Below are 72089 nucleotides of genomic sequence, written 5' to 3' on the forward strand. Positions count from 1 at the left end.
GTCCTCCCTTCCTGCCCAGCTCAGAGTAGCATCCAGTTTTGCTCACAACGCTAATGAAGTCGTACTCGTTGGTGCGACGGACAAAGCGGATGCATGTTTTGCCGTTAAAAGCCCTCATGGCGCCTTCGATGGTGGCCACTTCTCCTCCAGAGTACTCAGAGCTAATGACGTAAGGAATTACCACTAAACCGTTGGAGGCTTTCTTCCAGAAACAGCTGCTGCTCCAGCATTTCATGGCATTCCTGTTTGTAGGAGCCACCAGGTCTCCTTCTAGCAAGAGCTGGTCAGTGTTATTGTTGCTGGTGAGGATCCTGGTAGTGATGTCTACAAAGTCATCTCCATCACCTTCTTCATGGCCTTCTTCATGGCCTTCTTCGTCCCAGACAGGCAGTGCCTGAGCAATGCCGAGCAGGAACAGTAAAAGCAGGCAGGTGGAGGGAGCCAAGTTCATGGTGGATGTGGAGGGTTCAGAACTGACTCCTCAAAACTTGATGTCTGCCTCAGTTCAGCCTTTTTATACTCACCTGTGGAGGTGTGTCTGCAGCAAGATTATGGGTGGGGGTCCACACTGTTTGTCTGAAGTAAACCTCAGTAGGGAGGCTCCACAGACAAACCTACTTTACCAACATCGTTTATTGTACTTACTTAGTTGTCTGGTAAACAAAAAGTTGAGCTATTTTTATTTTTGGGAAAAAGGTGTAAAAGTTTTTCATAAAATGTAATACATAATTGAATCGGTTAGTTCAAAAGGGGCCCAAGTGCACAATTTTTCAAAATAGCGATATTCTATGGTCTTCAAGGGAAAAGCTACAGTGGTGGACAAAATTGTTAGTAACCTGCAGTTAAAGAAAGAAAGTCCACAATGCTCACCCAAATGACTTGAAACGTTCAAAAGTAAAAACAAACAAAAGTTTCTTGAGAATTAAATAATCAAAATCAGACATTACTTTTGAGTTGTTGATTAACAGAATTATTAAAAAAAAACATCTAATGAAATAGAGCTGGAGAAAAATGATGGTACCCATAACTTAATCTTTTTTTGCACAACCTTTTGAGGCAATCACTGCAATTAAACGGTTTCTGCATTTGTCAATGAGCCTTCTGCACCCATCCAAAGGTATTTTGGCCCACTTCTCATGAGCAAACGGCTCCAGTTGTCTCAGGTTTGACAGGTGTCTTCTCCAAATGGCATGTTTCAGCTCCTTCCACAAATGTTCAATGAGATTCAGATCTGGGCTCATAGAAGGCCACTTCAGAATAGTCCAACGCTTTTCTCTGAGCCATTCTTGGGTGTTAATGGCTGTGTGTTTTGGATCGTTGTCCTGTTGGAAGACCCATGACCTGCAACTGAGACCAAGCTTTCTGACACTAAGCAGCACATTTTTATCCAGAATGCCATGATAATCTTGAGATTTCCTTTTACCTTTCACAACTTGAAGACACCCTGTGCCAGATGCAGCAAAGCAGCCCCAAAACAGAACTGAGCCTCCTCCATGTTTCACAGTAGGGACAGTGTTCTTTTCGTTGTATGCTTCATTTTTCAGTCTATGAACATAGAGCTTATGTGCCTCGCCAAAACGCTCTAGTTTTGTCTCATCTGTCCAAACGACATTTTCCCAGAAGCTTTGTGGCTTGTCAACATGCAGTTTTGCAAATTCCAGTCTGGCTTTTTATGATTTCTTTTCAACAGTGGTGTCGTCTCCCACGAAGTCCACTCTAGCTCAAAAAACGACAAATGGTGCAATCTGACACTGATGTACCTTGATCTAGGAGTTCACCTTTAATGTCTTTGGAGGTTGTTCTGGGCTCTTTGGATACAGTTCCAACTATCCGTCCCCTCAATTTGTCATCAATTTTCCTCTTCCGGCCACGTCCAGGGAGGTTGGCTCCTGTCCCGTGGGTCTTAAACTTCTGAATAATATGTGCCACTATCGTCACAGGAACTTCAAGCTGCTTAGAGATGGTTTTATAGCCTTTACCTTTACCATGTTTGTCTATAATTTTGTTTTTAATGTCCTGGGACAATTCTCTCCTTCGCTTTCTGTTGTCCATCTTCAGTGTGGTACACACCTTTTAAACAGCAACGTGACTATTTGTCTCCCTTTAAATAGGCAGACTAACTGATTATGGGTTTGAAAACAGCTGTGATGTCAATTAAAGGACATACCTGAGTTCATCATGACCCCTGGGCAATTAGTTCTCAGTCTTTTATGCAGGTACCATCATTTTGGTCTAGCCCTATTTCATTAGTTTGTTTTTTAAATAATTCAGTTAAATCAACAACTCAAAAGTAATGGCTGATTTTGATTATTTAATTTTCAAGAAATTTTTATTTATTGTTACTTTTGAACGTTTCAAGTCATTTCAATGAGCATTGTGGACTTTCTTTCTTTAACTGAGGGGTACCAACAGTTTTGTCCACCACTGTATCTGATTAGGTGCAAAAACGTCCCAAGTCCGTTGTAATGTATTGACTATGCTTGACATTTAAAATGCATTAAGTGCAAAATTCCTGGACTTGGTTCTCTCTTGCATGGGTTTTGCTTTATCCCATAGATGGCAGCACTATTTATCCAATATGGCAGCGCCCCTGTTTAATTCAAGAAGGGCCCAAGTCCAGAGACTTTAGTTTGCTAGTCCTCTGAAATGATAAAAGTGAGGTGCTTCATATTATAGCATTTGTAAGCTATGAACTAGTGCTAAATCTGGGTAAAGTATTAATCATTTGGTGAAGCCTCCCTTTTACCCAGGGCAGGGGTGGGCAAACTACAGCCCGTGGGCTGGATCTGGCCCGCCTCCATGTTTGATCCAGCCCACTGAACAATATCAGAGACCCATGTTTTTAATCTGGCCACTCAATCAAGACGTGACATTTTATTTCCCCCTTCTGCAATCTGGGCTCCAACCTGAAACCCTCTAAAATTCCTGTCAAACAAAATAGAAGACAGTCTTTCCTTTCTACGTCGCAGTTTATCTCCCGTTTTAGCTCATTGGTTTAGAGCAAATATGCTGCCTTTTTTAAACTGCGCACCCTGATCTGTGTCCTGATTGGCTGGAGACCTTGTCAATCAATCTCCTATGTGCCGTGTCTCCTGTACAGAAACGCAGAGCTCTTCCAATCAGAAATCTTTGATCGGTCAGATCTTTGTTTTCATTCTAAGATCCTGAACCTAATTTCTATGAAGGTTTGAGAATTTAAACAAGAGAAAATGGTGAAAATGTTCATTTGTGCCTGAGAAAAGTGTATAAAGTGGCAGTGAGGAGTTTTGAAGCCATAAACGTCTGTAATCAGACTCCGTGGATCTCAGGTTATTTTTAGAACGAAACTCCTGCAATAAACGACGGAACTCTGTACTGTCATGACTTGCTTGACTGGACAGAGCCAGACGCTGGAACCTGGAAGGAAGACACAGGTAAGTTTTTGAGGTAAGTAATGGAGTTTATTATCTCCGGTGTGGTTAGGAGTTGTGGCGGAGCTTGATGTTGGATGATGGTTTGCGGCGTGACTGGAGGTTCGGCCATGGCTCGTGACGTGGCTGGAGGTACTGCGAGGCTTCGTGGCATGGTAGGTTGACACAGTGATGTAATACTGCTCATGTAGTCTGGTGATTCAGGTGTCCACTCGTGGTTTGGTAATCCTGACAACAAGGCAGACGGCAAATAAGACGAGAGCAAAAACACATGAACTAGAAATACTAAGACGACCAGACTATGCACCATCTGGGGCAACGAACTGGCGATGAGTACTGGTTCTGGATCTCCTTATGAAGGTCTGGACGCATGATGAGTTGAGTGGACACAGCTGAGTCGAATCAGGAAGCAAGCAGAGACGGGAGGGGGAGGAGAGCTGCCAGAGGCACCATGACATGTACTGGTGAAAAGGTAACGCAGATATATGCATAGCTGCAGCAGAAGAAATAGAAACAATAGTTACAAAAAAAGGTTAAGTTGTGAACTCACTGTTTGTATGTTTAAATAATTTTCTTTTTACACTGCCATGTGTTTTATGCTAAAGCAAATTGTAGGTGCAAATAGTATTTATAAAGAAGAAACACACACAGCAATTACCTATTGAAACATTACTTTTGTAATTCTTTGTCTAAGCAAATTAGATTTTTTGGATGGCAATTTTGATTTTTTTTCCTTTATTTTCTTTTTTGTTGTTTTTGTTTAATGTAGCTAAAATATACTTTGTACTTCATCAAAAAAAGTAAATCATTTAAAGCTACCGATTTTCCTACAAATGATGTTTTTGGACTGTAGGAGGAAGCCAAAGTTCTCCAAGAAAACCTACACAAGCACTGGGAGAACATGTTGACTATATATAGAAAGGCCCAGCTAGGATTCAAACTGGGGCTGTGAGGCCAAAGTGCTCACCACTACAGCACTGGGATGCTTTCTTCCATGAAGCCAAACGAGAAAAGCAATTAGACAACAAAAGTTGCTTTGCATCTACTTTATTTGTAGTAATTCAGACATTAAAGGGCAGACATAAACATTTTTAACGGCAGTTGTAAAGGACGTTGATTCTGGTGATGTCCCAGCGGGACATGCCATTCCTCTGGCCGATGGGGACATTGGGATTAGGGATGGGGGTGATGGAATCTCGCCCATAGGCAATGGAGAAGGCATCTCTTCCATAGTGCATGATGGAGGAGTAGTCATAGGGGGTGTTCAGGTTGTTGGTATCATGCTTGTTAAAATTGTAGGCACTCGCTGGGATGATGTTCTCCCAGTTGATTCGGACGTAGCTGTCTCGGTCGCTCCTGGTCTGTTCATGCTGGAAGCCCAGAGCGTGGTTGAGCTCGTGTTGGATGATGCCGCTGTACATGCATCCTCCCCTGTTGATAGACAGCTCCTGAAGTCCTCCCTTCCTGCCCAGCTCAGAGTAGCATCCAGTTTTGCTCACAACGCTAATGAAGTCGTACTCGTTGGTGCGACGGACAAAGCGGATGCATGTTTTGCCGTTAAAAGCCCTCATGGCGCCTTCGATGGTGGCCACTTCTCCTCCAGAGTACTCAGAGCTAATGACGTAAGGAATTACCACTAAACCGTTGGAGGCTTTCTTCCAGAAACAGCTGCTGCTCCAGCATTTCATGGCATTCCTGTTTGTAGGAGCCACCAGGTCTCCTTCTAGCAAGAGCTGGTCAGTGTTATTGTTGCTGGTGAGGATCCTGGTAGTGATGTCTACAAAGTCATCTTCATCACCTTCTTCATGGCCTTCTTCATGGCCTTCTTCATTTTGGACGGGCAGTGCCTGAGCAATGCCGAGCAGGAGCAGTAAGAGCAGGCAGGTGGAGGGAGCCAGATTCATTTTGGATGTGGAGGGTTCAGAACTGACTCTTCAAAACTTGATGTCTGCCTCAGTTCAGTTCAGCCTTTTTATACTCACCTGTGGAGGTGTGTCTGCAGCAAGATTATGGGTGGGGGTCCACACTGTTTGTCTGAAGTAAACCTCAGAAGGGAGGCTCCACAGACAAACCTACTTTACCAACATTGTTTATTGTACTTACGTCGCAGTTCATCTTTCCCGTTTTAGTTCATTGGTTTAGAGCAATTATGCTGCCTTTTTTAAACTGCGCACCCTGTTGTGTGTCCTGATTGGCTGGAGACCTTGTCAATCAATCTCCTATGTGCCGTGTCTCCTGTACAGAAACGCAGAGCTCTTCAGATCAGAAATCTTTGATTGGTCAGATTTTTGTTTTCAAAGATCTTGAACCTAATTTCTATGAAGGTTTGAGAATTTAAACAAGAGAAAATGACGAAAATGTTCATGTCTGCCTGAGAAAAGTGTATAAAGTGGCAGTGAGGAGTTTTGAAGCCATAAACGTCTGTAATCAAACTCCATGGCATTTCACCGATCACAGGTTACTTTTAGAACGAAATTCCTGCAATAAACGATGGAACTCTGTACTGGTGAAAAAGTAATGCAGATATATGCGTAGCTGCAGCAGAAGGAAATAGAATAGAAATCTGCTTTTTCATTATAACTGGATGAGAAACATACGCCTAGGACACAGCTCAGCTGCGCAAATTTTGAGATGTGTGAGGAGCTCAAAGTCTCTGCGGAATTATGACGGGAGAGGATCCATTATTTATTGCTTTTTATGTTTTTATTTTAAATGTATCAGTATATTTTTCCTGATTTTTTGTCTTTGAAAATCATAGTGTTATTTGGTCATTGTTTTATTTCATAAATAATGTTATTTATTTTATTAACAGGATCATGAATGAATGAAACTTTATTCAAATAGCACTTTACAACTTCCTGAAGGTACCAAATAGGTAACTGCTTCACAATTATAATATTGATCTAAAATGGGAACAAAAGTTTTAAACTCAAAACTCTAGAATATTCTGTTTTAGAACATAATTTTCAATCCAAATGTTTTCATCTACATTCCACGTTATATCATTCTCACTCCACGCATCTGCTCCTGGTCCGGCCCTTCGATCGAATTTTAGAACCGAATGTGGCCCGCGACTTAAAATAGTTGCCCACCCCTGGACTACTTAGGGCGGCCGTGGTGCAGCAGTAGGGCGGTCGACCCATGATCGTAAGGTTGCAGGTTTGATTCCCGCCTTGCACGCGAAGTGTGTCGAAGTGTCCTTGGGCAAGACACTGAACCCCTCCTTGCCTCTGGTGGGAGGTTGGCGCCAGTGTTTGGCAGCGGAGCTGCCACCAGTGTGAATGTGTGTGTGCATGGGTGAATGGGACTGTGACTGTAAAGCACTTTGGGCCTTCGAAAGAGGGTAGAAAGCGCTATATAAGTATACGCCATTTACCCTAACTTATGCAATTAAAATAATTTACTGGAAAAACAAACCTCTTGGACTTGGGTCCCTTTTGAACTAACCGATTCACTTGTTCATAACCTACTGCTCATAACCTATTGGTCACAAGCCAATGGTCATAACCCACTGTTCATAACCTACTGTTAATAACCTACTGGTCATCTGCTGGTGGCGTCTCAGCTCAAAGCTGCAACTGTTTACACCCTTTGTGTATCTGCTTGTGTATGCATGGTTATGTGAGTTTGAATTGCTATAGGGAATGATGTCTCAGCTTGGAGCCGACTGTTCCTTGACCCACCTCCTGCTTCTGATGCCATTAAGGCATATTGTTGCATCAGGTGCAGGTATTGTGTGCCATTTAGATGGCACATGATCTAAATGCCATCTAAATGAACCAATGATAAAGGACCAACATAATTATAAGAGTACTGTCAGTGCTCTGCAAAGGCGGTGGCTTTTGTTATACCTAACTGGTGATCAGCCTGCTCACTGTCCTCTCGTCCTCTTTTTTGAATGCCTTGGCTGAAGCATCTGATAGTCCCATTCTAGGTCATAGGGAACTGTAACCTCCCCTCATACAGTCGGGTGAAGGCAGGCAACACTAGACCATAGTGCCATATCTACCTCCTCACGCTTTGCAACAAGTGATTCATGCCTCGATCTTCTCTAGACTGGACTACTGTAACTCTCTGTACAGTGGCATGGATCAGTCTCTGCTCCGCCGTCTCCAGCTGGTTCAAAATTCAGCGGCCCGCCTGTTAACGGGTACCAGACGGTGTGAGCATATAACCCCGATATTACGCTCACTTCACTGGCTGCCTGTGTCTTTTAGAATTTCTTTTAAGATTCTACTTTTGGTTTTTAAATGTCTGAATGGTCTGGCACCTCAGTATCTTTCTGAGCTTTTGCATGTTTATCGTCCATGTCGAGTCCTAAGGTCTGAAGATCAAATGCCTTTAGTGGTTCCCAGGACTCGACTTGTGACTCAGGGAGACAGAGCCTTTTCAGTTGCAGGTCCTAAACTCTGGAATGCTCTCCCCTATTCTGTGAGGTCTGCCAGAACTGTCAGTAATTTTAAGACTCTTTTAAAAAAGCATCTTTTTACTCAGGCTTTTAACTCCAGTGAGCATATTTAGTGGGACTTGTTCATTTTATTAATTTTATTCTTTTATTGTTTTATTGCTTTTATTGTTCAATTGATTTTATTGTTTTATTGTGATTGTTTCTTTATTGCATCATATTGTTTGTGATTTTATTGGATTTTATGTTAAGCACTTTGGTTGCCTTGGATTTTATAAGTGCTATACAAATAATAAATTTATTGATTGATTGATTGATAGACCGTTTTCAGTCCACCGCCACTTGGAAACCGAAAACCCTATTATAATGACTAAGAGCTGGTCAGTGTTATTGTTGCTGGTGAGGATCCTTGTAGTGAAGTCTACAGAGTCATCTTCTTCACCTTCTTCTCTATGGACTCCGTGTGCAGCAAGATAATGGGTGGGGTCCACACCGTTTGTTTAAAGTAAACCTCGGAAAGGAGGACTCCACAGATAAACCCACTTTACCAACACAGTTTATTGTACTTAGCTGTCTAGTAAACGCTGTTGATTTTTTAGTTTTTTTAGTTTTTGGTCAAATGTCTCAAAAGTTGGCATAGAATGAAATACGCAATTGTTCATAGCCATTGATCATAAAACGTTGGTCACAACACATTAGTCCTAACCCAATGGTCAAAACCTATTGGTCACGCATATTGACGAGGACCAGGGGGCGGGTACACATTACACCGATTTTAAAATTGCTGCATTGGCCCCCTGTGTGCTTCAGGATTGGTTTTAAAGTTCTTTTATTGGTTTATAAATGTTTTTATGGTCTCGGGCCTTCACATTTATCTGACATGATTAGAACAATAACAGACGGCGAGGCCTCATTCAGTTTTTACGAACCTCACCTGTGGAACAGCCTCCCAGAGAGCCTCAGGGCCGCAGAGACTGCTCATGTTTTTAAAGAAAGGCTCAAGACCTACCTTTTTAATCTAGCTTTTAATTGAATTTGAGGATTTTACTTGATATTTTAATTATTTATTTTCTCTTTTTACTAGTTTTATATGTGTATGTATATACATTTATTTTTTTATTTATTTGTATTCATTTTATTTATTTATTTTAATTTTTTTAGTCACGCTTACCATTTTATATGTCTATTAAGGTTTATGTAATTATTTGTTTCTTGTTCATCTTTTAAATATATTTTAATTGTAATTTTATTCCTTTTACATTTTATTTGTAACTCCAGTGTTTTCCTTTGAGGGATCCTCCACATCAGTGACTGACCTTCCCAGTGAACGGGGTCGCTGCAATGGGATGTCCTGGGTCTGACTCTTTTGATTGGATCTGGGGGGTCCTGTGGTAGTGTACTCCATGAACTTGGATGGGGGTCACTGATGTGGACATGTCCCCAAAATATTGTTTCCCTACTTCAGGACGAAGCCAGGTCTCTGCATTCCATCATTTAATCACTCTTTTTATCATGGTGTGTGTGTGTCTGTGTGTGTGTGTGTGTGGGGGGGGGGTTGTCTGCACTGTTTGTCTTGTCATCTTGTTTTACATTTTCTTGTATTTTATGCACAGCACTTTGAGTGACATGTGTTGTTGTAAAAGTGCTTTATAAATAAAGGTTGATTTGAATTGATTTGATTTGATTGTAAGTAGGGTATGCTGTCAAGTTTAGGGAGGACTTCAAATACTTCTTTGGTGCATCTGTAACTGCATCTCTGTTGCGGCTCAGTTGTTTCTGGCACTATTTACGTGTCTCCCTGTGTATGTGAGTTTATATTGCTGGGGTGAATGGGAGCTCTCTGATGGTGTCTCAGCTGGGAGGCAGGCAGAGGGAGCCATGTTTTTGGTGGATGTAGAGGCTGCAGAGCTGACTCCTCAAAGGTTGACGTCTTCCTTGGTTCAGTCCACCCTCTTTGTACTCACCTGTGGAGGTGTGACTGCAGCAGCAAGATTATGGCCTGGGGTTCAGACTGTTTGTCCAAAGTAAACCCTTTAAGTACAGGACTCCACAGTTAAGCCTATTTGACCAACATAGCCTATTGTACTTAGCTCTTTAAGAAACACAAAGCTCAGTTTTATTTTTTTTATTTATTTTTTTTTTTAACTTGTCCTGTCCAACAGCTAGGCAAACAGATGAGAGCTGAGGGCCTCTTGTGTTGGACATATTTTATTCTAACAAGAGGGGTTATTCATCTTCAGACAAACCAAAGGTATGTCTGAATAAACCCCTTTTGTAATTGAGGCCAAACTTTATTAATTTCAATCATGTTTGAAAATCTTTGGTGTTGGACCGGACGGAAAAGGAAAGAGGGGAACAAGAGAGAGGGACGTTAGAGAGAGGGGGGGGGTAGGAGGGTGATAATAGGAGGGGAAGGGGGGTAAGACCATGAAGCAGCATAGAGCAGGCAGGTTTACTGGTTGTTTATCGTTACGGTACGGTTCAAATGTAGTACAAAAAGGGCGGGGCCTGTTCACACACACTCAAATATTATCAACACACCTGCTAGCCGCAGAAATGTCCACATGTCAACATGCACACAAAACAGATAGTGTTCACGAACGCATACTTATGCCTTTAAACCAACTAGTGTGAAATCTTTCATTCATTCAATCATGCAAACTATTAGTGCAAAGGTGAGCTAACACCTGTGCTCAGGTGAGTGTTTATGTTCTTCTAAAATGGATGGTGGAATGTGAAAAGAAGGAGGAGGAGCGCCCAGCCACCCCCACACCCATACCCCCGCCGCAGCAGCAGCGGCAGCCGGAATTCCCCCAGCGCCACACGGGAACAGGCAGGGAACAACCGCCCCCCGGGCGACCAAGACCGCCACCCAGGCCAGGGCCAGCAGGACCGCCGTGAGGCCCCCAGAGCCAGAGAGCAGGGAGGCGCAGAGGGAAAGAGAGCGCCGCCCCAGCCCAGCCAGGAAAGCAGCCCCCCGCCGCGCCGGAAGAGCCCAACGCAGGGCCCCACCGGAGAGGGACGCCCACAGCCCCAGACGAGCACCCCACCACCACCCAGGAGTTCCGGGCATCCCCCCGCCCCGACCCCAGGTACGAGCCAGGACCCCCCAAGGGAGACCCGCTCCGCACTCCAGGCAGCCACCCACCCGGCCCACGGTTGGTCCAGGTAGGAGCAAGGCAGGGGCCCGCCGCCCCCGCCCAGGAGGGGGGAACCCCGGGGAAAAAAGGGCGGCCCATAAGGGATGTTATAAATATGGCCCGACCAGGCTCGGCCATGTTGGAAGTTTGGCGGGGCCCAGCGCCCAGGGGCAAGGACCAGGACCCACCCCCCAGGGACACGAACACCCCCGGCTCAGGTGTAATATGAACCCCCCCACCGTGCGGAGAGAGCACCGCCGGGCCCAGGGAGCCGGCACCCAAGGGACACGGCCGCCATCGCCAAGGGGCCCACACCCCCCACCAGGGACGGGGTAGGGGACAGATGGACCCAGGTCCCACCTTCCTTGTAAAATGTGTGTGCGTGTATGGGTGTTTGAGAGGGTGTTTGTGTGCATGTGTGTGTGTTTATGTTTGAATGTATATATTGAAGGGGGAGGGGTGTGTGTACTAAGGGGGGTGCAGTTAAAATTGGCGAGTAGGGCACTAAGGGTACATCTCCTGATTACTCACAGTGATGTCCCCTCACCCTCCACACCAAGGGGCCCTAAATGTCTAAGGTGCGGTTAAAATTGGCGGGTAGGGTGCCAGGAGGACATCTGCTGCTTGCTGGCAGTGATGTCCAAGCACCCCCCCTACCAAGGACCCTACGTGTCTAAGGTGCAAATAAAACCGAAAGAGGGGGGGCCCACTCCATACGGCAACCATAGGAGGGGGGCCACTCCCAAGTAGCCCCCCCCCAAGGCGCATCGCAGGCTAAACCCCCCACCCCCTCACCCTAATATGAGGTTATATAAGGAAGGGGGTAAGTTGGGGACAGCTGGTAGACTGTCCCCCGGTGGTCAAACAGCCGTCCCCCAGCCCACCCCCAGCAAAGGGGCCAGGGCCACCCAGCCCAGGGGCCCACCCCCGGAGGCGCCGACACCCCAGGCCCGGCACCACCCACCCCACACAGAGAGAGAGGAGCCAGAAAGCGTCGCCCCCCCCCGGAGCAAGCCCAGGCCCCCACCCCCAGACGCCGGCCCTAGAAGAGCTCTGGTCAGGCCTCGACGGGACCGAGGAGGCCAACCGGCCGAGGCAACCACTGATTGCCTCAGCGGAGACCCCGACCCGCTAGCCCCCCCGACCCGTACTAATAATGGGCCCCCCCTCCCCCCCAGAACGCCCCCCCACAGGACAGGGCCGACAAGCCCCCCACCCCACCCCACCCCAGACTCAAAGCTCAGTTTTATGATTGACTGTTTAATATTTTTTCTTGGTAAATGATAATATTGATTTGGACTGTTTTTTTCCCCCTAAAGCTTGTTGGCATATATACTTTGTGATTCCTATATCACTTGAAGAGTTAGGATGCTTTTTGAGAACACAATTTTCTTAAATACTTGTTCAAATTTCCTTTGAAAACATTTCAATTAAGAAAAGAATTCAAAATACTACTGTTTGGTCCGTTAGTCAAAACCACACTAAGAGATCCAGAGGCGCATGGCCCCAGGACACTCTTGACAGATTGTCAATGTTGTACTTTGTAGTTGAGCCCTTTGACCATTGGCCGTGTGTCTTGGGCAGTTGAGGAAGGAGAGGTGCCAATCGCCACTTGATGATAGGTAAATCAGACTCACTGTCTGTAATTGCCACATCAAGGAGAGCTTTAACCTGTTGCTGAGGAAGACCAGAAACATCTAGTCCAAGTGGATCGTTTTTTTCTTTGTCTAATGTCAATGCACTTCTAAATTAATTTCCACTCTCAGTCATATTAGATAAATTCTAATGTCCTACTGACATAGTTTCAGTTAATCCAAAGGGAAATTTTTTGAAAATTAATTTTTCACAGGGAAAGAAAACCTGCACAAATTTGTGTAAACAGGATGTTTTAAAAATCCAGCCTTCTTTGATAAATCATGGATAATCTGAGTAACCCTTGTGCTACATTGGGAGTGGGGTCAACTAGACCCCACAAGAAAGTGCGCTGAACCTTTTTTCTTCAATGATTTGTGATCTTCACTGGTGTCCATGGATTACATGAAATCCTCTCCACCTTTATCGTGGTAGGGATAACACGTCAATTTGAGAATCAGGTCATCTGGACCCCATAGGATAGCACAAGGGTTAAAGACTCAATCTGATCATCTTTTGATGGATTGTAAAGTGGTCTTTTAATCATGATTGTTGGTATCATTTTTTTCCAAAATCAAAAACCGGTGTTGTTTTCTGGGACATGGTATCTGCAAAGCAGCAGGAGTTTATTCGAAATTTAACTCTGAATTGTGGGCAGGACCGCTGGCATGGAGCAACGTTGTCCCTACTTCCCCTACCTGTTCCTGAGAGCTCTCTGTTTACACTCTCCCTCACTACAGCTCCTCAAACCTCCAACCAAACAATAGCAGTGCAACAAAAATGGCGAGCAACATTGGAGCTATCCAGCCATACAGTTTTAGCCAGATTCCAGCTCAGACGTGGAAAACAAAGACGGACAAGACATGGATGTAGTCGTCCGCAATTGGATGCATCGGAATTGAGCGGAGCAGGGAGTTTGTGGCTTGCCTATTTCTCCGTCACATCTTCAAGGTTTTTGAAAGGACATTTTGCCAACTGCTCCTGATTTTTAATTATTTGAATGAAGAAATAAACAAAAAAGCTATTTTAATCTTGATTTTCTTCACATATGTCCTCCATCATCAGAAAAATGTAACAAAAAACACCCCAAACTGCTTTTTTGTTCATCTTTTAGAAATTTAGTTAAAACTTTTGGACAACATTCCTGTGTTTTGATGAAACGACACATGAACTCTGTTGCATCTGCATCAAACCTGGAGAGCACCGTCAATGATTGTGGGGGATCCAGAGTGATCAGCTGCTTTATGATCGAAATGACTGTGAAAAGTGATGGAATCAGCTGGTTCCAAATGATTCTAGTAAATGGAACATATTTTTTCTAAACAGACGTGAAAAACCAAATACTTGATAGTTTTGAAGGTTTTCATTTGACAAAATCAAATGTTATATTTTCTAGAAATATTTACATTTTCTGCACATATGTTCCTGTGATATTGACATCTGTTGGTTGATGTCAGTCATTTCTAACGCACAAAAACGAATTAAATCAAAACCAAGAATGTTATTTTCCAAAGAGGCCTTTAAGTGACAGTTGTCTGAGCTTCCTCTCTAGTCTAAAGGGACCACATCAACCCTTTTTATCCGCATTGCTGTAGGTCAGATGGGTTTGTTGGTGGGGGGTTCTGAAGGTTCTTGGCACGGAGCTGTGGACCGACAGGCTGCGCGGGTGGAGGAGCGAGGAGGCATCACGTTGACAGAGAGGCAGAGGAGCCGAGAGTGTGAAGATGCCATGATGAGATTCGCGTTGGGGGAGGAGCGAAGCTGCATCTCGGAACCAGACTGCGTGGAGAGCATCACCATCCGAGCCGGAAGCCCGCGCTCGCTGAGGAACCAAGCCCGCCGCACGCCGTGACGGACTGCGCCGCAGACGCCACCTGCGGGGACGGGCTGGAGATTCACCGTTTTCCTCTGCAGTTTTTGCTCGTCACCGTCGGAACCAGATGTTCCAACCCGGTCCTGACCCGTGCTGTTTCACGCCGTCCGGCCCCTGCGGACCCTGAGCCGAAGGATGCAGGTTAAAAGCCAGATCTGCGCGGAGAGGAGCAGCACTGACGACCCGGAGCAGGATGACAGCGAGAAGAAGACCTCGTGTTTTTCCAACATTAAGATCTTCCTGGTGTCGGAATGCGCGCTCATGTTGGCGCAGGGCACCGTGGGCGCGTACCTGGTGAGTTCCCTGCCTTCGGCACCAAAGGTGCGCGCGCGGTTTCTCAGCTGATGAGGACCACGCTCGTGTTTAGAGAATCATCTCCAGTCACGGAACGCGCATCCTCTGTGAGGCCGCTGCATCATCAGGCGCTGTGGGTTCCACGGACTAGCTGTGTGTCTGTGTGTGTGTGTAAGGGGGGCATATTTGAGCTCCCTCCACCTACCGGCTCCGTTACAGTAAATAATGCAGCACTCAGACCCGAGAGATGACGCGACCACCACAACAGAAGGACCCGCTGTTCCTTTCCATCAGTAATGGCTCATTTGATTTGACGGGGGGGGGGGGGGGGGGGGGGGCACAGCATCATCAAGGGAAGGGCAGTATCTCAAAAACCAGTCAATCTGATTCCTGATCTGATTCCTGATCAAAGCTCCCCCAAGATATTTCCTACATCTGTTGATGTTTACTGTAAATAATCAGAACCACGTTTGCTTCATCTCCCATCATCCAGAGCTTCTTTTCTTCTTTTTTCCTGATGCTGCTGCCGTTCATCTTCATCCCTGCTTGTCCTTCACTCTGATCGCTCATTTCTGTCTGGGTCTGTCAGACCAAATTTTCCTCCTCCATCTCCTCCTCTTCATTGGACTTTTGCTACCTGCAGCACAGAGCAGGTATAGTAACCTCCATCAGTGCAAGCTCTTTGTGGTTCCAAGTCTCTTCAGTGCATTGAAGGTGGTATTCAGACTGGACACACTTGGTTCGCTTAAAGTAAACCAGAGTTCATTTCCCTAGGTAACAAATTTTTAGTCTGCAAACACCCAAGCGGACCCTGGTCTGGGACAGAAACCACTCTCGTACCCATCTTTCGTGGTGGTCTTGGTTAGTTTCCAATCGAACTGAGTTCCTGTGGGATCTGAGTTTCCTCAGTCTGAATAGGTTCTGTGCTCGGAGCGGAACAACTGAACCAAAATGGCCACTGAGGCTGAGCATTATTGGATGTAAACAGAGAAGAAAGACAGCAGCCACTTTGATGAGACACAGAAAGTCATTGAAATGTGGTCAGATGAACGTAGGCTCATTAAAACAACTTTTAACATGCTGCACATTCCTTCTCACACAGTTTTCCCAACACTTTACATGCCATAAACACTTATCAGCGTACCTTCTTAGCCAAAGTCTTCTTAGCAAGGGGCAGCCGTGGTAACAGTGGTAGGGTGGTCAACCTCCAATCATAAGTCTGTGGGTTCAATTCCAACCCTGTGTCAAAGCATCCCTGGGCAACCCAGAGGCAAGCAACAGCAAGCAACTCTGCCTCTGGTGGAAGACTGGCACCAGTGCTCGGCAGGGGAGCCACCATCAGCATGCAAATGGGTGAATGTGTCTGTGACTGCAAAGCGCCTTGGGCCTTCAAGAAGGTAGTAAAGCACCATTTAAGTATATGCTATCTACCATTTAGGACCCATCTTGCACCTTGCTCAGCTATTCTTTCTGTCGTTTCTTTGCCTCGGCCTGGTAATTCCTGGCCAATGACTGAAGAGATCTTCAGTCGCAGGGTTTTGTTTACAGACCAAATTAAGGGGACACAGTCTAGACCATCAGACTTTTCCAGTCTGATTGCACCCCAAGAGTAGGTCATCCGAAAATGAAGAGATGTACCACTTCCCTCGTAACAGTCTGTACATTGTACAAGCTGTCAGTTTAAAAATCTAATATCTAATTAAAAATAAACGTTTCAAATAAAAAAGTGACTGGTAGATAAGAATTGTTTAAAATATAAGAAAGAAACAACAATGAATTGTCCAAACTGGGATTTAAAAAAATCCAATTATCTGCCAAAATAAAAAATGTCCCTTCCAATTTAAAGACTTATTTGTATTTACGACCCCATACAGCATCTTCTGAAAACACAAATCTAACCTGTAAAAAAGTGCAAGTTTAAACAAATGGTTGTTCTAGTATGTGGTGGTGCAGTGGTTAGCAAACTTGCCTGATAGCAAAAAGGTCCTGGTTCAAATCCAAATGTGCTCCTTTCCTTTCTACTATGTTTATGTCAACTACGGTGGCCGTTTTGGTTCAGTTGCACTGAATGGATTGTATTCAGACTGAGGAATCTCCAAGCAGACCAGGAATGAAGTCCTGATGATTGAAAATAACTTGAATTACTTCTGTACTTTCTGTACTTGCATTGCATTAAGTACAGTGAATCTGACTGTAGGTTAGGATAAATGTGTGTTTATAATCTGACCGGTTTTACCTGAGTCCTCTCTACTGTGTGTGAATTTAATAGTTCTGCTCAGATTACCCTCATTAATATTCTGGTTCACATATAGAGGATGGGGATTAGGATTATAATCCAACTAGATGGTCTGCCCTGATGTAATTGGCTGCAGTTTCAACCTTTCTTTTTCCTCTTTGTTTTCCAGGTGAGCGTTTTAACCACTCTGGAGAGACGCTTTAACCTCCAGAGCGCTGATGTGGGAGTCATTGCTAGCAGCTTCGAAATTGGCAATCTGGCCCTGATCCTGTTTGTCAGCTACTTTGGCGCCAAAGCCCACCGGCCTCGCCTGATCGGCTGCGGCGGGATAGTCATGGCGTTAGGAGCGCTATTGTCAGCTCTGCCAGAGTTTCTGACCCATCAGTACGAATATGAGGAAGGGGACTCGTGGCACGCCGAAGATGGCCGGGATGTTTGTTCCAACAAGTCCAGGTCAGAAAATCAAGACTCTGGGTTTAACTGCGCCAACCGAGCCAACACCAACAAGATGTACCTTCTGCTGATTGGAGCGCAGGTTCTAATTGGTATTGGAGCCACACCCGTCCAGCCTCTGGGAGTGTCCTACATCGACGACCATGTCCACAAGAAGGACTCATCGCTTTATATCGGTGAGTCATGTGGAAGCATAAAAACGAGTGTGTCTGATTCTCCAACATAATTCTTGCTTTAGCCATTTTGAGTGACCAACAGCACATTACTAATGTAAAGTGTTGAATAACGGAGCAAAGCCCCAGAATCCACCAGAATTATGTTATTGCATAAACAGTTGAAGATGGTAGTGTAAAGAATGTAAACGTGTTAGAGGGTTAATTAAGTTAGACTCATTAAGTTTGTCACCACTTCTGGTTTCGTTGATTCTCAAAGGAAAGAATAAAATATAAATAAAGTAAAAGCTTATTTTGTCAAATTAACCTCGGGTACAAACAGCATATTTAATAATAATAATAATAAAAATTGTTTAAAGCATACCTTAAAAACTTTAACATCACTGAAACTTACCAGCAATCTTAAATGATCTCTATCTTCTTCATTTTGACATTTTCAAAATAATAACTGTAAAAGCTAAATTCTAAGAATGAGCTAAGCCACCTACTGATCACAGGTAATAAAGCTGACATGAAACATCTTTTTAATTGTTCACTTTAGTTCTTTTGGCCACAAATGATAAATAAACAACACTTGACAAAAAAAAAAAAACAATAAGCAGGAGGTAGATGAAAGTGGAAACAGCAAACATGATAAATCAATATTTAGCTGATAACATCAGGTTGGTTTAGTAAAACAAAGAAGTAAAACAGTAATGATATTATTAGAGTTCAGTAGTGTAATAGACTGTGGGAGGAGAAAATTCAGGAACCAGCTGGTTTTACGCTAAAACCAACAAAGCCTCTTTCCAGAGGCATGCTGGGAGAACAGATCACGGTGAGGCCAGGAAGCATCTTTGATGAAGCTTTTGGTTTGGTTCAATGTTCTGGTAGAAGGGGAGAAGAGTCCCAATTAACTCCTCCCCCTATCTCACCACTGTTGGGGGCTTCTTCCAATCCGAGGGGTTACTCTCCTCAACTGTGGAAAGAAGGGAAGATGCTGCTGCAGCCTTCTGGGCCAGCACCAGGTCAGGTGTCTGTGAAATGCAACTGAAAAACGTGACCGCCTCTACAGCTGTGTTGACGATGACAAGGGGATCGGTTCTTCCTGAAGTCAGTAATGACGCTTTTGGTTTTATTCAGATGCCGGATCAGGATGTCTTCTCTACACTAGACGAGCAGTCGCTCTATTTCTTTACCTGCACACCCTGTGCGTGCAGCATTTACGCAGTCAGTACGGAACTAGTACTCACACCTCACTAACGACTAGCCGTTGGGATATTCAAGGCACGTTAACATTGGGAGCGGGTTCATCTAGACCCCAAAAGACAGTATGCTAAACCTTTTTTCTTCAATGAGTTTTGATCTTCACTGTTGTGCGTGGATTACATGAAATCCTCTTTACCCAAATCCACCTTTGTCATGGTAGGGATAACACGTCAAGATAAGGGTGGGTCATCTTGACCCCAAAAGGACGGCCGTGGTGCGGTTGAAGGGTGATCGACCCTCTGATTGCAGGTTCGATTCCCACCTTGCAAACATATGTCGAAGTGTCCTTGGGCAAGACACTGAACCCCATGGTGGAAGGTTGGCGCCAGTCTTCGGCAGCGGAGCCGCCACCAGTGTGTGAATGTGTGTGTGACTGGGTGAATGGGTCTGTGACTGTAAAGCGCTTTGGACCTTGAAGAAGGTAGAAAAACACTCTATAAGTATACACCATTTACCATTTACAAGATAGGACAAGGGTTAGAGTGTGGTGTAAGGGCACCATACAACAGCATTACCAGTATGTCAGAAGTGTGTGCAACTTCCATCAGCCTTGCAAATATTTCACAATGGACATGCACAACAATCGTGCAACACTCATTTTCAATGATGTCTTTTGATGTACAAACCCTTAAGGAACTGGACATGGGTGAATGTGACTAACGCTACACACCAGCATGTGATGCACGTTGAAGAGCGCACTGGACTTGAATTCGCTTTTAGCATATGGTGTTGACATTGGACTGTCGCTACCCGATGCTAGCGCATGTCCGCCCCCTACAGTTGGAAGAGGCTTTGTGTGAAATGTCGTAGTGGTGCAGATCTCATTAATCTCGCTCCAGGCTTTTTCTTTCACAGCTCTGGCTGGGAACAAACCGCAATTATTTTTAATTTCTTCTTCGTGATGCCTTTTCTAATGATTAGCCCTTTCAAGTCAATGGAATTTAAGAGGACGCTACCAAATCCAAGTCCCTGATTGGTCAAAGTTCAACTGGTTTAACTTGCAACATGCATTCAATGGCTGCATGTTTGGTACTTAGAGCCTGAAAACGGACCTAAAAATTAGCATGGCGACGTGTGAATGCGAGAGTTTTAAATGTTGAAGCCCAAAATGTGCACATAAGCATGTTTACATTGACTTTTTCATTTGAAGTGGTGACGCGTTGTTCTACTTCGGTGTGAATGCTTGAATTGTTGCTGAGGGAAATAATGGAAAATATGCCATGTCATAAGAGCAGGAGGATTACTACACATCATTTATCAACAAAAGTTCACGAAGGCCCCATTATAAATACAGATCGGACTCTTTTTTTAAATTCTTGAATGACATTAAAATACCATTTACCTCCTGTTGTTGTGGTTGGGACATTTGCTTGGCATGGCAGTGCAGATGACTGCAGCAAAGGTAAAGGTCATTCAAGGGCAGCTCTTTTTCCAACATTTTATTACAGTGATATTTTTTTTAATGTGTATTTTTTTATCTATTCATTCATTTTTGAATAATTTGATTTCCATGCCATTACTGTGTTTTTTTATTTTATTCTTTTTTATTTTTGTTTTAGAGCGACGTTTCCTGATCCAAAGTGCTTTGTAGAAAACTGTGAAAAACAATCGCTTGAGCTGTAGATGTTGTTGTCCGTTGCAGCACAGCAGCATGTTTGAAACTAAAAACTGCAGTTCATTCATCCCCCCACCCCCACCCCCAACCCCCCCACGGTATGAGCTGGAATACTGATGATCTTCAATAATTCATGTGGCCGGACCGCAGAGCCAGAACACTGAAGGCACTGCCTGTCTGGAGGCCCACAGCAGAGTCTCCAGACCTTTGAGGGTTGAAGCCCAGTCATTAGGGCCGGGGGGGTTTCTGCCCCTCCCTGTGCCTCCTGGGCCTCTGACATGCACTGTCAGTATAGCTGCGCATTACACATGTTTATCGGATTCTGGTGATAGGAAAGACAAACTTGGAGACACAGATGACACTGCTCCTTTTTTTTCATGCACAGTGGAAACAATTTCACAGAAGATCCTGAAGTCACACGAGTATTTACTACAAACTGCAGCACATTGCAGCTCTGCTACCAGCCGTTTTTATCGCTACATAAGCGTGGAAATGCTCAGCCAGAAATAGAAATAAAAATAATTTTAAACAAAGGTGTTTTTTATGTAACCAGGCGTTCAAACCTCTCCCCTTTTATTTTTATTTTTACCACAAACGGCTTCCTTCTAATGTTCATCAGAGGACAGCAAATACAGTAACAGGAGGAACCACAGGAATGACATAACACGCATAATATCCCATCTGTTGCCACCGTAGCAGTTCAAGAAAATCCAAGAATTATTCTGAGATCCTTGTTTTTCGGCTCCGTATCCAGATGAAAAGTGAGGAAAACTGTTTAATCCAAACGTTTTTCAGCAGTTTTTGGTCTCTGTGACCTGACGCGACAGACGCTGCCACAATGTTCTGCCCAAGAGGACAACATTGAAGCATCTAGGATTACGAACGTCACAAAGATCAAAACATTCCCTGCATCTTCTACAAAACTTGCTTCCATCAGTGGAAATGTTGGAGTAGATAGAAGGTCTTTTTTTTTTCTTCTTCATCCAGCCATGACGGCTGCTGGTCCATTTTGAAACATCTGCCAGTGACGTCATGGTTGGTTAAAAGAAAACTCCTCTCAGTACTTCAGCTTCAATCTAGAAAAATAAAAATCAGGAAAGATGTTTCAAGCTAAAAAATTCTGGTTTAATTAATCATTGTGTTTGGTTTGTAAAATGCTCTAACTTAAATTTTACTGCTGACATATTATGTAAGAAAAATGATTTCAATAATGTTAACACTGAAGATAAGCATGGCGGTGGAAGCTTCATGGGGAGGCTGTTAAGACAAAGTGAACAAATGACAGATAATACTTAACAATCTATTCCATCCATCCACCTATTGTTATATAGCATAAAAGTCAGATATATTTTCCATAATATTTTAGTGCAACAAAATTTAAAAAACATTACATGGGAGATGAATCTGTGTGCAAGAAATTAATCAATTTTCTTTGTAAATTAAATGTAGGTAAACAGGAATTTAGAAACATCTGTAAAATTTGGGGGAAATTAAACTCACTTATGTAAATTACTCGTTTATCTGGACTTTTTTCTGTTTTCTGTCTTCATTTTTAGCTTAAAGCTGTCTCTGTAAATGAGCAACTTTCTGCAAAGTAAAAGCTCTGTTCCTGTCTAGGAATTAAGACAAGGCAGCTGTTGCTGCTGTTGAGAATGCTCGTTCAAACTAAAAGGAACCTTTTTCAGTTTTTCTAAATGTGTTTAGGGGTGAAACTAATTTTTGTCCATAAGGATGAGCATCTTTGCTAAAGGACTAGATCTTCTCCCTGTGAACTGTTGGCCTTTCGGGTTTAAAACGTACTGATCCCCACAGAACAGATACGTTTTACTCTAAATCCATAAAGATAATTGGAGTATTCCATCTTAGACAGACACTATTATCACATTTAGACAGAATTTTACAGCAATCTTTTGGCCAAAAACAAACTTTATGAACATAATTTTTTTTTGTTTGGTCAATTTTTATTCAAATATACAAAATAACAAGAAATAAACAGTTTTAAGGTAGAATATGATTTAAAATAAAGTGTGAAAAAGTAAACTGATATTATTACTGTATTTGAACTTCTATAGCTTTGTATTAATAAATAAATAATGTGGTTGTGTAATTTCACTTAACATTTACGAAACAGAAAAAATTTAAATAAAAGATAGAGCAATTATCTAAAAATTTTAAATTCTTGTCATGTAAGTAAGACAAGAGTCTGTAAAGTTTTGTTCTTCAGTGATAAACTGAAATAAATATAAAGGTGCTTAAATATGAGTTTTAATTGACATATTATTTTTTTTTGCAAAGACTTTGTAGCTTCTCATTTTTAATTACACCCTAAAAAATCAAGCAGCTCATTATTAATGGTATTAAATTATTCACAATTGCATTACAAGCATTTTTTTAAACTGAAGGACACATTTAGTGATTTTTTTCAGAAAGGAATGATTTCATAATTGAAATAAGATGATTACTTTTAAATATAAATTGATATTCATTTTTGAATCTGTTCAGTATCTGGGTTTGGTAAAGCATTTCACTTTTCTGTTTGTGTGACACGTGACACTTGACCTGGAGTAGGAGCAAAGATAGAACCTTCTCTTTGATGACCAACTCTCTGCTTTTCTTCTTCTCTCTGCCTTTATAGCTGCTTCACACAGCCAGTACGTACATTTTCACATTTTCCACGAATGTAATTTCGGCCTTTCGTGATACATGCATGATAAACCTAATTCATTTGCGTTTCTCGCATTCGTCGATGCGCCCATATGTCCATATGTCCATCAAGAGTTTCGGTCAACTGTTTAATTCCGGTTTTAGTTGTTCAAGATTTTTGGTCTGTTGCGAATTATGCAGTTTATGCCTATTTTAAATAGTTTATACACAATCTTTATGTAATTCCTACACAATTGTGCGTGATTTTTGTATACAAATTATTTATCGTTTTTTGTATCGTCTTACTATTTCAATTAACCAAATCATTTTAACTCTCACCAATGTAAGGTACAGAACTTTTAGATACCAATCCCCTGGAGGTTTGTTACGGCTGCCTTTTTTAAACTTTTACGTTTTTTAGTCAGCAGTAGTTTTAGTCTTTTTTATGTTTAAGATACCTGGTTATTTTATTGTTTCTATACTTTTATGTCATTGTTTTTATACTTGTAGGAATGTTTTATTTTTATCCTTAAGTCTTTTGAGTCTGTAATAAAGCTCCTTATTCTATGCAACGCACATATTATGTTAAAATTCTGTAACTGACACACAAATCACTCATGAATTGCATCTAAACAGCGCAATAATCCTGCAAAGTTGATACACGTGTTCTTTGTGGTTTATTCATACTTTTTCTTACTTTTTTCTTTACTTTTTTGGTTTTAGCGCAGTTCATTCGGGATAAATCTGTGAAGATTTCATGTAAAGACCACAATTTTTCTCACTTTTTCCAAGTATATTCGTGTATGACTAATTTTCATCTGTGCAATATGCGTTAAATGTACGTGGCTGTGAGACTCGGGTATGTCCGTATTCCCACCCTAACCCCTATATAGTGCACTATATAGTGCGTTTGCCATTTTGGTGTGCTGTCTGAATCTACAATTCAAAAATTGAGTTTGAATTTTAAAATCCAGGCTTTTTGACCGTAATGTTTACATCTCACAGTGTGCATGCAGCTGAAGCGCAGCTAATATTTGCTGTTTAGCATTTCTGTTTCCCTCTTTGTTCAGTTGTGGGAAATACCCTTTGAAAAGTGCAACATGACACAGAAGGTTGTGAGGATCCATTTAGCAAACATTCATAGACATGATTAAATATTAAAGCTGCAGCTCTTCAGGAGCGCAGGAACAAAGCAGATATTTGAGGGAAAAGCTGCCTTTGAGTGGCCACATCTTCTACCACATGGACCTGTCGGGCCTTAACCCTTTGTTGGATGAAAACCCAATGAGAAATGACACAAGTAGTATGTACTGATAGAACCACACAGTATGTACACAACCACACAGTATGTACAGACACAACCACACAGTATGTACAGACAAAACCACACAGTACGTACAGACATAACCACACAGTACGTACAGACACAACTACACAGTATGTACGGACACAACCAAACAGTATGTACGGACACAACCAAACAGTATGTACGGACACAACCACACAGTATGTACAGACACAACCAAACAGTATGTACGGACATAACCAAACAGTATGTACAGAAACAACCACACAGTATGTACAGAAACAACCACACAGTACGTACAGACACAACTACACAGTATGTATGGACAAAACCACACAGTATGTACAGACACAACCACACAGTATGTACAGACAAAACCACAAAGTACGTACAGACACAACCACACAGTACATACAGACACAACCACAAAGTATGTATGGACACAACCACACAGTATGTACAGGCACAACCACACAGTATGTACAGACACAACCACACAGTATGTACAGACAAAACCGCACAGTACGTACAGACACAACTACACAGTATGTACGGACACAACCACACAGTATGTACAGACAAAACCACACAGTATGAACAGGCACAACCAAACAGTATGTACAGACACAACCAAACAGTATGTACAGAAACAACCACACAGTATGTACGGACACAACCACACAGTATGTACGGACACAACCACACAGTATGTACAGACACAACCAAACAGTATGTACAGAAACAACCACACAGTATGTAAGGGCACAACCACACAGTATGTACAGACACAACCAAACAGTATGTACAGAAACAACCACACAGTATGTACGGACACAACCACACAGTATGTACGGACACAACCACACAGTACGTACAGACACAACCACACAGTATGTACAGAAACAACCACACAGTATGTACAGACACAACCACACAGTATGTACGGACACAACCACACAGTATGTACGGACACAACCACACAGTATGTACGGACACAACCACACAGTACGTACAGACAAAACCACAAAGTATGAACGGACACAACCATACAGTATGTACGGACACAACCACACAGTATGTACAGACAAAACCACACGGTATGTACAGACACAACCACACAGTATGTACAGTGTATATTTCCAGGATAGACTCAGTAGGTGGGTTTGAGGGGTGGGGTAGGGGGAATTGCGGCTCTCCACCTCTGGATCACAGAATTATGACCCCCTTTGACTGAGACTGAAAGCTGGTTTATTCAGGTGTTGTGCCTTTTATCTGCAGGATATTCCATGTTTGTTCAACTGACTTTTGTTTTTATGTATTCATCTTTTAATATTTTCCTTTCAAGATATTATCCATTATTCAGTGTCATGGGTGATTGAGGTACACCTATAAAAAAACGTTTCATTATTATTAGTGTCAAACTTTTATTGGTAAAAAAGATCTGGTTGGGATGCAGATCTGTAGTGCGAACCCCACCTTTGGAAACTTCTGAGCCAAAAACTAAGCATGACCAAAGCCTGATTCCTTTTACCGTTGTTGACAGCAGTCTTTGAGCATCCTCAAACAGACTCATGTCGAAGTGAGTCCATACAGACCAGATCCTGACATCTGCAGGAGCCATAACCAGAAACTCTGGAAGTGACCAAATTCTCAAAATAATGCAGTGAATGGTAATACTGGTTCTTGAATAAGAAAGAGTAAATGTTGGATTATTTCTGCAGGAAACAAGACATTTAGTGATGCAGGTGAAGGTGAATGAAGACGAGGATAGCTGTGTCTGTCTTTGAAGGAGAGGAGGAAGATGTGAAGGAAATCAAGGGACTGAGGAAATAAAGAAAAAACAATGTTAGATCCAGTTTTATTAATCATAACACTAATCAACTAATTACCAAATCATATATTTTTTGTTTTTTCAATAAATTTTATGTATTTTTTCAGGCAAAAACAGTCGATCCTTCAAACATTTAATGTTAGATGTTAAAACTACAAATAAAAAAAACGGCTTTAGAATATTAACATACAAAAAAGATAAAGATATTGAAATGACTTTTTCTTTTTTAAATATATTGATATTCAATTGAATCAGACCGTTATTCAAAATTGACTGGAGTCAGTATTTGAGCAGTGAATGCCCCTGTGGTGTTCAGCATCTGCTCTTACCACTAGCCCCGCCCACCTTGCAATTGAATTACGTTAATTTGGAAAATAATATGAAACTGAAAAATCTTCTCTGAAAAAGGATGAAGAATAGACAGGAAGTAAGCGAAATGCAAACGTTTCCAAAACAAAAACGCTTTTCAAATGAAGAAACCTAAAAAAAAAAAAATGTATCTAAAGACACATAAAAATACAAAGAAGGAATCCTCAGATCATCAGATTCATGCAGAGGGGCCGGTAATGAAACTGGAAAAGAGAGACGAAGAACTGCCTGCAAAAGCTAAGATAATATTTAGCCGCAATGTTGGAGCCAAAACATAGATGGATTATTGATTACTTTCTGCCTCCCTCATGGATCAGCAAGCCTCCTGTCTGCTGCGTCTTTTGAGTCTAACATAAAGGAGCTTTTGTAGTTTTCGCGTTTTTTCCCCCCCGCTTTACATCTGAATGGAGCCGTGCATGTCGTGCTGCATTGATAAAGGAATCTTTCTTAAAGAAAATGTAAATATTGTTGCCGCTGAAGAAACTGAACTGCTCAGCAACATTTTGGAAAATGGAAGACTCTTGATTTTTGATGTGTCTTTGCATTTACAAATGCATTACAAAAACTGTAAACTATCAAATGAATTAACTCAGTAAGGGTGGCATTATATAAGTTCGCTTCTTTCCACTCCTTTTCAAGCAATAAATCAAGCTCTACTTGACTTTAGTTAATGATCACTGTTTTTAATCAAGCAAAGGTGATTCAAGTGACTTTTTTGTTTTGTTTTATTTTCTGTCTTTTTAATCTATACATTTCAACATTTCTGCAATGAATTTGATAAAAATGTGTAAATTTGTTATTGCTTTGACTACAATCCTTGAAAAAAATCAAAAAAATCAAATTTAAGGCGGAATTTTGAAGGTCATTTGAAGAAAGTTGTGGATTCTTTTCACCTTCTTGAGTTAAAAGTTTTTTCTGTTGTTGTTTTAAATGTTTTTTTTCCTGTAAAGTTTAACTTTATTTAGATAGAATAGAAAAAAAATAACTAGATCCTGGTCTTATTTACATTAAAGCCAAATGTTCTATGTAGGTCTTCCTTGTATTTCGTTTTAACCAACAGAATAACATTTTGTTTATAACGTTTTCACTATGTTAATTTAATTATTGATTTCAAACTGATAAATAATAGACAGATTAAACAGAAGTACACACAAAAAGGGCTTTGGATGAAGATCAACAATTTATCGAGTACAAGACCTTTTTTTTTAGTTTCATTTCTTTTGAAGCTTTAATTTATACAAAAAATATTTTTTATAGAACTACAAGAAATAATCACAGTCACTGAAATTGCCACAAAAAAGATCAATAAATATTGTTTTATATATATTTATTATGTCACCCTTTTTAATTGCTTTGATTATTTTGATGGATTGACAATTTTCAAAATTCCATATCTGAAGCCCGTCTTCTGAAGTTTAGTTCTCACTGCTGGTTTCATAAACATATTTGATCCTCTCGGACTGCTTTTTTTTTTACCTCCTAAATGAGAGATACTCTTTGGTAAGTGTTGATTTTTTATTTTAAACATAATATGAAAGAGTGAGGTTCTATGTAAGATGATCTGGTGATTACTGTCAATATTATGTATCCCTTGTGCTATCTTGTGGGGTCCAGATGACCCCACAAGATAGCACAAGTGTTAAAGACCCATGAAAATTGTGTTTTTGATGTTTTTGACATGCTCTTGTGTCATATTTCTCAAGACGGAGGACATATACAAAGAAAATGAAGCTTAAATTTATATTTCTGAGTATTTCTTTATTCTAATTGTGGTGAAAAAGAAGCATAAGAAAAAAGGCTGTTTGAAAAAGCTCACGGCAGTGATGTTGGGGCTACAGCCTGAAGGTCACAAACGTCCTGCTTTATTCTGATGCATCCACCGGCAATCAGATAGATCCACGTACATCTTTGTTTTTCTTGTTCTGAGCTCACATCTGGATCAAAACTGTACAGCTGGATAGCTCCAAAATTGCTCTGTTGCACGGCTAATATTAACCTGGGGTTGTGAGGGGCTGTAAGCTAGCAGGAGAGAGTGTAAACATATCCTACGACCTTTTTCGGGCTCTACGTGCAAACCACGTGCCAACTGAACGCGCGTTGAGAGTTAAAGCGCGTCAAACTCTGAGCAATCAGGGCCTCTGATTTGCTAGTAATGTGTGGGTAGCATCCTGTTCAAAACTCAGAACTGTCGACTGTTTGAAAATTGATCACAGAGGAGAAATTAATAATTGTGGTTTTTGCCCTGCTGGAATGTTATGACACCAAGTTTTTCATAAAATGAGACGTTGCGTCTCAACGTTTAAATGAAAAATTAAATATATCGCAATAGAGCTGTGAAAAAAAATGCATGAGGTGAAATTTGTGAGATTTGCATTTTGCACCTAGCCCCTTCGAACTGTAGGTGGCACACATGTAGAAGTAGAAGCCCCTCCCTGCTTGTCCAGTTTGAACAGTGTGGGGTAAATGCCTAGTGTGTGCATAGCTTAAAATAGCACGTAAGGGTAAGTAAGGGTGAGACGCAGGCACTGATTTTTTTTTTTGCGACTCAAACCCCGTCCAAGGAGCTTGCTAGCACTGTTCACGTGGTAAGTTCGAGCTCTAATGTGGAAATAAGACGTTGTTTGTGTGGGTCTTCTACTGGTATCCCTGCCCCCTGCCCCCCCCCCCCCCCCCCCATTGCAGCAAGTCAGTCAGTAGCTGGTACTTACAGTTTACTAACGACTAGACTGAGGCGTAATGACAACGTACGGCAGCATCACCCACACTTTATAAGAGCGTGCAAATACCATTATTCCTACACCTACTGCCAGATACACTTACCACGTGCGTGCATGACAATGGTACGTTCCATTTTCATCACATGCCTTGGGGAGGCCTTACAAGCCTGAAGGGACACACCTGCACTCCCCTAAAGATGCAAGCTGCCCTTCTCTACAACCTTCCATGGGCTCAGAAACACCAAAACCACCTGTACAGCGCCTGCACAGGTCAACCCCACCCCCACAGGTGGCATGTGACGAAGGCTTTAAATCTCTTTTTTTTTTTTTTTTTCTTGGCTTTAAATCTCATACACATAAAATAAATAAATCCGTCATCAGGACCAACATCTGATCAGCATCAGATTTATGCATCAACGAAAGTTTTTGATCATCAGCATAGAGGAACTTTATCCTTGTAAAAGTAAATATTGACTGAATGAACGATGTCTTAGGTCACTGCTTTAGTTCTCCGGTTTGGCTCTTTAACTGCCCCACAAGAGAGAAGCTAAAGCTCAGCATGCAGGAGGGGAGCTGATATTACAGTTTTTACAGGGAGGATATAACCAGCAGAATGCAGCAGCAGCAACAGGACAAATGACTGAACTATAAAGTTCAAAATAAACGACTCTGCAGTCGGAGACGTCTGCAAACAGCAAGCACTGCAGCTCTGTAACAGACAGCACAGCCCGCCACCCCCCCCAGTGATATTATTGCCTCTGTTCATCGCTGTAATGCGCGTAATGAAGTGGTGTGATGCTGCAAGCGGAGTCCACTGCAGCAAAATGTTTTGACTCGGCTGGAGTTATTACTCCTCTACTGTGGGACAGCAGAGAAAAGAATGGACCCTGACTCAGCAGGCGCTGTCCGCTCGGCCCGGCCCGGGTTGTTTTATAGGAGCACCTCCGTGGGGCATCTTTGCCAAGATAGAAAGGAGCAGCAATTGAACGGAGACATAATGTGAGGCTGAGTGTGAAATTATTCATGTGCAGGCAACGTGAGCGGAGACGGGCAGTTTGACCTCTTCTGCGGCACATTTATCCTCGTCCATCATTTATCGCTCCATTAGGGGAGAGCGATGCTATGTCCTTATATATCATTGACGGCGTGAACATCATGTCTCCGTGTTTATTTATTTTTTATTAATTACATGGTCAGTGTTGTAGCACATATCACAAAGAATCAGAACTTTAATCAATCTAATTAAAATGGTTGAATTTTCCATATAAAATATTTAATAAACTGCAAAAACAGAAATAAATAACCAAAGACATGAAATCAAAGTTTTTTAAACCTTTCAGGAAGACTAAATAAAAGAACGAGCATAAATGTAATTATTATATTATGTATATAAAGACTCTGATGAAAATAGTATTTTTGTATTTTTTAGGTTTATTGCAGAAATACAAAAACAACCGTTGAGATTTGGCATATTCCAGCCGATTTAGAACTGAAGGCGCAGAATTAGAGCACCTATAAATGTATCATTTATATACTGGTATACACACACACACACACACTCTTATATACATGTAAATGCTGTCACAAGAACAGACAGATGGCTGGATCCAAATGCAGAAGGTTTATTAGCTCAGCTAAAAGTCCACAAAGCTGAATCAGGGTCAGGCAGGCAGGGGTCAATAACAGGCATGAGAGCATCAGAGAAGAGACAGGGGTAGTCAGGATCCAGGCGAGAGTTGGGGCAGGCAGCAGGCAAACAGAGTCAGGGTCAGGAAACAGAAGACCAGGTCCAGATATAACACTCTGTAATGAAGGCAGAGTGGCACAAACAATACTTTGCACTGAGCTTCATTTAGTGCAGAGCTGAAGTATGCTGTGTTTGATTGAGTGAATGAGCGTCAGGTGTGCAGCTTTCAGGAAGTGAGCACTGGGGGTTGATGGGAGTCATAGTGTGGATAGAACTCTGGGGACGCCTCCCGCCGGTGACCGAAGGGGGAGACAGAGTTCTTACTTCTGACACACACACACTCACACACACACACACACACACACGTACTTACACATCCATGTATACACACAGTCACATTTGCAAAATGAGGGCATTAGGACGACAGTCTTAGTTCAAACATAGCAGTCACTCCCATCCATCTTTAAAAAAAACAACATAATTTCTTAGTTGTAGTTAGGCACTCAGATATTACATCAAATAAACTTGTTTTCATTTTTAGATCCACTGGTTTATGGTTGGTGGATCTGGTTAAAGTCAGTTCAGAACAATAATCTTTTTTGCCAACATTGATGAGACGTGTAAAATACAGCATTGATCATTATTTTATTTATTTATTTATTTAAGATTAAGAAAGAAATTCTTCTTTTCAATTGTGGCCTGGCAAAAGCCAAGATCTTTTGAGAATCCAATAAAGGTAAAAAAACAAAAAAAACAAAACAAACGAGTTGCAGGAGAGACGTAGAACAAAAATCCGGAGAAAACAGCAGTAACACAGACAATCGTTACATAATTAAAATAATATCATTAGTAGTTACATCAACATTATTTTAAACTTGTCTGTACAGTGTCCTTGGGTTTCATGAAAGGCGCTTTAAATAAAATGGATTGTTATTATTATTATTATTATAATTATTATTATTTTTTTTTTTCCTCTAGAAGGGCTACAAGAGGATCTGTAGGTAAATCTGTCCTTACCATTTTCTCCATCTTCTTTTTTATGTGGTCTTATTTTGGGGCGTGTGTGTGATCACTAATCATGCCCCGCTTTTTTTTAACACGGTCTCATGGCATTTTCCTGACGATGGTGGACAAAGAAATTTAGATTAAAAATAACATTTCTGAGTAATCTGTTCAAATTGTGAATCAGATGGGAGGGGGGTGGGCTTATTCCACGGCAACAGCCACAACTCAGGGGCTAATTTCTACTGAACTACTGCTGCTTTAAAGACATTATGTCCTAGAAAACGACAGGTTTTTTGATTTTGCCATATAGCTTATAAAAGACCCCTGGGAACGCTTGCACAATAGATCAACAGATGATCGCAGAGGGACTTTACATGAAAAGGTGGGTCAGATGGCAAGCAAAATGTTGCAGTATTACTGTCTGCATTTCCCTGCTGCCCCTTCATGTCTCTGTCTTTGGTTTTTGCAGTTTTCCTGTTTGTTTTAGTTGATTTTGTCTAAATAAACTGCTTCTATTAAATCAGTAGGTGGTGGAAGTAGCCGTAGTTTGGTTCAGATTGGTTTAATCCAGATGAACCAGTTCCGTGGCAGAATTTAGAAATCCGTTTGTGGACTCCCAGAGTCTTTACGTTGCAACTCTCGGATTTACAGCTCGGCAAATTAGATTAATTTGTTAATTATGTCAGCATAAAAATGTTTTAGAGTCATTTGTGCAGAGAGGTAAACATTTCCCACCACTTAATAGAAGAGCTGCTGAGCTGCATATTGAACTCGGAGGAGGCTGAACAGCTAAATCTTCTTTTATCTCTGTCTTTAAGCTGTTTATATGAGACCCATAAATAAAAACTTCAGTTTGTCCTTTTGTTAATATCAATTCTAACATCAGTATATGAGAGATAAAAGCAAGGAGGGAACGGGTTGTAACCCTCCTGAGAAACCTGGGACGGATGCTCTCCAAGGGGTTCAAAGATGACAAACTTTAAAGTCACGGTTCCACTTGTCAAATTCCCTCTTGGAGCTGGACCTGAGGGAACGTTGCAGTCCCTGCCGCACTTAGGAACCGTTTCCTGATCAAAGGGTGATTCATTTTAAAGTCGTAACGCCGTTCTTCCCGTGGAGCCGAGTCTGACGGAGGTGATTTTCTTCCTCTGGAGCAGCAGAGGAGCACTTGAAACCGTTTTATCACAGGTCTCCACATCCCAACCAGACATCCGAAACATCTCCAGGAACATTGTCCTTAACCTATATCAATGCTTTTCTTGAACCTTTAACCCTTATGCTATCCTAGGCACTTTAACGTTAGGAGCTGGGTCATCTAGACCCACTAAACAGTGCACTGAACCTTTTTTCTTCAATGAATTGTGATCTTCACTGGTGTCCATGGATTACATGAAATCTTTCCACCTTTATCCACCTTTGTCATGGTAGGGAGAACACATCAATGTAAGGGTGGGGTCATCTAAGATAGCACAAGGGTTACAAGTAAACTATGCCCATATGATAAGATATTACCTGCCAGTGGTGGTTCTACACTAACTTACTCCCCGCCCCGCACACACATCCTTTTGTGTTCCCCTTTTTTTTTCCCATTTTACACAAAAAAATGCGTGAATTTTAAACGCTCGCATCACAGCGGTGTCAAACTAAGTTCCCTGAATCCAAAACACGCTTTAGGTTGCGGGCCTAACAAAATAAAGTTTTATTGAACACTCTAAAGCTAAACTTTTAACCCTTGTGCTGTCTTAGATGACCCCACCCTTACATTGACGTGTTCTCCCTACCATGACAAAGGTGGACAAAGGTGGAAAGATTTCATGTAATCCATGGACACCAGTGAGGTTCACAAATCATTGAAGAAAAAAGGGTCAGTGCACTGTTTAGTGGGTCTAGATGACCCAGCTCCCAATGTTAAAGTGCCTAGGATAGCACAACCCTTTAAACATAAATATGAATAAAAACTGACAGGAATGTTAATCCAGAATAAATCAAGTTAAACCTTAAATAACGTATAATATTTTGCTCTCCATAAAAATATATTCTATCAAAATTATACAAATATGAACATGCTGCAGAAGAAAACAAACAAAGCCTGGAAATGTTACTAATAAGAAACAGCAAATCAAATCCTTCCTTTTTTCTTTGCGTCTTTGTCAATTTTTTAAAGAACTAAACTCCTGGCATCATTTTTATCAATAAGTTCATTTCTGCTTGGTGTGTGATGTCCTGTGTCTGTGTTTGTGAAATGCATCAGAGGGATTTGATTTTTTTTTTAAACCTGTTATGGTGAATATCATTTTTAGGTCTTATAAAACATTAAAAAAACTACTCCAATACTCCAAAAATATTTGGCCTTTTTCTAATTTTTGCAACACCAACAGTAAAAATCCTCCAAAAATCCCCTAATCCATTCATAAACAAATGATCAATTGTTTATTTCTGATCTCAAAAAGTGCAGCTGTTTTACTGCATTATCTGCTGTCTTTATGTCAAATACTGACACCAACTAAATGACAGACGTGAAAAATACATTTACATGAAAAATAAAGACACGTCATCAAAATGTCTATAATAGTTAGTAAAGAATGACAATATTAGCACGAGCTGAGTAATCTAAAGGCACGCCATGATCCAGGTGTTGCGCAATTAAGGCTGCACTAAATGTGCCATTTCACCATGGCAACACTGACTCAGACCGATTCGGGCCAACCACTGCTAACTGACCATATGTGGCTCCAACATGATGGCAAATGAATGACAACCACTCTCGCCAGTCAGGACTGAGCTTGTTGAAAGGCCACGCCCCTTCCACTTGAAAGCGGGCCACACAAAATAGATTCAAGATTCATTTATTTGTCATTTTCATTAAAACATGAACCAAGAAATTGCGTTTGGAGCATTGACAATCACCCTAATTATTTCAAAGTAGGAAAAAAAAAACTATTCACCAAATAAATACCCAATAAATAGATAACCAAAGTGCAACATCAGTACAAAAAAGAAAAAAAACAGAACAAAAAAAGAAGACTTTCAGTGTACATAGGTGCTGTAGTCAATAGCAGCTTAATGTTAATGTGCAGCATTAACATTAAGCTGATTGGTCGGGGGGACCCGCAGGTACCGCCTACTTTTAATCATACATCTGATTGGCCAGTTTATAACTTAAATAAAAAGAAAAGGATTATGGAGATGTTAAAAAAAGGTATCAGAGCAAGAACGAATAAGGAAAAGCTGCGGGTCACTCAGTCCAGTTCCCATTTACAGTCACTTGGATACACTGGCATTTATGTTCATAATTGGTATATAATCATATGCTGCATGTTGTTTCTTTTTTCTTTCTTGGAGATGCATAAACATTTAAAAGTTGCTTTAATGATCTCTTAAAAAAAAGTTCAGTCCTCAGCTGGAGAGCTCTGGCAGGGAGGTCAGGACGGCTCTCAAACCCGCGGCCTCGCAGCAGCCAAGCCTTTGATGTGTGCAGCCGCAGCACATTGTAGCTCAGCTGAAGACAGCGCTTTTGCATTCTCAGCCAAACCGCATCAGGGCTGCTATTGATCAGTGCAGGTCAGTGAGTCCTGAAGGATTTACGCTCTCCCCGTAATAAGCGATGAGGGGGCATATCTGTAAGCGTGTGCACATCACAATGACGGACGTTTCAATCCAACTTCCTGCAAATTCCACAGTTTTTTTTTCTCAGACAGAATAATGTTTCATCATTCTTAAATGTGTCGTTGTCGTTACTGCTGTGAGTCTGCTCGCTCATGTTACAGTTATCGAGCGCTGCTGCAGGTGGAATCCAGCAGGAGGGGATGTTTCCGCCGTGTCCGTGACTCCACAGGACACTGTACGCGCCGTGGATTAGGGGCCCGTGCTTGTCTGTCATTAAACCTCGATAGAGGGCGCAGGAGGATCTTGGAGGGTGTCCATTGGCTGTCAGCTGCAGAGCTCACGAGTGACTCAGCTGAACTGAACTGTCTGTCAGACACTGGGGGGGGTCCGGCAGATCCCTGTCCAAACATCTGCTCCTATGGGGTTCTGTTGAGCTTGTCTGCAAACACAACTTTGAGATAAAGAAAAAGTAAAACTTCTTTTTTTTGTAATCAATAAATAGCAGGAATTAAAAACCCACTTCAATGAAAATTGAATCTTTGCTGTTTTTAACATGTTCTTGCAGTTTTTTCTGCCTATGGAGGACAAACTGTATATATTAAGACAATTTCACTTATTTCCATTTATGAGTTTTTCTTTATTCGAATCATTGTGAATCAGTAGCAGAAGAACTAAATTATGTTTAAAAAATAACTCATTTGTGACGTAGAAAATATGCTGGGCGGGCAACAAGCTCCCTGCTCTGCTCTATGCTGATGCATCCACCTGCAGACAACGTCTTTGTTTTCCTTGTCTGAGCTGGAATCTGAAACAAACGGATGAAATGATAATCGGAGTGGATTTTTAAAAAGAAGAACAAAACCTACACATTTATTATGTAAATAAGTTTTTTAAAATGCTTTTTTTCCCCCATCTATCCATATTTTATGTGCCTCTTATGTTGCTTTTTTTTGGGTTGACCAAGTTATTTTGCTGAAAATTTATTTTTTTAAATTAAAAAAAAAGCCTTGTAGAGCATACACTTTGGAAAATAAAAGATTCTGTAGTAGGAAATATCTATGTAACAATAATTAGTGTTCTGAAAAAAAAGTGACTTTTTTATGACATCAGGCATCCCTTTTTTGCATAATCAGTGAATACAAATACACATTTTAAACATCTTCAACGTTCCCTCAAACTCTAGTATTTCTAAAAGCATCTCAGTTACAGACAAAGATGCCAAAGGTGTTTTGTTCCACAACACCAGAGAGGTTTGGACCGCTTCTTCCTCTGGTTCTTATAATTTTATGGTCTAAATAATTAAAAAACATCTCTGACAGACAAAGGGACTTTCATGATTAACCTTAATTTAAACCCACACTAACAAAAACAACCACGTGACAAATGAGGGAATCGATCCTAGTGGAGTTGCCTGTGGATTCTGACCGAGGGGGGTGTCCGCTCCTCTCCTTGCTCATTATCGACAGGCAAATGATGTTCAATACCACAGTTCCACTCCCCACCAGGATGTGGAACAACGACCTGTAGCCAATTTTAGCTTAGGGTTGAACACTAAACACTTTTGCACAGGGCCTAATGTTGCCCCCTAGTGTTAAGAATATGTAAAATGCACTTTGTTTAATTTTATTTTCTGTCCAGCAGGATCCAGATTAAATCTACCAAAGTGTCTCTTCTTTTTCAGGGATCTTATTTTCCACGTTAGTGTTTGGCCCCGCCTGTGGCTTCATCTTGGGTTCAGTCTGCACCAAAGTCTACGTTGATGCCGTCTTCATCGACACTAGTGAGTTAACCGACGAACAAACCTGAAGCAGAAAGGTTTCCCCTGTTTAATAAAAATCCCTGTGAATATGTGTGTTATTATTATATATTTAAACTATGTTGGGTTTTATGTAAAATCCAAACAAAAAAAAGTTAAAAATATGAAGGGTTAAGGGCAGCACCTCACAGCGAGAAGACCCTGGTTCAAATCCCAGCTGGGACCCTCCTGTGTGGAGTTTGCATGTTCTCCCTGTGCCTGTGTGTGGGGTTTTTTCTGCTTCTACGGTTTCCTGTCACAGTCCAAAAATACACTTCCTAGGTTTACTGGTGTCTCTAAATTGCCCCTAGGTGTGTGTGTGGACCTGCAACTGCCTGAAAACCTGATCACAAAATACCCTGCCTTCACCAACCAGCAGCTAGGATAGGCTCCAGCAGCCCCATGACCCCAAAAGGGACAAGGGATTTTTTTTTGGGGGGGGGGGGGGGTTCTTTGCACTTTTCTGTCAAGGAGAAAAACCCCATTGTAGAAGTGACCTCCGACCTTTAGGTGTGTCATAATCTTACATTAAAAATTCAGTTGCTTTGCAAGACCTTTAGTTTTTAGGTATCCCTTGCAAGTGCCGGGTTGGACCTCCTTTTGCCTTCAGAACTGCTTGGTGGCATAAATTCAGTAAGGTCCTGGAAACATTCCTCAGAGAGTTTGGTCGTAATTGACATGACAGCATCACACAGATGCTGCCGATCTCCCGTTCCACCACATCCCAAAGGTACTGGGTTTAGATCTGGTGACTGTGGAGGCCCCTAGAGTCCGGCCATTGTCATGTTCTAGAAACCAGTCTGAGACAATTCCAGCTTTATGACATGGCGCCTTATCCTGCTGGAAGTAGCCATCAGAAGATGATACACTGTGGTCATAAAGGGATGGACACGGCCAGTAGCAATACCCGGGTAGGTTGTGGCGTTGTAACCTTGCTCAGTTGGTACTAAGGGACCCAAAGTGTGCCAAGAAAATATCTCCTACACCATGACACCACCACCACCAGTCTGAACCCTTGATACAAGGCAGGATGGATCAATGCTTTCATGTTGCTGATGCCAAATTCTGACTCTACCATCTGAAAGTTGCAGTAGAAATAGAGACAAATCAGACCAGACGTTTTTCCATCTTCTATTGTCCAGTTTTGGTGAACCTGTGTGAATTGTAGCCTCGGTTTCCTGCTCTTAGCTGACAGAAGTCACTCACAGCGTGGTCTTCTGCTGCTGTAGTCCATCTGCATCATGGTTGGACATGTTGTGCGTTCAGAGATGCTCCTCTGCAGACCTCGGTTGGAACCAGGGATTCTTTGAGTTCCTGTTGTCTTTCTATCAACTGGAACCAGTCTGGACATTCTCCTCTGACCTCTGGCATCAACAAGGCATTTCCTCCCACAGAACTGCTGCTCCCTGGATATTTTCTCTTTTTCAGAGCATTCTCTGTAGACCCTAGAGATGGTTGTGGGAGAAAATCCTAGTAGATCAGCAGTTTGTGAAACACTCAGACCGAGTTGCTACACGATTAGCCAGTTAGAAATTTACATTACTGACCAGTCGGACAGGTGTGCCTGTCATGTGGCCAGTGAGTGTCGATGTTTCTAGGATTTGTAGGTCATCTCGCTCCTCAATAACGGCGGAACTTTTCTACCTTTATCCAGGTACACTGGACATCACCCCAGACGACCCTCGCTGGATCGGGGCCTGGTGGGGCGGCTTCCTCCTGTGCAGTGCCTTACTCTTCCTGTCGGCCCTCTTCATGTTCGGCTTCCCCCAGGCTCTGGACGAGGAAATGGAGGCTGGAGGGGAGAGCGAGCAGGCCATGCTGCCCCCGTCTTTGAGCCAGGAGTACCGGGGCTCCAAGTCCAACGGCAGCTTTGACATGAACAGTGGGCTGTCGGTGTGGCAGCACCTCCGGGGTAAACGCTGCGACCAGACGCAAACTGAGGGTTTGGTTTCTCATTTTTAATACATTTTCCCCCGTGACTGTGCTCCTCAGTGATCCCGCGGGTGACCAGGCACCTTCTGTCCAACCCCGTGTTCAGCTGCATTGCGCTGGCAGCCTGTATGGAGATTGCAGTGGTCGCTGGCTTTGCCGCCTTCTTGGGGAAATACCTGGAGCAGCAGTTCAACCTGACCACCTCCTCAGCCAACCAGCTGCTAGGTATGCTGGCTCCAGTTGATTTTTAGCCAAAAATGTTAAAATATAGTTTATTTTTTACTTGTATTTAAAAAAAAAAAGAAAAACATCTCCTGTCAATCATCTTTTCACCTCAAGTGACAGAAAGACAAGCAAACATCACCCCCATAAGGATGGATAGGGGCTGTTTGCGGGTGACATGTCCTAAAACGGGGTGTTTATACGTTTATACTGATTCTCCTTTTTTTGACCCCCCCCCCCCCATCTCCATTGTACAGACTGTGTAGACTGTGGAGCCCATTAGTGCTGTTCACGTGATAAGTGGGTGCTCCTTGCATGTCAGAGATGAGGAAATAAGACAAACAGAGTTTAGTAGTTTAGTTTGTGTGGGCGTCTTATGAGCACTCATGTATCACGTGCACACCCCGTGTGTGCAGCGTTTGCATAGGACCAATAAGAAGCCGGTACTCAGGTCTCCCTAATGACTGGAGTGTGGCATAGGGACACCGTAAGACAGCATCAGCCCTGCATGAAACTTACATTACCCTTACAAATGACAACGGTACGTTCCGTCATTATGACATCCTTTGAGGTGGCTGTACGAGCCTCTCAATGACCCTCTAGCCCAGGGGTCGGTAACCTTTTTTACTCAAAGAGCCATTTGGGACCGCCCCTAATAAAAAAGAAAGCACTCGGAGCCACAACCCGTTTTGACATCATTATATATATTATGCATGTATATATTATTCAAAGGTGCTCATTACGTCGATCGCGATCAACCTTCGATGACATGAGTGTAGATCGCGGGCCAGAAAAGATTAAAAAAAAATTACTTATTTAAAATCCACCAGCCAATCAAAATCCTCACTGAGAAGTAAGGGACTTGATTGACATGTAGATTGGCCAATCGGACATCGTCTGAAGCATACGTCGCTGCAAATGCACATTATGTTCTTTAAAGGATGATACCGCGGCCGCGTGTGGGAGGAGCTACTGGTTCTGGTCTGATCGCTGCATGGAGCGATGTGTTTATCAATGCATGGTAGACACTGAGAATGTGGAGAGATCAGGTTTATTGTTTTGAAGAGTTCTACTTGGTAATCATGTTTCCATGTTTGAGATCATAAAATCATCCCAGAGAAAGTCTCTGCTTCAACTCCCGCAGTGAAAGCTGTCTCAATCTGACGCCCGTGTTTGCATCTCTCTGACAGTTTGAAGCCAAAGCCCCTCCTCCGCCTCTCTACCTGCTTTTCCTCTCTACCTGTTCACCTGTTCACATCCTCTGCAGCTGAGAGTTGGTTTCCCCCGCGCTCCTCAGTGTGTCCTACACAGAGAGCGCAAAATACGATAGTCGAGGCGCTCCAGCGCAGCACAAGGATGAAAGAGCCGGACGCAGGTTATAGCGGGTTAAGAAAATGAATGAAAGAAGGCGCTCCGCTGAAGAAATATTCAATAGTGTACACATTTTATTATTAGTCTGAACTTTCTTTTATTTAGAAAAATCTTTTATTTTATCAGTCCAGTACGGAAAAAAAACATCAACAAAAGCTGTGCTGGGCGGTTTTTGGCTGGGTCTGGCGGTTTTCAGATGACTTTTGGGCTGGAAAACTGTGACTCTATCTGGCAACACTGGCGCGAACTCTCAGTCTGTCATCAGCGAGTTGGTCTCTGCCCCGCGGTACGTCAAGTTCCCGGCAGAAGATCGGAGTGTTTATTGAAGCCGCCCCGCGTGTCTCCTCCTGCTATCAGCTCTGCAGGTCTCGCCCGATAAATACGAGCTCATTACGAAGCTGTTTTTTACGTGGCACTCGCTTCGTGCGGAGCCAGCAGCGCCTTGAAATGCCATGAAAAATGAAAAAACTAAAATAAAATTTAATTATTATAAAATACTCATTTTCCAAAGTCACAGGGAGCCACAACAGATGGATGAAAGAGCCACATGTGGCTCCGAAACCATGGGTTGCCGACCCCTGCTCTAGCCCATGCGCTATCTTAGGTGATCCCACCCTTACATTGACGTGTTATTCCTACCATGACAAATGATGACAAGGTGGAAAAATTCCATGTAATCCATGGACACCAGTGAAGATCACAAATCATTGAAGAAAAGAGGTTCAGCGCACTGTCTAGTGGGTCTACATGACCCAACTCCCAACATTAAGGTGCCTAGGATAGGACAAGAGTTAAACAGGCCTGGACAACGTAAAAATCCCCAACATGTGACCAATGCCTTAGTCACGTGCACCCATAGGGCGGCGAAGGAGCAGTGGTAAGGCGGTCGACCTCTAATCAGGAGATTGGTTTCCGCTTCGCCCACCCATGTGTCAAAGTGTCTTTGGGAAAGACACGGAACCCCGCGTTGCCTCTGGTGGTGATTGCGTGAGTGAATGGTGGTATGAGACTGAATGTGAAGCGCTTTCGGCCTTCTAGGAAGGTACAAAAGAGAATTTATCATATGGGGACTGACCCGTACGGGAGCTGCTCGCATTGGTGTGCGTCCTACGGGCCTGCAGGACGTCCACACAAACAAACTACACTCTGATTGTCCAATTTCTTGCACAAACTGGCTCTTTGCACAGTCGGCAGGGTTTGGAGGGATAAAAAAAAGGAAAAATCTACTAACATTTTTGTTCTACGGATTCCCAGAGCGGTCTACAACTTTGATATTTCGTGCCACCACCTATTTCCCGTTGTTCACCTGCAGACAGCCTGGATCCACCTGGAAGGGCAGTTGTGATCGAGGCACGAGGCTTTAACACGACACAACGTTTTGGAGATTTTATGCAAACACCACAGACAAATCACAGATGCATTTTTTACTAAAGCTTTACAGCTTTGATGATGTAGAAACTCTGATAGTTTTTTTTTATTTTGATTTGAAATGGTTTATTTCAAGGAATCAAAACAAGAATAATGCACAAAAGAATACAATCAGCAGTTATACATTCATACAAAGATGCATCAAACTTAGGATAATTAGAAATTAATTCAAAGATTGCTTGAAAGGGACTGGAAGGAAGTGAATATATATAATCCCACCCCTGTTCTACCGTAACCATTTTATAACATGATTTATTATTATCCGCTTCAAAACTGCTATCAGACAGAATTAAGAATCCTTTAGTATCAATAAATCAAATGAAAAAGATGAATTACGTAATAATTTTGTAAAAATAGACATAACTGTAGTTTAAAAATCAACATAGCAAATGCAGATCAGTTATCCAAAATATATTATTTTCATCGCAAAAATCATGACTATAATTAGAAATAACATTATATCAAAAAAATTGACATAACACTGTTTCATAAGTCTTCATAGCATATGCAGATCAAATATCAACAATATGTGCCTTAAATTATTATTTTTTTAATTATTTCTATTAGAACAGTCATGAATATAATTAGACATAGTAGAAAAACACAAAAAGTCAGGTTTATGAGGAAATCCCAGTAACCTGAATCCCAGAAACTACTTTATATCAGTATGACGACTGGATGAAACCTGGATAAATATTAAACAAATTAAAGCAGAAAGAAAAGGAGGAAAAGGAGAGAAAAACAAAGCGGGATAATTAAAAACACAGAGTTCCTTTTCAAAAATGACTAGTCATTTTTTTTGTCATTTTCAAATGTTCACAAAGTTGATCTGTTTTCTTAACTCCTTGATGAATTTATTTTCAGCTATGAAAAAAACACGTCACCTTTGTTTTTGCTTTGATGCATTCTTGAATCAAAAGGTATCAAGCGATTAAGTAGGTGCTTTTTTGTTTTACTGTTGTGATTTCCCTCCCCAGGCATGACTGCCATACCCTGTGCCTGTCTGGGCATCTTCCTCGGGGGGCTGCTGGTGAAGAAGCTGAACCTGTCAGCTCTGGGGGCCGTCCGCATGGCCATGCTGGTTAACCTGGTGTCCACCGCCTGCTACGTCTCCTTCCTCTTCCTGGGCTGCAACACGGGACCGGTTGCCGGGGTGACGGTGGCCTACGTCAATGAGTGAGAACCAGCACCTCCTTTATAACTCCTGGCCTGCTGTCGCTGCACGTTCTGCGTGGCTGCAGGGTCAAGGGCTAAACGGCGCCGCCTCACCTCTGTTGCAGGACGCTGCAGACGCAGCAGCCGCTCGAGTCGCCGTGCATCAGCAACTGCAACTGCTACACGGCATCGGTGAGCCCCGTCTGCGGGTCCAACGGAGTCACCTACCTGTCCGCCTGCTTCGCCGGCTGCACCAAAGCGGTGAGACAAACCGATCGAAGAGGCGGCGTGAGGGGTTTAGGCCTAAAGGTGACGGTTTGATGTCTCGCCTCTTCAGAACCTGACCAGCTGCACCTGCGTATCCAGCAGCAGCGAGGAGGCGGTGGCTCTGCCGGGAAAGTGTCCCAGCCCCGGCTGCCAGCGGGCCTTCCTCACCTTCCTGTGTGTGATCTGTGTGTGCAGCATGATCGGGGCCATGGCTCAGACCCCCTCTGTCATCATCCTCATCAGGTACGGCGCGAACCGTCCACAAGAGGGCGCCGTGTCCTGCCGCTGACCACATCAAGCTGCTGATTTATCACCTAAATGAGGAATATTAATGGGAAAAATCCGAGAAAAACTGAATAGTGGGTTCAGGGAAACTTACTGTTTTGGTTTCATTTGGGTTCTTGAATTTGCCAAATTTAATCAGCAACAAAATTATTTTTTGAGAAAACCATTTGTTATTTTAAACTGTAGTGAGTATTTGGATGTGGTTTTGAGGCATTTGATTGAACTTTTTAAATGATAAAATAAATTTATGTAGCTACCGTAATTTAGGCTTTAAAAAATATTTTAGCATTTTAAACTCATCAGTGATGGTCTTTTCCTTTCATGGGTCAGGACTGTGAGTCCGGAGCTGAAGTCTTACGCCCTCGGAGTTCTGTTCCTGCTTTTAAGGCTGATAGGTAAGAAATGTTTGACACTTTTGAACGCAACTGTCTGTTAAAAACCCAGAGGAAGAATAAACAACAACAAAAGAAGATACATCTGGTGGTTGTGAAATACTTCAGGAGAAAAAAAAACGATGTAAAGAAACTTTATTATATTATGAATCAAATCAGGTCAATCTGCTGGAACTGCAGTTTAGAGAGAAACTCCTGGAACCAGTACACTAGAAAAAATGTCATCACTTCCTCTGTTTGGTCCAGGAGAAAGTCCGTCTGCATCCGTTCAGAGTTGCGAACCAAGATCCTTTTTATCCATTTATTTTTAAGTAGATAAGAGTTTGACCCACTTCATGGTTTGGGGGGCTTTTACACGTTCCAGACTGTAGAGAAACCAACAGATCTGTGCACACGAGACGGAACGATTTAAAGGTTAATAACCAAACTGATTCTGCAGAAAAGTCATTTTACCAGAACAGGAACGTCAACAGATCATCACTTCTTGTTGTCTCTCCGTCGGTTGGCGTCATATCAGCGAGCAGATGCTCCTAGAACAAATGTTTGCTCGTCTTTCTTTTGTTGGTAACATCTACTAATGTCATTAGAAATCTTCACGAACCTTTCACAACGTCCATCTTAAAACTACATTATTCTTGTTCCTCACTGCAGGCCATTGGAGCGTCCCCTTCCCACCAAAGGAGGTTTCTCTGTGCAGCTTCTGCTCCCAAACCATGTAAAGCTTCAATCACAACTGCTCTTAACCCTTGTGTAGGGATAACACGTCAATGAAAGGGTGGGGTCGTATTGACCCCATAAGATAGCACAAGGGTTAAGGGTGGTATTTAAATGTCATGCACTAATGTGCCAAGCCCACACGGGCTTATATGACCCTGAAAGACAAAATACATAAAACATGTAGAAACATGCCCATCACAAAAAATCCAATAACCCCCTTAGTCAGAGTCTAACAGAGCACAAAGTGTCCATTCTTATTGTCCATGCCTTGAAATGGGCTGGCTGCAGGCGAAAAAATGGTCAAACAGGGCACACAGATGGTCCACACAAAATATCCAGGTTGTAGACCCTCTGTGAGCAGCCCGACTGTTAGACATTAACAAAGTCAACAGTTAGACTGTAGCTTGTGTGGACATCCTTTGGGCACTTACTTACTTACACCCCGTGCGTGAGGCGGTCAGTAAGGGGGCCAGTACTCGCACCTTACTATTGACTACTGGGCTGTGTACGACAGCATCCCCCGTACGTCATAAGTACGTGTAACCTTATCCTTACAAATACTTCACAATACATTAACCACACCCACGACCATTTTAATGATGGTGAAGACCTGTAATACACACATACACACCCTTTAAGACACAACCCCTCACAGGACCGCACAACTCCAAAAACCTGCAGTGCCCGCAGAACCAATGCTATAAGGCCGTGTCCCACAGCCACTACGTACAGTTTGCGTACTTTCTACCCATGAAATTTTCTGTTTTTCGGGATTCATGACGGAAGTCATAAGTGTTCCTTGCGTTCTTCATTCGTTGTTGTGTGCAGATGTAGGGTTTCAGCCGACGTTTCTTTACGTGAATTCAGTTTTGAGCTGTTCAAAATTTTGGTCAGTTGAGAATGACGCAGTTTATTTTACGTAGTTTATACGCAGTCATACCATGGTCCGGGTGAATACTCGATTCTGATTGGCTGCTGGGTATGCGTTAAAACCTGATAACCGCACGATGAAAAAAGAAGTTCCGGTCGGCTAGCTTAAATGATTTGTATCACTGCGCCGGCTTCTGTAAAACAACCTTTTGCTTCATCATCTGGGCAAAAACAAGCGGTAAGCGATTAACTTTCCCTCTGAATTGATGCTTTATTCAACCCATCGGGACGATCAGCATATATATATCGCCGAATCTTGACTGCAGCGGTGGTGCTGCGCGACGCGGACTATATGTTATATATATGTACTATATGTTACGTGATGCGGCGCATCGCTATCTTAAACGCTGTTTATGAGAAAGGTGATCCAAATCGGAAAAAAAACAAGAATTAAGGACTAAAACCTGGTTAATATGTATTGCTTTTGTAAGTGACCATGGTATAAGCGGGTTAATGGCCTTCGAAGTGTGCAGTTACTACTTTTTAACGCACGCCGTGGAAGCCTGAACCGTCCGACGCGAAGCGCAGCGTTAAAAAGTAGTAACTGCACACTTCGTCGGCCATTAACCCTTACTTATTACGTAAACCTTACGTAATTGCGAGATGCATACGCAAATTTGTGGCTTTCCACGACCGTTCCACGCATGTCTAACGGACTTTTCGCGCATGTATCACAGATGTGTAACTTTTTTATCACGGTGCACAGATCATGTGAAAATTACATAATTGATGATGGAATCACTAATAAATTGCATCTAAATCATGTAGTAATCACGCACGGTTCTTGTTCTACGATGGTTTACGTGTTCTTTGCGTGTTTTATTCATGTGGTTTTAATGTTGTTCATTCGTGATGCATCTGTGAACACTTCACCACAACTTTTCTCACTTTTTCTACCTATATAACTACATATGACCATCTGCGCAATATGCACATAATGTACGCAGTGGTATTGTGAGTAATGCTGCAAGTTTGCAGCTTCAAATCATTCAGTCTTTCTCTCTGCAGAAGCTGGAGTTAGTACAGTCAACAACAACACACTCTGGTAAAACACACTGGAAATGACTTTATTGCTAAATAAAAACACAACACAAATCCATAAATGGTAGGAAGGCTGAACCTGGAGTTGGTGTTTGACTCCGCCCCGCTCTTTCTGAGGCCTCCCTTCACTTGTATTTGGTCTCATTGTGCAGAAAGTGTCTGCTTTGCTTCTGGCTGTCGTTCCTTTACTGGACTCTGTGATACGAATGTCGAGACGATGTGTCACCTGCTGGGGACGGACCTCCTCAGACTGTCAGTCCGCATGCAGCTGAGCTCAAAGCGGTGCTCTTCTTGACTCTTGACCTGCTGTCTGTCTTCCTCCCCCCCCACCCCGCTGCTGCTGCAGGCTTCATCCCTCCCCCTCTGATCTTCGGGATGGGAATCGACTCCACCTGTCTGTTCTGGAGCTCCGTCTGCGGCGAGAAAGGAGCCTGCATGCTCTACGACAACGTGGCCTACAGGCATCTGTACGTCAGCATCGCCATCGTCCTCAAGTCGTCGGCCTTCGTCCTGTACGCCACCACGTGGCAGTGTCTGAGGAAGAACTACAGGAAGTACATCAAGAACAGCGAGGGCTACCTCACGCCCACCGAGCTGTTCGCCTCCAACGTGACTCTGGACAATTTGGGCAAAGAGATCAGTCAGAACCCGACCAGCAGAACAAAGTTCATCTACAACCTGGAGGACCACGAGACCTGTGACAACATGGAGTCGGTTTTATAGTCATTCACGATCTGATGTGAAGCGCTGCAAACCGTCAGAGCATCATCCTCAGCGAGGTCCGGATCTCCACCTCATCCCATCCTCCACATTTACGTCAGATCTTTGACGGCAGGCTTGACGTCGACAGCAATAAAGGAAGAGGCGGTCCTTCTCACAAACCAAAATAAAAGTCCCCCATCGTCGTAAGAGCCGAGCTTTATTAGACAGGTTACCTCCCTGTTGTGTTTCTCAGGTTTGATTACTAGAAGATTACTAAAAGAATGGAAGTAAAGTAATTCTAATACAAAATATAATATGGGTTTAAAAAAAACTGCACATTTTCATAACTTTAGAAATGGAATCAGAAAGCAGCAAAAAATTACCCGAAGTGATGCTGTTTTGTGATTCTATCAGTGAAGAATCAGTAGCGACGTTTAGATCAACACCTTTTAACAAGTGACCCAAATCAAAAGCAAAAGTGACTTTCCTTATGGAGGTCGTGTTTTGGTATTGGAGACCAACTCAACTTTCATGTTTTAGGCGGTTCAATGGTGCGTTGTCCGTTCATTTGAATCCCCTCCTGTGATTTTTGTTAAGAGCTATTATTCAAAAACATTGACTATATATGAGAACTGGACTGAGTTCCAAACAGGAAGTACCTGCTGGTTCCAAAAAGCCAAAATCCCATAGACTTCTACGTAGAAATAAACAGCTATTACTATTTTCTCTTGTAGTGCAAGTTATTCAAGTTGTAAACTGACCAATTAGATGCCTCAATAAAAGTAGGTGGAGCCTGCTGGGCCCCACGTTCAAAACGTTTTCGTGCAGCTCGCTTTCAAGTGTGGACTTCCAACAAGTTTAGGTAATTGGCAAAGGGGGTTGCCATATTAACAATCACTCAGACCAATTTGGACCAATCACTGCTTACTGATAACGTCCAGCTCCAAACATGGCGTCCGTATCGCAAAAAAAAAAAAAAGGCAACTGACTTAACTTCCTTTAATTGGTGCTGGAAGTAGACCATTTTAACCCTTGTGCTACCTTAGTTGACCCCACCCTTACATTGACGTGTTCTCCCTACCATGACAAAGGTGGATAAAGGTGGAAAGATTTCATGTAATCCATGGACACCAGTGAAGATCACAAATCATTGAAGAAAAAAGGTTCAGAGCACTGTCTAGTGGGTCTAGATGACCCAACTCTCAATGTTAAAGTGCCTAGGATAACACAAGGGTTACATGGTCACGGTCACTCCAGTTCTCACATACAGTCAATGTCTAAGAAGGAAGTGATGTAATATCTCTGAAGCGATGGATCTGCAGCACCGATGCATGCTGCATTGGAGAGTTTATATCAATGCGAAGGTTATCAAATCGCAGCAGACTCTCTCACACCCAAGAGACTTTTTCTTTTTTTTTACACATAAAATGTTTTTACATGTATTTTACATATTTGTTTATTGTTTTTTAAACCAGCCGTTGTCACAGCAGTTTCCGGACCTTTCTCTATGTTTGAGAGGTTTTGCACCAACAACCTATTTGTGCAATATATTTAAACGTATACCATCCTTTTGAGGGACAGAGGGGGTAGAAACAGGGAGTGTGCTGGGACGGGAGTTAGACCAGAATAGTGTAACTGCGCCTTTAAAAACCCAATGCTTTACACGCCTCTTAATGCACGACACACCGTGATGCTCGACTTCTGAAGTGTCTAAAGCCTGAAATGTGCCAGGAAGAAGCTTTAGTATCAATTTCATATTTTTGTTTACCATTTTTTTGTTTCTCTCCATCAAAATATTCCCAGAATTCCTTTGTGAGACAGAAAAGTCTCAAAGCACATTTTCATTACACAGGCCGGCCAGAAGAGGGCACCAGAGTCCAAATCAGAGGTCAGTCATAAGGAGGCCCTAGATTCCTGCTAACTTCAGCACGTTATCTATAAGAAAAGTTTTAATGTTCTTCTTTCTGAAGTTTGGATCTATCCGCTAAATGACTTGTCATAAGAAAAAAAACTAAAAAACACAACAAAAATTTGGACCAAATTTGTATCAAGACTGCGCTGTATTTCAGAGAACCAGGAGTGTAGACTCATCCATTCTCACAACGCATTTCTCCATCAGCTGATCCTGGAAGTGTGGGTCAGATTAGGACGGTCCCAGTACCACATCCAGCGTGTGTGCCGACTCCTCTGTACATAGTAGTGCCATACAAGTGCCAAAAATGACACCATAGAAATGATCTGTAGGAAATGCGTGTCATCATGCGTGCTGGAGTTCAGCGCCGCCCCTCCGGCTGCTTGTAGCCTCTCTGTGATGTCCTCAAACTTACTTCCACCATATCGTGCAGAGGTTTCTTGAAAAGACATTCCCTACTGAATATTGTATATTGATCTAGAAAGCAACGCTATTTAGAATGTGATAACTGTTCATATATAGGAATTAGCTTAATCTTTCTTTCGTGACTGAGAAAAGCTGGTAGCCGTTGGTTGCTTTGCTCCACATCAGAACAAAAGCGGCGCCAGCGAGGAGCCAACTTAACTGAGGGGTGACAGCACTTCCTCAACCTACGGCGGCAGGACTGTTTCTTTTTTGCCACTTTAATGTGCTTGAGATGCTTTGCCTTGTGATGAGAAAACACCCCAGAGTGTAAAAGATTTCTTTTTCTTTTTACATGTTTTTCTCATGGCTCTTCTCTGATGGCCTTGCTTTGTGGTTGACTTTTATAGCAGAACTCCAGTGAACGGATCGTCGGCGTATGAAGAGTTAACGTCCACAACACCACACTTGTGCAAAAAAGCCGTTTCCAGGAGACGTTTTCCCAATACTTTCTGTGTTTCCTGTAAGTGAAGCCATAATGTAAATGAAACAGGAAACTCTTTATATGCAGACGATCCTTCGGTTTGAGCCTTTACGTTGAATTTGTGGTTCCAAGTCACCAAGAACCCTCGCCTGCATTTATACCTGTGCTTCCTTCTTGCATGGTTCTGTAATATCACTGACAAACACTAGATGGCAGTAGAGATTTGCGGACAGAGCCTTTAAGAACATTGGCTAACTTTTTAAACTGGTGGAGGGCGATGAAGCTTAATAATCCAAAGCATTTAAACTGAAGGGGTTCTGCTCGTCCCTTCATGAAAAGGTAAAAAGCCTGATGGAGACGAAACACAAAAAGCTAGAAGCACGTAGCAGTCAGAGCAGAGACGGCTTAAAATGCACTGCAGGATCGACACAAAACCACAAATCCAACAACAGCATGTTGCCTTTTGTTAGAAGTGACGCTTTGTGCCGAGGCGATGGTCTGAGACGGTCTTAGGCTTGTTGCTGTGTTCCTTTAAAAAAACAGAAAGGGCATCTTCATAAGAAAATGTCATATTGTATTTTCAAAGCGTTTATTCAGAACCTCTGAGATGCCCTGTTGAGTTTTTGCTTTAATTTATATTTTTTCCTTGAATTTCTATTCAAAAGCTTTAAGTTATGTATATTTCTTGGTGAAGAATACATGATTGTATGCTTATTGTAAATACATTAAATATAATATTTTTATTTTTAATTTGACTTGGTTGTGCAGGCTTCCATAGAAACTCTAAAAAACAAAACCTGAACCTGAAAATCTGTCATCTACACTGTAAAAAAGAATGTTATTTTTACCCCAAAAAAAAAGCAGCTTAGAATAAATATGTCAAAAAATCTCAGTGACTTTAGCGTAAAAGTCCACTCTATCTTATAGTTTCAGAAGTCTCTCAGTCTGTGTTGGTCCAGCATTGGTAATCTATCCTTCACGTTTGACTGATAAGTCCTCTTTGTCACTAATCTATTAAATAAAAATGTGAAGAATTACAATCTTAGCATACGCTAAGTAAGCTAAAGACCCGCTCAGCCATGTTTTCATGGGATTGCTCAGAACGCGGTGCTCGCTCACCTCACAGCTTATGCAGCGGCGAAGCTAGAACATTTTATATGGGGCACAGGACGGAAGACGTTGGAAGGTTGGTCAAACACCAGATTGGAATCCCATTACAAATAACAGGATCAAAGATATGTTTCTCTCATTGTTTTATTGCTATGATTATATTTTTAATTCATTTAAAATTATTTTTTTTATATGCTTAAAGAAGCTTGTATTGATGAGCTTTGTCAATAAAGATACTAATATTTACTCAAGAATTCGGAGGGGGGGGTGTAAGTGTGGGCCCCCTGTATCTCCGCCCCTGAGCCAATGCTGTAACTGAACAGGAAATATGCAAAATACTGATATTTTGACTGGAAAAAGTATTAAAAACGATAGAATCGTACATATTACTTACATTTATGTCACATATTTCTTCACGTTTTGGCTTATCCCTTCAAGGGTCCCCACAGAAAAACACAGGCGGTTCGGCAGAAAGCTTTTCCCCGGATGCCCTTTCTGAGACAACACTCTATTTTATCCAGGCTGGGGACCGGCAAAGGAAAAAGACATTTTCTGTTGATGCAATTTCGCAAGGTCCAGTTTCCTGATGGTCAGTGAATGCATCATTGCTGGCCTCCTTTTGTTTTTTACGACTGACGCACAGCTCATCCACTCACTGACCCACATCCTCATCAAAAACACAACACGCTTGAACAAAATCAAGACAACAGATTTTAAAGGCAAAGAAAATAAAAGCCCCCCCTACCTTTGACATCCACGCACGCATGCAACGCACAAACAAAGAGAGACTTGTCACTAATGTAAAATAAAGCAATGGATAAAGATTAGTTTTCTCTAAAGCACACAATTTTTCCTTAAACCTTTTAACATATGATTTAACTTTTGTGAAACCAGTCTCTAGAGGTCATTTGAGGAACTGCAGCATTTGTTACTTCCTGGTTTGCTTCTCATCCCGGAACAAAGGGTGGAGCTTTGCTGGACTCCAGCATCTGTTGTGCTGATATTCAGGGGAACACGTGTGGGGTTTGGTTCTGTGACAACCTTCTTGGTGTTGGATAAGTACAGCCGCCTCTCTTTCAGCCCTTGAAATGTTGATGGATCGCAGTGGAAAATGGTTCAGGTACAAACCACAAAATACTTTCAACCCTTTACTGGAGATGTCGCAGATGACACCTAAATAGCACATAGACATACTGTGACTCTTCAACCGTTTGCGCCGTTAATCCGCTGATTCTGACGTGGAGAAAAGCAACTTTTCATATCGGCTTTGCCCCGTTATGCAACACATTACTAACGTTAGGTGATGCGTAGCGCCGTAAAGCCGCTTTTCTCTGCAACATTCACGTCGATTGTGTAAACGTTAAAGAGTGATGGTGGTGGAAAGAATGTCTATACCTCTTGTGTTATCTTAGATGACCCCACCCTTACATTGACGTGTTCTCCCTATCATGACAAAAGTGGAAAAAAGGTGGAAAGATTTCATGTAATCCATGGACACCAGTGAAGATCACATATCATTGAAGAAAAAAGGTTCAGACCACTGTCTATTGGGTCTAGATGACCCAACTCCCAATGTTAAAGTGCCTAAGATAGCACAAGGGTTACTAGAAAAAAAGCTCCGGTGTTAAAGGGTTAATCTTATTTCCAAACTTGCTCCGGTTTCAATGTTGAAGAAAGCTAAGAAAAACCCAGACCATCACTTATCCACCACCGTGCTTCACAATTGGCAGATTGTTTTTCCTTCATACGTTTTTTTCTTCTTTCTGCAGACTTATTGCTGATTTATAGGCTATCAATGTTCCAGCTTTGTTTTGATGCTTTAGGGAGCAAAATATCCAAACACTTCTGGAGAATTTATTTAAATTTATTTATAAATCTGTCGCCGAGCATTACAGAGGGTAGAATAATGGAATCAACAACATTTAATCTAAACACTTCTCTATGATCACTCGTTTCTTTTTGGAAGCTTGAATCTACCAGCTAAAGATTGGGTTGTACCATTATCCCTTGTGCTATCGTACGGGGTCAGGATGACCATTGACGTGTTCTCCCTACCATGACAAAGGTGGATAGGATTTCTTGTAATCCATGAATACCAGTGAAAATCACAAATCATTGAAGAAAAAAGGTTCAGCGCACTGTCTAGTGGGTCTAGATGACCCCATTCCCAATGTTAAAGTGCCTAGGAAAGCACAAGGGTTAAAAGAACTGGACTGAGTGACTCCTCCCCCCTGGCATTCCAAACAGAAAGTACTAGCTGGCTCCAAGAAGCCAAAATCCCATAGACCTCTATAGAGAAATAAACAGCTATTACTGAATCATTCTGTCAGAACACCATTCTGCTACCTCTTTTCAACCTGTTCTTGATCATTTTTAACCCTTGTGCTATCCTAGTCACTTTAACATTGGGAGTTGGGTCATCTAGACCCACTAGACAGTGCTCTGAACCTTTTTTCTTCAATGATTTGTGATCTTCACTGGTGTCCATGGATTACATGAAATCTTTCCACCTTTATCCACCTTTGTCATGGTAGGGAGAACACGTCAATTTAAGGGTGGGGGAAAGTAGATGGAGCTTGCAGGCCCCCAACATTCAAAACTTTTGATTGATTGATTTCAAGTGGTAGGTATGAGGGGAAATAGTTGCCATAGGAACGTCTCAGACTGACTCGGACCAATCACTGCTAACTGACGTCATCTGGCTCCAACCCGCCAGCATCCGTATTGCGAAAAAATGGCGGCTGAAATGACTTTGTTAGGTGGAAGTAAACTGTTTTCTGTGGGTGACGTCACACTCACTCAGTTCCCACATACAGTCAGTGGGTTCTACTGAAAGTGAAAACAGGACGGATGAGAAACAGATCAAAACCTGTTTGTGATCATTAAATATGATGGCATTTGCTTATCCTATAAACTTGCAGGTTCTTGTGCCATTAAGGAGCTTCTATTAAAGATGTCCGATGGACTAAAGCGTGTCGACTTTCAGCATCACCAGCAATAGGTTGTAAAACACTGCACCAGATGGTGACACGGAGAAGATTTACCATTTTTTTAAGCTTGTTCAGTTACGCTTTTTAGTGGGTCAGTGTTTTGACAGATAGAGGGGAGGGAAGATTTTCTCTTTCCATCGCTACAAGGGGATAAAAGCTTCCATCAGTTTAATCAAAGTGAGCTCCCATATTTGCCACGATCTAATTTCCTGCCATGGAAGCCCTCTAATGCTTCCCCTCGAGGTAACAGCCGGGCTCCTTGGAGGGCGTGATGGAGGTGTTTGGGGCCAGGTTGCAGTGCTGCTTTTTAGCAAGAGCCCGAGCTGAGAGCTCTCGTGTTTCTCGAGTGCAGACGGGGTCTCGCCGGGGCCATGGTGCGGTGAAATGGAAAGCATGCCATTCCCTGTTCTGCTTGATGCTGAGTGACTCTAAGAGGTTGTGTCACGTTCCTTGGCTATTGACTCAATGACTCGGGACTTGACGAGGAGGACCTGAACTCGTGCGAGCTCCCTGCGTGCTGACAGAGAGATGTGTCTTCCACTTGTCTTCACATTGACCTCAGGACTCTGCTGGACTGACGTGTCCACATCCCCAAAGTTTCAACTCCTGAACCCAGACATGACCTTTGCACAACCTCCCCTGCCTCTGTTGCTCTAGTTTACTTCCACTCCGGCTGCCATCGAAACTCTTCTCTCATCCCAAATCTTTGTTTTTTCTGTCATTGCTACTTCTCTGTGGTCATAAAGCATATTACTCACAGTGTCAGTGGGTTAAAAAGTCAAAGCATGGAGCAAGCACAAGCTATTAACTGATGGCAGAGGGAGCCCGGCCTTCACGGCTGCATCTGCCCCGGAGATCAGACAGAAGACAAAACAGCCGCGTGACCTTCATACGCCGCAGAAAATTAACAGATCTTGACTTTCCATACTGCCGGTGAACACAGGGATCACTCTGCGCATCTGACTAATGCCTTGCTTTGTGACGTGGCACAGACAGCTGACCTGATTTATGGGAAGGTTCTCCATATTGTTATAAAAATAGACCCCCCCCCCCCCCCCCCAACTCAGCGCCTCAGCCCAATTACGCCTCTCCTCTTCATGCAAAAAAGGTCCATATTCAAAAGAGGCTGTGAATTGCAAATCCAGCTGTCTTTGCTCTTCTCTAACCTAATAATGCGATCCATCATCTCGGCGGGGACAGCTCCACGTGGAGGGGAGGAAAACCGACCCCGCCGAGGATTACACTCGAGATGTTTACTTCCATTCCTGAGGGAAACTCCTGAAACAAATGTAAAACTGCATTGTTTATTGAATTAAATCCTCCAAAACGCACTTCTTGAGTCTGTTTGAAACCTGCAGTTATGCAGTTGCCATCCAGCAGCAGCAGCAGCAGCATCCCTGGAAGAAGAAAAAAAACCCTCCTGCTTGGTGGCGCTGTTGTTTGAGTTATGATCCTGTTTCTGAATCATCCATTACCCTGATGAGGCTGCAGCCCCAGAGCCGTGACAGCGCAGCCACACGACGAGCGAGACGGCCTACTGCCACTATTTGCTCTGCTAAAGCATTCATCACACTAATTACCCACAGTGCCGAGCAGCTTCTGCACCCCAGCGAAGCTCCGGCCATTCGTTTGGAGGAGAGGTGAGGCGGGAAAAGCTCAGATGGGCCCAAAATTGGAGGCTGTCCTCTTTCTGTGTCATAATTAAGTCAACACTCCAGGATCTTGACAAATTGGAATGATGAATCTTTCCTTCGTGGGTAGATCCAAAAACATGATCGATGGATGAAAGAGTGCATTTTTGTGGCTGCAGCTGTGAAGGACCCGACTCTGACAGAAGTTCCCGTTTTCCTTGTACAGCTCTGTGGTCTTTAGCCTCCTCTTCATTGTGGTATCTTTTAGTTTTACAAAGAAAATCATTAATGATATAAAAACGTAAATAAACACAAGAACAAACTGAGTAAATACAAAACAATGGCCAATTTAATTGACACTTTTATTTGTTTTCCTGGCTACTGGTGAAAGTATTTGCTCTCTTCATTGCTGTATCTTAAATATACATCTATTCTTTAAATGTGTTTTAGAGACGAGTCATTGATGAGTTCATATAAATCTGTTTATGTAAAAAGACGACAAAGTCTGTACATTTTTGGGGTCCATGAAACCACAGTGGAATCTGTTATACATGAATGGAGAAAACTTCAGAAAGTGGAAAACCTTCCTATGATCCAACCATAAAAATGATCTCCAAAAACCCTAAATTGAGATGTCTTCTTTTGTGTTTCCTTCAGTTATTTTAGTGAGCAATTTCAAAGACCCATTCTGATCATCTTTAGATCTAAAGCGTTCCCAGTGGTCTTTTATTTATGGTTTTGCAGTTTTTTTTGCCAAAATATTCAAAAACGGTGTTGTTTTTCTAGTATAGTTCTCTAGTTTTCTAGGCATAGTTTGTGCAGAAATTTACCTCTGAAATGTGGGCGGGACTGTTGGCGTGGAGCAAACCTGACCTCCACCTTCCTGTCCTGGTGACAGGAAGGTGGAGGTCAGGTTTGTTTACACTACTAGCTTACAGCTCCTCACACCTCCAGCTTAACATTAGCGGTGCAACAAAAACGTTGAGCAATATTGGAGCGATCCAGTTTTTGACCAGATTCAAGTTCAAACGAGGAAATAAAGATGTACATGGATCTAGTCGCCTTTGAGAGGATATATTGGCATGGAGCGGAGCAGGAAGCTTGAGGCCCGCCAATCTTAATTTATGTCGAAAACACGCTGGTATTTTTTCTTCTGCTCCTGATTCATAGTGATTTAAATAAATAAATATTCAGAAAAGCAATTTTAGCTTTTCTTGTCTTTATGTACTCCATCATCAACATGTTAAAAACACAATTTTCACTGGAGTGGGTTTAAGTACCGTAGTTTAAATATCTGGCTCTAAGTATCCAAACTAAAAATGTAAAAAAAGAGAACCAAATGTGTCATGAAGGGGCAAATGCTTTTTATCAAGCTATATGTGTGATGTTTTGATGTAAAAAAAAAAAGCTGCAGCAGTAACTGGTGCCAAAATTAACAACTTCTCTATTGATATGTCAAAAATAGCTGTTTCTGTCTGTTTAATTTCTGCTTGAAGGAGCAGCAGCTGCATTGGAATAAAAAAAAGGCTAACTCACCCACTCACAGGGAAAAAGCATGGAAACCTGCTGAAACTAATAGTACATCCCAAAAACCTGAACATGAAACGATGTGAACCGTGACAGCGGTCCTTGAGGTCGTTCCTCTGCAGCCGCCGTGTGCCGATGCACAATCTGAGCTGAATGTATTTAGATCATTTACTAAGCTACGCGGCTTAATCTCGTGCCGCATAATGAGTTGCAGCTCAGATGAGGTCAAAGGTTAAGTAGGACTATAGTATTGTGAGAATCCCAACATTTCAGCAGGACGAATCTGTTCAGACGGGGGAGGACAGTTGGTGGTGCGTTATTATTGCGCGCTGACCTGCAGCACAATGTGCCTCTCAAGCGTGAAATTCACCTCGTGAAGAATTCTGCAGCGGCTCCGAGGGAGCCATGGGTCAGCCGGCCAGGCTAAATGGAAGCCGGGACGTGGTCTGGCGGCCGCAGGTGAGGTGGCGGTGGAGAGTCTGTCTACCTGATGAACTGCAGTTGCACTCTGACCAGCATTTGACCCTACTTAACGGCCTAAGAGTTTCCAGTTTGGCCTGCAGGAGTTACCAGGGTTAGCAGCAGGAGTCCAACAACGCTGAGCGGTGACAGACCTAATGCTGTCGTCGTAAACAAGACATGCTGATTTCAAGTGTCCTGCTAAATTGAATACTCACCGATCAATTAAACTGCAACATTTCTGTATCTGGAATGTGTGAGGAAGTTGGAGGTTTAAGAGCAAACACAAAAACCCATGAACACAACAATGCACCACATTAGTACTATGTAAACACCTATCCTCTTACATATCCATTAATCACACAAACTTACTTAAAGAGTTTAATGAGTTTAATATGGGCACTGATTCATAGTACTTCAAATGTATTTTTCTGTTTACCTAGTATTTTGTTACTCATGGTACCATGAAACATACAAAGAACTAACATGTAAATTCAAAGCACTTTATTTGAACTTACCCTTACATGTGGTAAATAGCACAAGAGACACCGTGATCAGTAAGTGCCATGTAAAAGCCACTGACTGTATAAGAGAACTGGACTGAGTGATCCCTCCTCCCTGGCGTTCCAAACAGGAAGTACCCACTTGTTCCAAGAAGCCAAAAGCCCATAGACGTCTATACAGAAACAACCAGCTGTTACTCTGTCATTCCATTGGTCAGAATAACCATTCTAGTTTTGCTATCTCTTTTTAACATCTTCATGATCATACTCATCGTTTCTCGTGACAATGTTTCTGTATTGCAGGTTTTTCCAGTCATAAACGGACCAATCAGATGTCTCAATAAAACTAGGCGGTGCCTGCTCGCCCCCCACATTCAACGTCCAAAACGTTTGACTGACAGATTTTGTGTAGCCTACTTTAAAGTGGAAGGGGTGTGGCCTACCAACAAGCCCACTCCTCGTCAATTAAAATGGTTCCCATAGAAACATTAAATCAAACCATTAGTGACCAATCACTTCTTACTGACGACGTCTGGCTCCAACATGGCTGCTTTCGTTTAGCAAAAAATCGCGACCGAATTGACCTCCTTTGGTTGGAGCTGAAAGTGGACCATTTTCTACCAGTCTGTCTGCGTACAGAATGGGTTCAGTGGCCAAATTTACATAAATGGTACTTGTAAGGCACTACAGAAACAGATAAAATTTGAAGTTTAAATCTTCAGCCGCGAGCAGATCTTTGTTTTCATTCTATAAAACTGGACTTTTTTATTTTACCTATTAGAGTTTTCACTTAAAGAGTAGTTCAATAATGTTTGTATAAAGTGCGTAGTGAGGCGGTTTACAGCCTTAAAACATTGAGGTTAATTGTAAAAAATAAAGTCAAATACTTTGCAGAATTTGTCTATTACAGTTTGTTTTTATAATGCGACTCCAGCGATACACTGTACCACATAAACACACAGCGAGTAGTACGCAAGTACCCAGTAGTTACAATAAAAGTTTAAATGCCACTTAAATACTCTTGTGAGCATCGTACTGTAAAAGAAAAGCATTACCGATGGTGCTAACGCTAACACCTCCTGCTGGCAACTGGAGTCCGTTTATAGAATAACTGTTGTTTCAACACTTCTCTGCAACTCTGCCAGTAAATTAGCCACTTGACTCAGTGTCTCCCACTTTCTAATCATAGCTCATGACATTAAAGGGACTTTTCACTCACTCATGATCTGCTAGCTGCTGACTGCTCACAGTGGTTAGCCTCATTACAGTAATGAGCTTACAGCACACCCAGTGTGTCTTCTTAGACTCTAGGAAGTAGGGCTGCACGATATGAGGAAAACGTGCGATATGCGATATTAGTGATCAATATTGCGATGACGACATAACTTGCGGTATATGAACAAATAGCAGAACAACCAAAAACACAATTTCCATTTCAGTGCAACAGTTTAATTTAACCCTCGTCTACATAGGAGGCCAACATCTAACATTAAAGGGTTCCATCCATTGGTCAAATGCATAAAGGAATTTATTTGATTCGTTAAATACTTCAAGCTGCCGTAAGATTGTTTTAGCACATTTAAGGTCCCCATTTATTGCAATTTCAGCCATCTTTTGCGATATGTGTATCGCACAGCTTGACATCACGATAACAACAAATTTGCGATTTCTTGTGCAGGCCTACTAGGAAGACACTATTTCCATAAACTACTGGAAATAAGAAAGCTGATTGTTTCTCAGCTTCATCAATTCCTCCAACACTAGGCAACTTCCCCTTTTACAGCGAGGCTCAGAGGATCAAGCCAGCACGAATAAAACCCAGCAGATCTGCAGTGTTACTCCCACAGCACGGATTTCTGGAATGAACTCATTACTTTGTGTCCACTTCAGGTTTGCCTCTGTTGTGTTTAGAAGAAGGACAAATAAAAATATGTCTGTCTTTCCGAGCGTGATGGCGAGCGCGGCCTCAGGACGCGTGACGGAAGTGTGACTCAGTGGTGAAATCGCCGTTTCCTGGCTTCTCTGCCTTGCAAGGATTTCCCATCAAAAATATTCCCAGTGTGTGCCAAATCTAGAGTGACCAGTGTAAGATTTAGCATGTATTTAACCACAGAGTTATAAGTTATCAAGTAGCACAGAGTTTGGTCATGCAGACGGAACAGGACAACATTTGTGAGATCGCTGAGTTCAAAAAGAAGCTACGTTGTATTAGAATAAACATGGGAGGTTCCAGCAACATTCATCTGATCATCAGGCTACGCTTTTCTTCTACCAGAATGCAATTCAAAGAATAAAAAAAGGTGATTTTAGACAGCTGAACAACTTTAGGCTCACTCTGAAGATTTATAAAGAAATGAACCAATGTGAGGGAGCAAATCCCCAAAGGAATGCTGGAGATGTGAAGGCTAAGAATGCCGACTTAAAGCATAGATGGTTGAGACTAAACAATGTGGAACAGTTATTTAAAGTCTTCTGATCTATTTATAAAGCATTCCCAGTGGTCTTTTATTTATGATGATGCCAGTTTTAAGGCAAAATCCCGAAAAAACCTGTGTCGTTTTTTAAGGACATTCTCTCTGCAGAGCATAGTAAGTCCAGCCCCTTCCCATCATCCATCTGCTTACATGTTCTCCTGCTAGCTTCCAGCCCCTCACAACGCCAACCTATCAACACTGATGAGCAAAATGGAGCTATGCAGCTGTTCAGTTTGGAGCCTGATGTCAGCTCAGACGAGGAAAACAAAGACGTACATGGATCTGCATGTGGATGCATCAGAATGGAGAGCAGAGAGCTTGTGGATCGTAGCGCCTACGTCACAGCTACGAGCTTTTTGCAGCAGCATTGTTTCACTCCTGATTTACAATAATTTGAATAAAGAAATACTCAAAAATGCAATTTTAAGCTTATTTTTCTTTATATATATATATATATATATATATATATATATATATATATATATATATATATATATATATATATATATGCCCACCATGAGAAAAATGCAATGAGAACATGTTAAAACAATGGAGTGGATGTTTAAAAGAACCTAAAATTCTAGAAATACAAAATTATACGCTTAATAAGCCAAATAGTCAGCAAGAAGAAGAATGCAAACCCTTGAAAAGCTAAGAAGAATGCTAAAAAAAATAAAACGCAAAGGTTGAGGGAATAAAAGGTCAAAAAGAAGTCATACAAGTCACATTTGGATCTTAAATATGCATGAAAAATACTTTACATAAAAAAATAACATGTTATTTAAAACAAGTAGCTCATTAATACTTTAGACTTTATAAATGAAAGCTAAATGTGCGTCATAGACATAAAAAGCCTAGAAAGAAGCGTTGAATTTGCTTAATTCTTTTGCTTAGTCCAAAGACAAAAATAGTACAATTAAACAACTACAAAGAAAAGAAAAATCCAGTGAAATAATAAGGATGTGGCGAGCCGAATGAATAAGCTGAAGAGTTTTAGGTGACAAGCAGCTGAGTTAAAATGTAATGCAATAAAAATGCTAAAAATAGAACAAAAGTCTGTAGAAAAAAAAAGGTGGACATGCTAAATAAAAAAAAGATTTATATCTGCGAACAAGAAAAAAAAAAATCAAACAAATTGTAGAGTTTTTGCTCCGCATGCTAGATTAAAGTTTAGATGCAAAACTGATGATTTGACCTGCTGCCCTCTGGGAGGCGCTACAGAGGCATCAGAACTAAAACAAGCAGACAATAGCCATGCTCAACTCCAAAATGTTCAGATAAAGTTTACCACAGCACATGCCAATGTATATGTTTATATATCTATATCTGCTTTAAGTATTTACCTCATGTAAACTTGCCAACATTCCCCCACCTCCATGCCGTTTTAGCAGATCTGACATGTTTATATCTGTATATATCACTCTGCACACAGTGCGGACATTTTTTTTTTATTTGCACATTTTCTTTGTACATGTCGACATGTTTTATCTTGGACTTTGTTAGATTTCTTCTTGCACTGGAGGGGTGACTGCTTCAACTTTATTTTATTGGACAGTGACAATTAAAGCATTTCTATCTATCTATGTTTTTTACACCTGAAAAGAAGATAAAAAGTGTTTAAATAAGTTTCTCTAGAAGTATAGTGTTGAGTTCAGAGTACTAACGTGTGTAATCTGAGTTATGTGGCCTTCTTTCCTTATAATTGCAGTTTTTTCAATTCAATTCAATTTTATTAGTATAGCCCAAATTCACAACAGTCGTCTCAATGGGCTTCGTACCGGTGATAGTTAAGTGAACATACAATCAAAAGGTTCATAAATGCATAGAATTCAATAGGAGAATACTAAACTTTTACTAAACAGACTAAACTAAACTGGGCATCCCTGCCCTTAGACCCTCCTTCACGGTAAGGTCTTTCCAACTTTGCATTGCTTCCCTTAGCGAAATGTAGTCTATGTGAGAGTACTACAAGTATACATCCTAAAAGCGAGGCAGTACACTTCAAGTTTACTTTTTTCCTGAGATTCAGACCATTCTTTTCTGTCTTCTGTAGGGGACATTTGAGTTTGGATTGTGTCTTTTGACTCATCTGAAGTTCTCTACTAAGACTTGATGTGCTTAAGGATAATTGGGAGTAAGTATTGAGTACAGTAAGTATACTATCACACACATGTAGAGTAGGAAGTATACTAACTGAATACTTCTTCAGACTAAATTGGAACATTTTCAGTTTTATAATTTATAGATAGTATATCCTCCTGAGAAGCAGCCCATTAATTTATGACCTCTATAGACTTTCCCATTATCCCATAAGTGAGATATCATTGGAAAGACCTGGATGTCCTTATTTCATGAACTTGTAATACTTTCTGTTTGTAGATTCTGTCTGCAGATAGTGTCTGAAATTAACATCAAGACACTTTACAATCAGGATTAGTTTTTTAAAACAAAATACTGCACATGCAGTAAGTAAGTCATAGTTACACCGTTTTCATCGTCACTCCAACCTCGTCTATTTGAGGTTATGGTGGTTTCAGACTCACCACAGCGACTGAGTAAAGACGCTGAGTGAATGTCTTCCTCTTGGTTTTTTCTTTTCATCTTTTCAACTTTTCTAGATTTGGAGACCCACTTCAGACAATAAGCTACTTTCAAAGGTCCAATTATTAAAACTGATATTGAGGTTAGTAAAAAAAATTAAAGTAAATCAACCCTGACGGTCACAAACACAACTTCAGATTCTAAAGCTGAACTGTTAACAGAAAATTTACTTAACTTTATGTTGAAGCAAACATTTTTACTGACCGCTTTGGGGCTTTATGCTTTTCAAATTTACCTAAAAGTTGGTGATGATTGTTTTATGTTTTAATAGCAAAACATTTTAACTGGTTTGTTTGACGGCAAGTTTCCAAACCCCCCAATAAAATCAACACAGAGGAGGTTTTATTTACTCAAATCAATTCATTTATTTGCTGCCAAATGCTTCAGTTGTTGATTATTTATTAAGGTTGAATTGTGAAATGTCAATCACATCAGTTGTTCATAATGACCGAACCTCCCCATTAGTATAGTTTTCATTAAAGGTTTGAAAAAGTGTTTAGCTTTAAAATATTTGGTTTAAAACAAATGAGTTGACAAATAATTGAATATCTGAATAAATCCTTGAGGTTTTTGCCTGGTTTTGTTTTAGAGGTTTTTCACATAGTTTTGACCTTGTTTTTGGATTGAAACCCTTTTTTTGGATTTACGTGTTAGATTTTTGTTTTATATTATAAAAATGGTTTGATCTCAATTTTTGTGATTTTTGCAGTGACAAAAAAGACAAAAATTACTACTCAGAATTGAGTTCTTTGGACAGGTTCAGTGTGACATGAATAAAAATATCTGTAAAAACATATAAATATATAAATATAAATAGGAGCTAGGGTTGTACTAAAAAGATGGATGTCAAGCATCGTCACAAGGAAACACTTTTAAAGATAAGTTAGTTGTAAAATTTAAGGAAATTACTAATTTACAAAGTCAATTTTGTTAAGCATGATTCAAGATGAGCTTTGAGGCCCCAACAGTTATTTTAGACTGGGGGGCCCAAAGATATTTGGAAGTTCCTGAAACAAAAAAAAAAACAACACAAACTTTGGTGGTGAAAAAAACCCCACACTGATGGATAAATACAAAATAAATATTAGTGGACCAAATATTTCACAGAAATAATGGTGGCAGTGATGGGTCATTTAGTAAAGTTATCTGTTGAATGGAAAATCCAAAGTTTAAGAGTGTACGGGGATTGATTTGTATAGAAAAAAAAAACATCATAATAACCCTGACTGTGATAGTTTATCACCATATCCTAATTTCCTGGAGTCACGTCAGTGGATTCCACGAGGTCGGCCAATGATCTGCGTAATTAACTGATGACACTAGGTGGCATCAAATAACTACAATTAGGATTTTCCTCTTCCAATAATGTTTTGAGAAAAACAGACGAATAGATTTTACCACTGCAGCATGAGATACTTCTCTGCTGCATACAGAAAGCAAAGAAAAGCCGAAAAACAGAAGGCGCAGATAAGCGGGTAAAAGCGGGATAGAATTCCCACTCCACTTTGCACTTAGAGCAGCTTCCCGACGCGTTAACTCCGCCCCAGAGCGCGTAACCGTGTCGGTGGCGCGCTCTGGGGCGCATCACTTTCCAACACTCCGCAAAGCCTCATCAAAATCATCATCCATTAAACACCCCCCCCCCCTCAATCCCCCTCCCATCGCGCCCTCCCTCTTTCTCTCCTCTCCTCCGTCCTCTTTTTAATGGGGCTTGCGGGTGATCGGGAGCGCACGGCGCGTCTGGATCGCCTGTTCCGGTGACTCCATCTCCTGATGAAGGCTTGGCTTGCGCTCTGCTCGTCAAAGCTGGACGAGCGCACACCTAAGGGGATCAGACTAAGCGCGTCCTCTCGGAATAACGTCGCCTTCCTGTGTGGATTTCGGTTCTGGCGATCTTCTTCCCGTCTTGGATGTTAGCGCGCATCACACACCGGCGCGCATGAAGCTGCCGTTTGGGGGATTTTCAGACAGAGGGAGACCGTTTTATTCTTTTACGTCGTTATCTCACTTTTTAGGCCAGATTGAGACTCTTTTTCCGCGCAGCTTTCTTACATGTGCTCGGCGATAAAAATTTAAATCACGGAAAAGTTGCGCGCGCAAAGATCTGGAGAAGGACGACATGGCTATGGTGGCTTGGAGAAACGCTGAGGGCGTTGGGGACACGCAGGGGACTCTCTCCTCCCCGGTGTCCCAGGTTGGCCCCCTGTCGTTATCCGGGGATCTGACGGGACACAGGAATCCGGTGACACCGGCGACCTCCCTGGAACTACCGACGGCGGCGGTGGCGGCGGCTCCACCGCCCAACCAGTCCAGCGCCTCCGCCGCGACCACAACGGCGACCAACAACAACAGCACCTCGTTCTCCTCCTCATCCTCCTCCTCATCGTCCATGGACAAGCAGCAGAGCCAGCAGATCGAGTGCATCGTGTGCGGCGATAAATCCAGCGGGAAGCACTACGGACAGTTCACCTGCGAGGGCTGCAAGAGCTTCTTCAAGCGCAGCGTCCGGCGGAACCTGACCTACACCTGCCGGGCCAACAGGAACTGTCCCGTGGACCAGCACCACCGCAACCAGTGCCAGTACTGCCGCCTCAAGAAATGCCTGAAGGTCGGCATGCGGAGGGAAGGTACGAGCCGGCCATTTAAATCCTTTTCCGCCCCTCACGAGATCCGCGGAAACTCCATTTGTGTTCAGGCGATATGGATGTAGCCTAGCTTAATCCCGACTGTCCGAAAAACGGGGCTTTTCTTTCGCCGTTTTCATATTTCGAGAATATAATATCGGTGGAAATGTGGAGGAAATTCCTATAAAATTATGTTTAGTTTTCCGTTTTATTGATATTTAATCTGAAGAAGAAGAATAAAAAAAAGATAAATGAAGCTACCATCCTTTAGCATATTCGTTGTATGTAGCAGGAGTCGCCGCTTGATTTTTTTTTTAATATTAATATAATATATCTATTTTAAATTGTACAATAAAATATATATTTTAAATATTTATATTTTTGAGGCGCTATAGTGGTCAGATTAGTCACTGAATCCGTTCAGGCCCATCCACGGACAACCCGACCGTTACTCCTGTTATTTCAATTTAATATGTATTTATTTTATTTTTTATATAGATTTACAGCTAAATTTCATTGAGAAATACGCAATAATAATATTGTAATGATATAATATTATCAATAATATTTTAAGACTGAAAATAGTAAAATATTTGTAAGTAAATAAATCAAAACAATGTCTTTGTTTGCACCCAGTGGCTTAAAAATATGAATTTAAAATTATTTATGTCTTCTAGCGAATTTTTAAATATTATTTTTGGACTTTTTTGCGTCTTGGTTTGAGTCCAGTCTGGTTTGTTTGTGTTTTTGCAGCCGTGCAGAGAGGCAGGGTCCCCACGCAGGCGTACCACGGCCAGTTCGCGCTCACGAACGGGGACCCCCTTCAGTGTCACTCCTACCTGTCCGGCTACATCTCCCTGCTCCTGCGGGCCGAGCCCTACCCCACCTCCCGGTTCGGCTCCCAGTGCCTGCAGAACAACAACATCATGGGCATCGAGAACATCTGCGAGCTGGCGGCCCGGATGCTGTTCAGCGCCGTGGAGTGGGCCCGGAACATCCCGTTCTTCCCGGACCTGCAGGTGTCGGACCAGGTGGCCCTCCTCCGCCTCACCTGGAGCGAGCTGTTCGTGCTGAACGCGGCGCAGTGCTCCATGCCCGTGCACGTCGCCCCGCTGCTGGCCGCCGCGGGCCTCCACGCGTCCCCCATGTCGGCCGACCGGGTGGTGGCCTTCATGGACCACATCCGGGTCTTCCAGGAGCAGGTGGAGAAGCTGAAGGTGCTGCACGTGGATTCGGCTGAGTACAGCTGCCTGAAGGCCGTCGTGCTGTTCACCACAGGTACAGAGGAGCTTTGAAGGATTCTGGAAACATTTGTAAACATTTCACACAAATTAGGACACAATTATTTGGTTTAAGGCTTTTTATATTTGGAAAAAATACAAATTACACACTGTGCTGCAGGAGCTGGAAGGAAAATAACCAAAAATAAGGGCAAACTACATAAAATTCCAAACATTTACCCTGTAAAAAAAAAAGAAAAGAGAGAATTTAAAAACCAAATAGTGTTGGGTTTCTATATAACAGCCCCCCTTGGGTTAGTAAATAATCTTCTTACTGCAGGCTGAAATCTGCATTGAACCTTTATGACCTAGTTTGTCACTGAATCACGGCACTCTAAAAATGACGTCACGTGCTGTTATTGTGGGATTGAAGAAGGTGCAAATAAGCAGCATCGAAAAATGCAAACCGCTCTACTCATATTTCCATGAATGATCCAATATTTATTTAAAAAGTCGTTTCATTGGCCAAAGAAAGCGTTTTTAGAGGAGAACGAGCTGCTGGCACAAAGGGAGGGGCTGCAGCAGAGTAAAAAAATGAAAAATAAATAAATAAAAGAAGGTCTCTGATGTAGGTCTATTTTCGTCATCTGAACATGTGTCTTTAATCTGGGACACAGTAGCCTTTCTGTAACCCCGGCTGCCATCAGGCCTGCAGCGCTACAGTTCGCTCCACGCATTAAAAAAAAAAAAATCGTTTTCATTTGTGTCTTTATCCCTTGTGCTATCTTGTGGGGTCTAGATGACCCGACTCTCAACGTTCACGTTGAGAGTCGGGTCATCTAGACCCCACAAGACAGTGTCCTGAACCTTTTGTCTTCAATGCAGATCCACCTTTGTCATGTTAGGAATAACACGTCAATCCAAGATAGCATATTCGTTTAGTAACCCTAATGGTTTATGTTTATGCTCCTCCACTCATATTCCCTGAACCGCGTGTTTGTTTTGGTTTTGCTGAGTTCTGCTCCCGCCCCCCGTATAGATGCCTGCGGTTTGTCGGACATGGCGCACGTGGAGAGCCTCCAGGAGAAGTCCCAGTGCGCGCTGGAGGAGTACGTGAGGAGCCAGTACCCCAACCAGCCCAACAGGTTCGGGAAGCTGCTGCTGCGCCTGCCGTCCCTGCGCACCGTCTCCTCCTCCGTCATCGAGCAGCTGTTTTTCGTGCGCCTGGTGGGGAAGACCCCCATCGAGACCCTCATCCGGGACATGCTGCTGTCCGGCAGCAGTTTCAGCTGGCCTTACATTCCCAATCTCCAATAGAAGGAGACGCGCTCGGCGAAAACATCTCCAATCTTTTTTGGTTTTCATAGAAAGTGCAGGTACTTTTTTTTTTTTTTTGTCTGACTCAAAAAGCTGCCGGTGGAATGAGATTACAAAAAGCAAATTCATGTGATTTTGCTCTTTTCTGGCTGTCACAGGGGAAATCTGCCTTATTCTGGAAAGATGAACTTATTGATGAAGTGATCGGCGGCAGATCATTAACCCGTTCACCCACAAACGACCACGGACTGACCCGGTGACCTCAAACAAACTGCAATTTTTTGGGAATTAAAAACAGTATTTATTGGACCCGTGTGAATATTTATTGTGCTTGTAAATTATGTTTTGATTTCTTTTTTTTTTACCGTCTCATATCTATATCTATACATATATATCTCTATTTTTTTGCCCTGGTTTCTGAAAACTGGGGCGACCGTCTTTCCTTTTCTGTCGTGGTTTTCGTAGCTTTTCAGACGAAGCACTTTGGACTGCAGCGAAATGTCATCAAGGTCGCCTCCAAACCGCGCTCAGATCCACTCCGACCCGCCGCCAAGCCCAAAAGCACTGATTTTCGTTTGTTGGTATTGAAGAAAAACCACAAATTATATTTGGGTTGTGTCAATTTTTTAAATGTATTTTTTATTGGGCTATTATGCAGAAAAATTATTTTTCTTCTTAACTATTTGGTTTATTCTTGAAAGGATGTTTCATCAAAAATTCACTTTTTTCCCATTTTTCCCTCCAAAATGAGAAATGGTCACAAGGTGGAGGAGACGACACACCCACCCAACACTTACCACGATTTTTAGATTTCTGGGATTTTTTTCCACAAACTTTGAGATTTCTTATTTTTTTTAAGAGCACTGAGTTTTTCTGTCATAAAGGGACGAAGAGAACAAAAGTTTCTTGGACGGGTTTGACTTCGGGGCCCGGCCCGCTCCCTGCAGGGCCTCCGTGGAACCCAGCGTGTGTGTTTTCCTGTGTTGACTTCTTTTCTGACACCCACTCTGATGTACTGTGAAAGGTTAACATATTGATTAAATTATAACTGAAGATTTACACAGGAAGTGTATTTGTGTTTTTCCAGCTTCCTCTTCTGAGCTTTACCTGTGCAGGTGAGGCTGCATGTGAAGCAGAGCTGTGGGACGTTCTGGAGCCCAGCATTGTGACTCGTTGGCGATTGTAATCAAACTAATTACTTGCACCGACAGTGACATCTTTATGTGCATGTCATGGTGTGTTTGGGCTGAAGAGCCCCCGCAGGAGAGCGTTTAACTTTGCCCCTGCTGCCTCCCTGCAGCCTGATGAGGCTTCATTAGACCTAAAACACACAGACCGAGCTCCACAATAATGTCGCTCGAGTCGGAGGAAAGCAAAATATTTTTGTTTTGGGGGTTTGGGGACTGTGAAAATGGTTATTTCACAGCAGGAGCGGATGCGGAAACCCCACTTTTAGGCCTGCAGGGTTCCACAATAAAAGCATGAAATGGTCCAGAGGGGGGTTTTGAGGGAGCCCGCGAAAACGAACGGCGCGTCTGTGCAGCCAGACTGAAGAAGACAGAGAGGATTAAGGCTGCTTCTCTGCTGCTTAGTGGACATAGAGCTAATGAGGGGCCCCTGGGCGCTCTGTCACGACCGTTTACCCTGAGGAGGATGAAGCCGGGCGCTCCGCGGCCCCTGGGCGTTCCGGGCCAAAGGGCCGGCGGGAAACAAAGGAGCGCGTTCCCACACACGTACGAGTCCCGCAGAGAGCCAGCGGGCCGCGCGGAGCCTGGTCCGCGGGAGGACAACGAGCTGACTCCAGCCTCAGAGCTCCGCTCCCCCCCTCCCACTCACCGAGAGACTGCGCGCGGAGGCCGCTGATTGGACAGCGCAGTTTGAAGGCAGCCAATCAGCTTCCAGCATCGTCAAGCTCTTTAAAATATTATTTTAATAAATATAACCGCGCGTGTTTTTAAAGTTTTATTTGTTTATTTTTTGATAAACAAAATTCACACAGACATATAGTAGTGATGTTGTATGTTTTTGCCTTAAGGAGATTTTTAGGTATCAATACATATATATATATATATATATATATATATATATATATATATATATATATATATATATAGGAACATCAAAAATTAATTTCTGTACAGTTTGCACTAAGAAATAATCTTGAATACATTTTTAGCAATACTTTAAGGCTCTAAAAATGAATGTAAAATTATACAAAGGGATGAAAACAGGCCCGAGAGGCTGCGCCTTTTCTTTTCCCTAAAACTGTAAATATTAATACATAAATGAGTTTTCTGTGGCTTTGATGTTTGCCTTAAAATAACTAAATCTGCTAATTAGAGTAAATGTAAAATTGTTTTATATTCAACGATTGTTAATGCAGGGACTTTTTTTTTAAGAATTACTGAAGCACTTTTTTTTCCTCCTAAATTATCTTACCCCTCACGATACTATAAATGTATAATTTTAGGGACATTTTCCTAATAGAAATGTTTCTGTAAATGCTTCAATTCTAATAAAGTAAAATAAGATTGTTTTAAAAAAATGTACAAAGTGAAAAGCAAATGTAGGAAAATTGTGCTGTACATTTTCTTATGTATGGCTTATCATCAGTCCGGATTCAAACCAACACACATTTTGTATCTTTACACACAGCGCTGGCTGTGAAAATCCTAAAGAAGCTGATGGGCACAAATAAGAGGCTTTTCCGTGTCCGCCGCGTGCGTCTCATGGTTTGTGGAGTTCTGCCTCGCACGCGGGATTCTCCCGCGCGGTAAGGAAAAAATAAAATAAAAAATGTATATTACCCATAAATGTTTTTTAAAAAGCGTCAGATTACAGACAAACAGGCAGATTCAGCCGTTGTGAAAACAGGAGGAGCTGCTGAACCAAACCTTCAGGAACTTTGCTTCTGTTTTGAAAGTACTTTTTTATTATATCACTCATATCATATAT

General features: G+C 42.2%; 4 protein-coding genes across 4 annotated transcripts in view; 2 read left to right on the top strand and 2 right to left on the bottom strand.

Moving 5' to 3' along the window:
* The window catches only part of hce (protease), an 899-nt gene extending 423 nt beyond the window's left edge, over positions 1–476 (bottom strand). The window contains 1 exon segment of the mRNA NM_001201498.1: positions 1–476. This exon segment is cut by the window's left edge and continues 423 nt beyond it. Coding sequence (NP_001188427.1) covers positions 1–451 — 451 coding nt within the window. The 5' untranslated portion in view covers positions 452–476.
* A 3964-nt stretch (positions 477–4440) lies between these two features.
* On the bottom strand, positions 4441–5484 carry LOC101172803 (high choriolytic enzyme 1-like). Its single transcript, XM_011494012.3, has one exon. The coding sequence runs from the start codon at positions 5312–5314 to the stop codon at positions 4502–4504; it is 813 nt and encodes a 270-aa protein (XP_011492314.2). The 5' UTR covers positions 5315–5484; the 3' UTR covers positions 4441–4501.
* An 8160-nt stretch (positions 5485–13644) lies between these two features.
* On the top strand, positions 13645–48859 carry LOC101173048 (solute carrier organic anion transporter family member 3A1). The gene is made up of 10 exons (XM_011494020.3): positions 13645–14754; positions 17160–17619; positions 37325–37423; positions 39093–39350; positions 39431–39595; positions 43369–43567; positions 43672–43807; positions 43884–44056; positions 44429–44493; positions 47525–48859. Exons 1-10 carry the CDS (start codon positions 14596–14598, stop codon positions 47899–47901), a joined length of 2091 nt encoding a protein of 696 aa, XP_011492322.1. The 5' UTR covers positions 13645–14595; the 3' UTR covers positions 47902–48859.
* Positions 48860–65641: 16782 nt separating this feature from the next.
* LOC101164791 (COUP transcription factor 2-like) lies at positions 65642–70193 on the top strand. The gene is made up of 4 exons (XM_023953686.1): positions 65642–66600; positions 67351–67875; positions 68857–69193; positions 69293–70193. The coding sequence occupies exons 1-3, from the start codon at positions 66093–66095 to the stop codon at positions 69132–69134; spliced, it is 1311 nt and encodes a 436-aa protein (XP_023809454.1). The 5' UTR covers positions 65642–66092; the 3' UTR covers positions 69135–69193; positions 69293–70193.
* Positions 70194–72089: the final 1896 nt, after the last annotated feature.

The sequence above is a fragment of the Oryzias latipes genome, chromosome 3, assembly GCF_002234675.1.
Source record: "Oryzias latipes chromosome 3, ASM223467v1".
Classification (NCBI taxonomy): Eukaryota; Metazoa; Chordata; class Actinopteri; order Beloniformes; family Adrianichthyidae; genus Oryzias; species Oryzias latipes.

Coding starts and splice junctions, on each gene's coding strand:
- LOC101172803 (XM_011494012.3), bottom strand. CDS start 5,314: ATGAATCTGGCTCCCTCCACCTGCCTGCTCTTACTGCTCCTGCTCGGC.
- LOC101173048 (XM_011494020.3), top strand. CDS start 14,596: ATGCAGGTTAAAAGCCAGATCTGCGCGGAGAGGAGCAGCACTGACGAC. Junction 17,620..37,324: donor GGACTCATCGCTTTATATCG/GTGAGTCATGTG, acceptor CTTCTTTTTCAG/GGATCTTATTTTCCACGTTA. Junction 37,424..39,092: donor TGCCGTCTTCATCGACACTA/GTGAGTTAACCG, acceptor ACCTTTATCCAG/GTACACTGGACATCACCCCA.
- LOC101164791 (XM_023953686.1), top strand. CDS start 66,093: ATGGCTATGGTGGCTTGGAGAAACGCTGAGGGCGTTGGGGACACGCAG. Junction 66,601..67,350: donor GGTCGGCATGCGGAGGGAAG/GTACGAGCCGGC, acceptor GTGTTTTTGCAG/CCGTGCAGAGAGGCAGGGTC. Junction 67,876..68,856: donor CGTCGTGCTGTTCACCACAG/GTACAGAGGAGC, acceptor CCCCCCGTATAG/ATGCCTGCGGTTTGTCGGAC.